The sequence below is a fragment of the Cryptomeria japonica genome, chromosome 8 (assembly GCF_030272615.1).
Source record: "Cryptomeria japonica chromosome 8, Sugi_1.0, whole genome shotgun sequence".
In the NCBI taxonomy this organism is placed as follows: Eukaryota; Viridiplantae; Streptophyta; class Pinopsida; order Cupressales; family Cupressaceae; genus Cryptomeria; species Cryptomeria japonica.
In genome coordinates, this window is record NC_081412.1 from 160,698,610 (window position 1) to 160,770,698 (window position 72,089).

Sequence of the window (72,089 nt, forward strand, 5' to 3'; positions counted from 1 at the left end):
ACTGCTTATAGCTATTGATTTGGCTTCTAGGTAGTAACGATATTTGGCTTCTGGGTAGTAACGATGCATGCTGTGGAATTAGTTATGCGCACAAAGGTCAAAAAGTACACATTTCAAAGTGTTGCCTGATACCTAATTAAAGATGTTCCAGTAACCGTCAACTCAAAATCACTAGTACTTGTTGACAAATGTCCCAATAGTGGTGCACAAATGGGACAAATGTTACAATAGTGGTGCACAAATGAGCCAATTAATTACAAAATATGACTGGCTATTGGTACAAAACAAAATTATTAATGGTGTTTTCACTATGACAGACGCATCTATTCTGGCTCCAAAACGACATTACGGATTGACTAACAAGTGTGTTAGTCGCGCGTTTTACATCGTCGATTTTGCAATAAACGATTGCGATTGACTAACACGTCATTATCACAATGTACGAAAGGTCTGTTTTGGAACTAGAATAGCTTCGGCCCATTATGACAGCTATTGGGGGGTCAACATGACAATAAGGTGAAGGTTATTGGAACTATGTTATCTATTGGTGCTCTTCCCCTATTTATTTTTTGAAACATGTTAAATATAATTGTCATTATGTGGGCAACGTCTATCCAACACCCAAAATTTACCGTTGACTGTACTTAATAATTAATTGGAAAAGAAAAACTCATTGTATTTTAATTTTTAACTATTTAAAAAACATGATCGGATGATAAATCTAGGTGCTAGATAGACAATGGCCATTTTGTGCCTGGTGAGGGCAGGACAAAAAGACACCATAATTGCAATATTCGCCTTTGAAGGTAAAATTGTCTTTAGTTGCCTTAATCAACCGAGTAGATGATTATCATTTTGTCTTTTTTCACAAAATTGCACCGCTTAATTCTCGTGCTTGTCGGCCGCTTTGAATATCAAAATTGCTCACGAAATAACTGCGTTTAAAACAATGGAACTTCAATTGATTCTTTTTTATGGCCCAGACCAATGTTTTCCCGTCTGTTAATGTATGTATAATTACATGTTTTACCACGGTGATTTTACCGTATTTCTTTTTAAGCTTAGTTAAATTTGGAAAACATTTTATTTTTTAGTGTAAATCTTTTAATAAAATTTAGAGTCAATTACAACCATATTGGGAAACATAAAAATATTCGAGTAAATTACTAAGTATTTTAATAGTATTTTCTTCTTAGAATTTGTTTAATGTAATATTTTTGGTTTAAAGATAAGAAGATTAAGAGAGAATATTTGCCTCGTCGAGGGAGTTGACATCAGATGTACAACTTAACCTTGTACTTATATGAGAAGAATCCAAAGCCTTGGCACAACCTTACCAACTGTTTGAGCTATAATTTGTAAAAAAAATCTATTTTATTTTATACAAGATCTTCGACGAAGAGTTTCACCCTAAGGACTTGTGCTCCCATATGAGATAGCTAAAAGGTCTTTGTGGATGATATAAAATCTTTCATTAAAAAAGAATAAAATTTATTGATTTGATATCTCATAAATTATGTTTGACCTTGTGTATATGTTAAAAATCTTCTATTCCATTTTATACAATATCTTCTATTTGAAAGAATGGATATTCCTCAATTCTTAACTTTTAGCCAAAGAGACTCGCATCAAATAATTAAAAGTTCTTTATGAATGATGTAAAATCTTCTTAAAAAAAATTCTTGATCTTATATTTCATAACTATTTTTTACTTCCCTAAATGTTAAGAATCTTCTATTCCATTATATATATGTATATATAAATATAAAAATGGAATATAAAATGCTTATGAGTATCACATTTTGCTTAACTACAATTTTATAATTTACTTGCAGGTGGGAGTAGGTATTAGGAGGACGGTCAACTCTAGCGACATGTTTACCGTTGACCAAGACAACAAAACAGGACTAAAGGAGAAATTTTGGGCGAAGAAAAAATAACTGCTATACGGGACGGTGTATATGCACTCCAAGATCTCTGGAATAGATCTACACCTTACATTTTTGAGTTGTACTCATCAGTTGTCCGTATAAATAGGAGAGTGCTGCTAGCCATTTGTAATACAATTTTTTGTGATTTTCTGTTCCGTTAATTTGAGGTTCTGTCAAATTAATGGCTTTCCAGAAGGACGAGACTGACAGCAAGTATGCAGACTAATTCTCTTTCTTTCATTAGTAATTTGAATTGATTGAAGTTTCTCCATTCGAAAATCTTTGCTTTATGTAAGGAAGTTCATATGGATTTTCATTGATTTCTGAGAAGACTTGATTAAAGTTTCTCCGTTCAAAAATCTGTGGTTTAAGTAAGGAAGTTTATGTAGAATTTCATTGATTTCTGAGAAGAATTGATTAAAGTTTCTCCGTTCAAAAATATGTGGTTTAAGTAAGGAAGTTCATGTAGATTTTCATTGATTTCTGAGAACTGATTAAAGTTTCTCCATTCAAAAATCTGTTCTTTAAGTAAGAAAGTTCATGTGGATTTTCATTGATTTCTGAGAAGAATTGGTTTAAGTTTCTCCATTCAAAAATCTGTGCTTCAAGTAAGACAGTTCATGTGGATTTTCATTGATTTTTGAGAAGAATTTATTTTTGTTTCTCCGTTCAAAAATCTGTGCTTCAAGTAAGAAAGTTCATGTGGATTTTCATGGATTTCTGAAAAGAATTGATTGAAGTTTCTCCGTTCAAAAATCTGTGCTTTAAGTAAGAAAGTTCATGTGGATTTTCATTGATTTCTGAGAAGAATGGATGGATTCAGGTGGTGGACTGGAGAGACTTTGGCAGTCGTCACAGGGGCGAACAAGGGGATCGGATTTGAAATTGTCCGTCAACTAGCAGAAAATGGTCTTACAGTTGTTCTCACAGCCAGAGATGAGAAAAGAGGCTTGACGGCCAGAAAAACCCTTGTTGACCAGGGTTTTAACAACGTGGTTTTCCGTCAATTGGATATTGAAAGCCCGCAGAGCGTATCAGATTTTGTAAGGTGGTTGAAGGATAGCTATGGAGGCCTCGACATCCTGGTAAGATCAAACATAGGTCATTTACAGAAGAGAATGAAAGTTTTTATGAGCTTCATTTACAGTAGAGAATGAATGTTTGTTTTTTTTTCTTCATTTACAGTAGATTTTGAGGGATATATACAAATTTTCTGTTAAGTTGTTTTGAATAAAATATATTGCAGGTAAAAGTTGAATGCCTAAAAATATAGGAACGGTTTTGTTTGGTTTAAAATGTTACTTTAAATGGAATATATCACAATATATCTAACTATTTTTTTTATTTTTTATTTTTGTGGGGGAGAATAGGTCAACATTTTTTTTTAAATCTTTTCACAAGGCTGTCTTCCTCTGATTTAATTTTAATAGTCTTAAGATTATTTCACTGAATCAAATTTTGATTGTAGTTTTAAGTAATTTAAGTCATGGGTCAATTTTTAATTTATTTGTGATGTGGATGAGGGTCTATTGTACATCACTTCAAAGATTATGAGGGGCTCCCCTAAGCTCACCCTACATGAGCTAAGCTTGGATTGCTAGGCTGATTTTTTATAATATAATTTATTTATTTTTTGATAAACTTTTATTTATCTTCATCAATTAATTAAAAACATATATATTTTTAGTTAGCATCTCCAAAATTTTCAAATGTTTTTTGAAAAAGAGAAGAAAAATAAAAGAAATATTTTTATCAACTATATTGTTGGATTAATTGACTAAATTTGTCCTCATCAAAGGTTTAAATTTGTTAGTTTAGTTTATTTCTCAAGTCAATTTTCTTATGATTATTCTTTAAAAATTGTCTTTGAGAATTGTCTTTGAGATGTAGAAATATATTTTATATTAAAGAATGTAACAAGATCAAATATATATTTTATTGTGATCTTCTAGAATTTTAGACAATTTATCCTTAATTTTCCATTGTATAATAAGAACTTTCCAAAATTTTAATTGTATTTTAAAAATAAATCACTATCCACTATATAAAAACCACTAATTTTCCATATTAAAATATCTCTTTGTTACTTAGTAGTCAACTCAATATGCTTAAGTCAAAATGCCACCCACTTAGCTAGATAAACATTTAAAACTTTCTTGACTTATTTTGTCTTTTGCTAGATTCTATTAGGTTATATGTGATACGATATGACCGCGCTCTATTTTACATAATCAGTTTAGGCGGGCGTTTACACGTTTCTCTCAAATTTACACGCTCAATACAATCCGAAATATCACATCAAAAATATGAGCACTATTTATTAAGAATCTGTCATCCGTATATATTTCAAATCTTTTTTAAAAAGTAAAGTTGAAGGGAATGCCGCTATTGGGTGGTTGTGTGGCTCAAACCTGGGCAGCACTGGGGAAGTCCCAAAACTTATAAAAACTATTATTTCTCGCATGCCTTCCAGGTCCTTAGTTTTCTTCTTTTTGTCACTTTCTTCTGTGAATATTCCTTTTTATGAAGATTTTCTCTTTATGGTTAAAAGCGGCCTCTCTTTATGTGTTAAAAAGTTAGTTTTTGCCCGTGGGGGTTTATATAAATCGTATTTGAGGTAATGTTTTTTCAATTAAATAAAGGTTTGGATTATTTGATTTAGTTTTTTGTTTTCACTAATTAGAAGAAGAATAATAATTTTACAAATCCAGTTATTTAATTGAGTTGGTGAGATTGACTTGAAATAAGTAGAAAGTATAAGGAATCTTATTTTAAATTTGGAATAGAATATCTGAATTTCTATTTTCTAGCATGTTTTGTTTCAATATGGTATGTTTCAAAGGTATGTAGGTTAAGTAACAAAGTGAGCTATTTGGATTATATTTGTTAAATCATAGGGTATAAACTATGAAGGAAAAAGGTCAAGAATATAACATAGTTGAAAGTGAATTATCTTAGGGAACAAGACAAAGATATATGTATTTTTCACATATGCTAGTAGATTTGTATAATACTAAGATCTTAGATGCCCAATCAACAAAATCTCTCTTAGTAAATCTGGAAAAAAATATCTTGATTTCTATTCTTCATTATAAGGAATCGTTATTTACAATTTGAAATAGAAAATTTTAATTTCTATTTTTAGTATAAGGAATTTTTATTTACAATTTGAAATAGAATATTTGAATTTCTATTTTCTAGCATGTTTTGTTTCAATATGGTATATTTCAAGGGTATGTAGGTTAGGTAACAAAATGAGCTATATGGATCATACTTGTTAGATCATAGGGTATCAACCATGAAGGAAAATGGTCAAGAATATAACATAGTTGAAAGTGAAAAACCTTACAGAACAAGACAAAGATATATTTATTTTTCTCAAATGCTAGTAGACTTGTCTTACACTAAGATCTTAGATGCCCAATCAACAAAATCTCTCCTAATAAATCTGAACCCATTACTCATGCTTCGCCATGCCTTTCCAACAACAAATACTCATTTGATTGGTCATCTTTCTAGTCTTGTGATGGAGAATGATAGGAAACATCCCAAAGATGACTAGAACTTTAGATCTATTGACATCTTGAAAAAATAGATAGAAGGTAAGGTGGTTTTGTTTGAGCTCTAAAATGATCTTATTATGGTTACTTCCTATTGCAAAATGAAAGATCTTATCATCCTTTTCTTTCTCAAATGAATCTCATATAAACGTGTTCTTCTAAAATGGGTTTGTACCAATTGGGAACAAAAGAGCCAGACTATAGAATCATTTTGGAGGCTAAATAGGGGAATGCATCTTGCACATTTGTTGACCTTGATCATGCTCATGCTACTTTACAATATGATTTGTGGATCACATGTGGACAAGCATGTTATATTCAAGTTTGGGACCTTTTCTTTCACCCAAAATGAATTCTCCAAATCAAAAGATCCCATGTAGGTTGAACTTGCATTCCTAAATCTAGTACAATATTCTTTTTTGCATGACATAGTTTTGTTGTTAGGTAGGTTTCTTTGGTGCAAACATAATTTGGACAAGTTGTCCAACTTGCATGTGAGATGAATCTTATCCAAACCTCTTGCAAACACTATTTTAAACTTGTCAACCCTAATTTTGAAATTGACCAATAGATTAACCATCATATTAAGCCAAATTCCTCTTCGATTATCAATAAGAGGTCACCTCATTTAGAATTAACCCATAGGAAAACAATGTTTATTGCCCTTATCTACAAATGGTTCACATCTTGCCAAATTTACATATATTAAGGCCCTTTGAAATCCACTAATATCTGTCAAATATCTCCTCCAACTACTAACAAATCCCATCTAACCATAATTACATCCTTCCCCATGCCATCCCATCCTTCTCACACTAATCCCCTTTAACAAATGGCCCACTTTCATATATAGATGTAGTTTTAGAGAATATGAGGAGGGATGTGAAAATAAATCTTTCCCTTAATACTAGCCAACTTGACTCAGATCCTCCTCCTTAATAAGCTCATCCCATTTTTTCCCTAGAAGAATTCCAAATAGGGTGGTATCTTAGAAAACTAAGCATGCCCAAAAAACTAATTAATTTAATGTATTTATAAAAAATGAGGAAGTTCTTCCAAACTCTTGTCAATAAAGTGTCATGTTTAATCCTAGTATATATGGGATTTGACAATCCCCTTCTAAAAGTATCATTTCAAACAACCTGTAATGAAGGGAAAATAGGATTCACTAGTTTATGCATGCAAACTAGGAATTAAACCTATTTCACAACAATCACACTTAGAAGGAGGATAAACTCAATAGGATCAACCTCAAACTTATTAGGAAAGGGTTGAGCACGAGGTGAATTTAGTACTCCATGATTGAGTTGAAAATGAGAAATTGAAAGGATATGAATTGAATGCAAGAATTAAAGCTAGAAGGTGCAAAATTGACAATAAATAACATAAACAAATAATTGCAAAACTAATAATCACAGAACAACCTAGATTTGGAAAGGGGATGCAAGGAGGAACCTGTCATAGAAATCCAAGTTGAAATGCAATGGACAATGATGTTTAGGAATCCCTATCCAACTGAAGAATTTTTTAGCATCATACTGGATCTGAAACCCTAAGACCATGTGCTTGCTTTCTCCCAAATTTAGGTCTGAATTGGAGGGACAATGGCATTTGGGTGCTCTTGTTCTATAAAATGCCTTTGTCTAGAGGATTCGTGATGAAATTTGGAGAGGTCCTCTATCTCTAAGTCTTGAGCACTTTCCTATCTTTGGTCTTTATCAGAAGCCTATAGATAAACCTGAATTTGGACATAAGAGGAGAAAATGGTTTTGTGTTGATAGGCATTTTCTTAGGTAAAATCTTGGGTTTGGAATTAACCCTATGATAAATTAAAATTAAATGGAAAGTGTGCCTTGATAGGGCAGGGGCTAGATCTGAAATCGAAATACTTGAATGGAAACTCTTGGTTGAAATGATTATACCTTCAATTGATGATGCAATGCTCTTAGATATGTCCTCCATGTGTTGATGCAATAAAATGATAAATCATCATAAAATCCATCATGAAATCACCATGAAAACACGATTGAAGATGACTTGTTGTAGCTTACTGCTCCTTTAATCATAGTTGCTCTTGGAATTGCAATGATAACAAGAGATGGGAATGTGATTATGAAATGAATTAGGATGGATACCTTATATAGAGATTTGATAGTAAAATAACATTTTTTTGATTTAAAATAATCATATTTTTGCATTGGGGATAGTTTTGGAAATGGCAAGACCAACATATTATCCTCCTGAAATTTTATCTAAAAAGCATCGAACAATGGTGCTTGTCCTAGAACAAATTAGGCCCATTTTTTTTGGATTGCAAAATAATAGGGGCTTGATACCAAAAATATAATTTATATAAAAATTTATAATGTTTAAGTGGGGGAAAAGGTGCATTAAACTTTAAAATGGCATAGGACCCATATAAGTGTGAAATGAAACAAGATAAAAGGCACACTTAAACTAAGGGCCCAAATGATAAAGCGTTTATGTATTAAAATGGAATAAGACTTATAATATTGAAAAATATTAATTTAATACAATAAAGGTCCTATAATGCATAAAGGGATGGAAAATGCTAAAATGAGTGTTAAGATAGTGTTGACTCCATAATTAAAGGAGTACGACTTATGACACTACATTTAGCCCCCACTTTAGTGGAGTATGATCTTACAATCATATGCATGGTAAATTAGAAATGAAGATATACAACATCAGAGAGAAAGATAAGTTAGTGATGGGAAAACACTAAGTTTGAGGGATGTGTGAGCCCCCAAGCACAGTATCCTAGTAATCCATTCTAGTGACCTTCAAATATACATAAAGAAAACAACACTAGTACTAAAACAAAAGTTACCAAGTAAACTAGTTGAAGAGACATTGATGTCAAAATGTCTCAATCGCCAATATCATTCTCAACATGTTATTGAAACCGCACATGTTAACTTATAGAAAGAACAAGGACACATATCGATTGAGGATATGATAAACCATGATCCAACACTATATTATGCTATGGGCTCATGGAAGAGAGAGAGAGAGAGAGAGAGAGAGAGAGAGAGAGGAACATGGATTCCACAAACCAACAAGTTGTGTTATGCTAGGTGATCTATGGAGGTGTCCAGTTTTAGGAATGAAGCATCTCATCTAAGACAAGTGTCTAGTTTTGAGAATGCAACAACCTATATAAGACATAAATGGAAAAAAATGTCTAGTTTTAAGAATGAAACATGGGGATGTAACAACCCATATAAGACAAATGATAGATCAAAATAGAAAAATGTCTAGTTTCAAGAATGAAACATGAAGATGTAACAACTTGTCTAAGATAAATAATAATTGATAAAGATTGCTAATTGAAAAGGGATAACCAAAAATGCAACTAGGAGGCCGCATATATGCCCCCTTCCTAAGATGTCAACAAATGCCTATGTTGATATCTTAAGGTAGATAGAAATCAGGAATATACACCTTCAACACCAAGGAGAGACGCTTTTAAGAAAAAAAATACATTCAAAGCCAAGAAAAAAGATCCTTGTACATGATGTGTTTCTTTCAGTGAGGAGGAGATGAACCAAAATTTTCCAAGGTTCATCACCACTCACCACTCTTAGAGTCCATTTTGTTGATATACAAGAACCTTGAGTCTTAGGATCTAAAAGACATTGAAATTAGAGATCTCATCTTTGTTCTAAAAGGAGCTTGAACATGATTCCTCAACTATGACAAGTTGATAATCATACCACTATATAATAAAGAATGAAATAAATGTGAGACTACATCAAAACATGCAATAATTAATTTTCTTCATATAAATGTAGAAGCAAAAAATTTCTTTGCAATCAATGAATTTCAACATACGATTAAAAATTGACATTGACTAGTCTCTTAAAGTAACCATAACACTTTTTAATCAAGATCTCAAGCCATTCTCTTCTCTATTATTTTTAATACATTGTATAAGAATTTAATTTTGGATGACTCTAGAATAGCTTGTCACATTTATTGGTCTTTAAGACATTGATATCAATATTTTTAAAAAGTTTTAAAAACAATTTGTTTCATTTTTAAGCATTTCTTAATAATATATTTTTATACTTCATAGTATTTCTAATGAGTGATATTTATTCTATACTACACAAAGTTTGTTATAATAATTTAAATCCATAATTTCTTAAATATAAATCATAATACTAATATCTAGAGCATGTTTGTAATTTTTTGTTGCATATTTTATTTAATATTGTATTGGTGTGAAATGGGATTCACTAGTCTAAACATGTAAACAAGGAGCCAAACCCATTCACAACAACATCACACTAAGGTAAATAAATTTAATAGGCCCAACTTCATACCTATTGGAAAGAGCTAGGCATAAATTGAAATTACTAACTTTTTGTTGAATTGTTGTAATTGGATAAGATAAAATGATTATATGCAAAAAGTAGGGCTAATGATGCAAAATTAAGAGAAAACCTTATAAACAAAAAGTATCAAAACAGATAAACTCTAAGTATAGATATGGAAATGAGAGTCAAAGAGGAAACCATGTCTACAATTTGAGCTCAGAATTACTAGACTATGGGGCTATGTGACCTAATATTGAAGATGCTAGATGTGGCTATCATAAAAAAATTAGTAATTAGAATGTTGTTAAGAATAATTACCTAAAATTTTGTCATAAAAGTGCCAGGCTATGGGGCTAAGCTCCAATGTCCGTGGTTTTCTGCTTCTTCAAAATCTAGTTCTATTTGTCTTGGTCTATACTTTCTAGATATATGCTCCTTCTCTGCTAAACCTATAACCTACACACACAAGAGAGGAAAATGTTGTTGGGCTGATTGAGATTTGCTAGCTCAACCCCTAGGTTTGGAATTAACCTTATGATGAATGAAATAGAAAAGAGAGCTCACCCTTGCATGGTGGAGGATAGACCTTGAAACAAATGTTGAATTGAAATATTATACCTTCTTTATGAATCTCTTTTGCCTTTAAGTCTTCATTAAAAGGTTGATGTTGTCATATAGAAACCATGCATGTCTTCATATAGAATTTATCCTTGGGGGCTTCACTGGCTAGATAATATTATATCACGTGCATTCATATTGGGGGGTTTAATATCCCCAAAAATAAGCTCAATATATTGCCTATTTGGTGAAAATAGGGGGGTTTTTAATTTGGGCTATGAAAAAATGCAATATCTTGTGAAAATGGGGGGGACTTTAATTTTTGTTGTGTATTGGGAGGGGGTGACAAAAAGGATTTTAAGGCAATCTTTTTTGAAACTAGGGGGATTCTTTAGTATGCCATGAATGCATGTGATATAACCCAAGTTCACTAAGTGAAGCCCGTGTGAATTTATCATGGATGTTAGCTTGAATGCTTTAAAATATGAATACTTTACCTCTCTTTCATTTTCTTAATGATGCTTGATTGCTTGCTAACTTGAATTCAATTGGAAAATTATAGAGAGATGATTAAGAGATGTTTCAAATGTGGGGATAAGACTTGCTTTTATACCTACCCTCTTTGAAATGTGTTGAAAATTATGAAGAAGGTCGACATTAAAAATCATTTCCTTCTCAACATTTTCTAACTGTTAGAGGGCTCAAATTTGGGTCCTTTTGGATTGGAATATGGTGCCTAGCACCCAAGTCTAGGAGGACAAGGGTGCTAGGCATCCTATTCTAGTCCATCTTAGCTAAAACAAGGTCCAAGAGTCAAACTAGAGAATATAGATCATAGATTTGGCACTTGTGTCAGCAGAATTAGACAAAATTAGAGCATAGAAGGCAAAAACACTAAATTGAGGCCCAAGTGAGTATGAAATTGTATTGAGAATACAATTTATGACAATACAATTATTTAATTTTAATTTATATATAGTAATTTTACTTTATAGGGTATATTTTATATATATATCCATATTGATATTCATACTATCTTTTTTCTTCAAACAAGGACATTAATATAGATCATGCAAATGTTTTCAATTTTTTTTTACTTGCTTTTATTGTTTCATGTGTATTAGCAAGACTTATTCTTAGTAAAAAAAAATTGTTCATTAAAAACTATAAAAAAATATGTTGTGGCTATTCATATTGTTGGAAATTGGAGTTGTTGTGCTATGTTGTCATTGGGGTCACTATATGTTATAGATGGCCAGGAAGTGAGTGTTATGGTATTATTGAGTGGTCTAGTGAATATGTTGAGGTGTTTCTAGAAGGATGGTGTAGTGAAAATTTCAATATGGAGAGTATTATATATCCCTGTGGACGATGTTGTGCATTCCTCTGGTTTGTGAAGATTATGTATTGTGACTTTGGATATATAAGGTTTATGTTCTATATATATTGCACTATCAGGTTTGCAATTCCTTTAATGCTCCGATGGTAGAGTTAAGCATTATTGTTTTTGAAAGTGAGTCTGTTTATTAAAATTGGGTTGAAAATTGCTTGGTGGATTTCAAATATGTGGATTCAAGTATTGCAGTTTACAGGACACGTTTATATGGTTTGTGTAGTGTTCCAATTTAGTTTTCAAGTGATGATTTGATTAGTGGAGTTATGATGTTCTAAGTTCAATACTATCAGTTGGCTTAGTTTTCGGTTGATTGCAGTGGTGTATCCTACTTGTATCATATTTTTGGGTCTAAGTTTTCTTTGGAGAATGAGTTTTATTAGTGTTTTGGGTCTCACCATGGCATGTGTAAATTTGCATTGTGTAATTTGCATTGGAAGTTTATTTTAGGATCGATTGGTTAACGTGCTTTAATTTTTATCTACATGTTTCATTTGATGCCAAACTTGAAGGATGTATTATTAATATGTATATTCATTAGAATCATTTGGAAGGGATGTGTTGTGATGTTTTTGGGTCCTCTATATCTCTCGGAGTGGACCAAAATGAATGTTTATTGTTTATTTTGTCTATGGTTGACCTAGTTAAGGGTTTTAATGATTAATAGTAAAGAAGTGTGGATGTGTGAGTGATGGTATTGTGATGTGTGTGAATTGAAAAATAATGAATGAGAATGATTTGCAAGTAGATTTGATGTTAGAGATGTGCAAAATTCAGTTGTGACTTGAGCTTTGATGATGATATCTTTAGTGTTATAGTGTTCAAAGATAGTATTTGAAGTCAAATGTGTTTGTCATGATATTGGTTGCTTGACACAGTGGTTCAAGGACAATTTCATGATCATAAGATCTCGTTCTTTTCAATTCAACTATTCCTTTATCTTCTAGAAGACAGTAAGTCTCTTGACAACTTTTTGTATCTTGCCCTGAGATAGTGTGTTTTAGTTCTACAAGTCATTTGTATCTTGACCTAAGGTTATGCACCTTAGTTTTGCAATTCTTCTTAAGAGTAGTAGGTTTTAGAGGCAACATTGCAATAAATTATATTCATATTGTGAGTGTGATTGTCATCGTGGTTTTTTCTTGCTTGGGTTTTCTACATAAATTTGGTGTTCATGCATTTGTTGTTCTTTGTGCTTTCATTATTTATTACTATTGGGATTAGATGATTGATATTTAAAGTTTCAAGATCATAAATTAAGTATTTTTGAGGTTTGGACTAATTCACCCCCCTCTTAGTCTTGTGGTCTGTTCAACAATTGGTATTAGAACAAGTTTCCTCTTGAGAAGGTTAACCACTTGAGGAAGATCTCAACTGGCACAAGATTACACCTTCAAGGCTCCAATATTTGATGGCACAAATTATGCTTATTAGAGAGAAATGATGTAATATCGAATTTAGCAACTATGTCGACTAAAATATGGGAAAGTATTAAGAAGGGTTATATTGCTCCTCATAATGGTCCTATAACTTTGGATGAAATCAAAGCATTTGAGAATAATACAAAGGCTACAATTGCAATTGTCACCTATTTGAATGATTTACTATTTAGTTACACACACAAAGTTAGCTATATAAATTTGGGAAAAGTTGAAGGGTGTATTTGAAGGTAATGAAAAGACAAAGAAAGCGAAGATTACAAATCTAAAGCATGAGCTTGGGAATGCAAGAATGTCCGATGATGAAAATATTGAAGGCTATATGCATAGAGTGAATGAAATTGTAAATTCTCTTAGAAGTGTTAGTGAAACACTAGAAGAAAGTGAAGTTGTAAGGAAGATAATGGCAACATTTCCCAAAATCTATAAACCTAAGAAGTATGTTATTGAGGAAAGCCATGACATTAATACGTACAATGTTGATCAGCTCCTTGGTTCAACCTCTACCTTTGAGATTTCTGAATTGGATGACATCAAAAAGGAAAGGAAGGAAGCAACATTTGAAATTACAAATAATCATGAAGAAGAACTAGCACAAAATGAAGATATGGATGAGATTGAAGAAAAATTTATGAGAAGACTGAAGAGAGGAACTGGGAAGTATAAAGGTAAGCTACCCCTAAAATGTTTTATTTTTTAGATAAATTAGTCATCATGCTTCTAGATGTATGTATAAATAATATTATGGTGGAAGACCTAATGATGATGACAAAATAAAGGAGAACTATTGAGGGAATAACAAAGATTTGAAAAGAGATAATAAAGATAAGCAAAAGAAGAGTTTTAAAAAAAAAAGACCTACTCATCCAAAGAAGAATATAACAATGACTCAAATGAATAATATTTGTTCTTGGATATAGAAGAAAAGAATGATGAGTAGTCCAAAAGCTTAGAAGATGTAAAGAATAGTGAAAAACCAGTAAGTGTAAATATTGTACTACACGCAAAAGTGGAAGGTGTTCCAAAGGTGTGGATCATTGACTCTAGATGTTAAAGTCATATGACTGATAATAGAGATAAGTTTATTAACCTTGAGAAATATGATGGTGGATTAGTTATGTTTTTAGGAGAAGAAGTTGCACCTATTTGTGGAAAAGGAAGCATCTTTATTGATAGTAAGCATAAAACTTATGATGTTTATTATATTAAAGGTATGAAACATAATCTATTGAGTGTGAGTCAGATGTGTGGTAAAGGTTATAAGGTCATATTTCATGGGTGTGGATGTGAAATTAGAAAAGGAATTTCCTAAGATCTATTGAAAAAGGTACAAGGACTAATGGAAATGTTTACTATGTAAGGGATAATAGTCGAGGCAACAGTTTGTTGGCACAAAGTAGTGAATGCTGGTTGTGGCACAAAAGAATGAGACATATACAATTTGATATTATGGTGAATATTAGCTCTAATCATGTCGTGAGAGATTTGCCAAGGATTATTGAACTTTTTGATACTAGGAGTATGCTACTTGACAACCTTTGGAGTTGATTCATACAGATCTGTGTGAACCTACAAGGAAAAGAGGACTAAGAGGAGAAAGGTATTTTATCTTAGTTATTGATTACTACTCTAGAATGACATGTGTTACTTTCTTAAGAGAAAATTATGAAGCATTAGATATATTTAAAGTATTCAAGTCAATGGTTGAGAATCAAATGTCTAAGTTCTGATAGAGGAGGAGAGTTTACATCAAATGAATTCAATATTTTTTGTGAAAAACATGGTATTAGGATTCATTTTTCTATCCCCAGGACTCCTCAGTGGAATGGTGTAGTTGAAAGGAAAAATATGACTTTTTTGAGATGGCTAGAACTATGTTGAAAAATACTAACCTTCCTAATGTATATTGGAAAGAAGCTATGCATACTATTGTTTATCTTCTTAATAGGATAAAAAAAGAGTGAATCACACAAAGACACCTTATGCACTTTGGAATGGATGATCTCCTATATAGTTAAGTATTTTAGAATATTTGGAAGCAAGTACTACATATAGAAAGATGAAGATGATCTAGGAAAGTTTGATGTAAGAGAAGATGAAGGAATAGTTTTGAGATATAAATAGAAAGGCTTATTGTTGTTACAATAAAAAGCTACAGAAGATTGTGGAAACTGTAAATGTGAAAGTTTATGAAGAATGGAATAAGATTGAGACTGCATTTGAACTTGAGACTGATATATAAATTATGCTAGTTGTTGTAGAAAAAAAGTTTGTGCGGAAAATGAGACTAATACAAAAGAAGAAGAACATGAACTAGTTCCAAAAACACTAGCAAATTATGTACAAAATAATCACTCCAAATATCAAATCATTAGAGACAAAATTAAAGGTGTTTAGACAAGAAGAAGACTTGCAAAATCTAATGAACAAATTAATTACTATTTCCTATCTAAAGTTGAACCAACGACCTATGTGGAAGCCAATAAAGATGAGAGTTGGATGAAGGCAATGGAAGAAGAGGTGAGCCAGATAAAAAAGAATCAGACATGGGAACTTGTACCTATACCGGTGGACAATAATGTGTTAGGAACCAAGTGGGTGTTTTAGAACAAGCTGAATGAAGGTGGAAAAGTCACTAGGAACAAGGCAAGATTGGTCTATAAAGGTTATTCACAAGTTGAAGGCATAGATTTTGAGGAGACATTTGCTCCAGTAGCAAGGATGGAAGCAATAAGGGTATTTCTTGCATTTATAGCTCACAAGAACTTTAAGGTATAACAGATAGATGCCAATTCAACTTTATTGAACAAAGAATGTGAGGAAGAAGTATACATTGAAGAACTAGATGGGTTCAAACTATTAGATGATTTGGATATGGTTTACAAATTGAGGAAGACATTATATGGACTCAAGAAAGCCCATAGAAATTAGTATGCAAGGTTGGATAGGTATTTGTTGCAATAAAACATCCAAAAAAGTATTACAAATAGTAACCTTTACTTTAAAATTGAAGGTGACAAACTATTGATTGTTGTTATATATGTTGATAATATTATATTTTGAGGAGATGATAATATATGTAAGAAGTTTGCAAAAGAGATGCAAAAGGAATTTGAGATGTCTATGAAAGGTGAGGTGTCAGTTTTTCTTTGTCTACAAGTTACTCAATAAGAAAAAGGCATTTATATTTCTTAGACCAATTATATCAAGGAGGTGTTAAAGAAGTTTGGGATGGAAAATTCTAAACCAAATGCCACCCCCATGGCTATTGGTTCTAAGTTAAGCAAAGATGATGGATCTTTGGATGTTGATCAGAAAAAGTATAGATCTATGATTGGAGGATTGTTGTATTTGATTGCTTCAATTCCAAATATTATGTAGGTAGTTTGTTTGGTGGCTAGATATCAGGCTAGTCTTAAAAAATAGCATGATTATGTAGTGAAGTGGATATTTAGGTATTTGAAAGGGACTATAGACTATGGGTTATTGTATAAGAAGGATGCTGATTTCACAATGAAATCATATACAAATGCTGATTGGGCCAAATGTGTAGATGATAGAGGAAGTACAAGTGGTGGCACATTTTTATTGGGAGACAGATTGGTCTTTTGGCTAAGTAAGAAACAAGATTTAGTATCATTATCTATATCAAAGGCATAATACATTGTAGTAGCATCTTTGTTGTAATTAGACACAATGAAACAAACTTTGAAAGATATCAAGGTAGTGTATGATGAAGTAATTCTTATTTTGTGTGATAATACAAGTGCCATTAATATTTCAAAGAATACAGTAATGCATTCAAGGACTAAATATATTGCAATTTGGTATCATTTCTTAAGAGAGAAGGTTGTAAAGAAAGAAGTCAGATTGGAGTATGTGCCTAGTAAATAACACATTGCAGACATATTTACTAAGATCATGGAAAATGATACCTTTGAGTATTTTTGGCATAAGTTGGGGGTATTTGCCCCTCCTTTTTTAAACTAGATGCATTCAGGAGGTGCCTTTGTCTAGGAGGAGTTCTAGAGTTAAGCTTTTGCTCCTAGATTGATGTAGTGGTTACTCTCAAGGGGAGCAATGAGTATTGTAGTTATTAGAGCTTATCAAGGAAGAGATAGTGTTTTGCAGGGTTCCCTTTTCCTTTTATGTCAAAATGGGAGAGAGCTACATATTGGTAGAGAGATCAATTGTATGTACTCTTTGTTGTTGGTGGTGTTGCCATCAATGACAAAAGGGGAGAATGTTGGAAACTTGAGTTATTGTGCTATGTTGTCATTAATGTCAACATATCTTGTATTGGTATTAAGGTCACTATTTATTATAGATGGTCAAGAAGTGAGTGTTTCGATATTGTTGAGTGGTTTGGTGAAGATGTTGAGGTGTTTCTAGAAGGATGGTGTAGTGGAAGTTTCAATATGCAAGAAAGAATATTTAATGTTCCTGTGGAATAATGTTTTGAATCCCTCTAATTTGTGAATATTATGTGTTGTGACTTTGGATATAAGGTTTATGTTCTATATATATATTGCACTATTAGGTTTTTAGTTCCTCTGTTGCTCAAATGGTAGAGTTGATTGTTATGTTTCTAATAGTGAGATTGTCTATCAGAAGTGGTCTGGAAATTGCTTGGTGGTTTATGAATATGTGGATTAAAGTGTTGCATTTTAGAGGACATGTTTACATGGTTTGTCTAGTGTTCTAGTTTAGTTTTTAGGTGATGATTTGATTAGTTGAGTTATGATATTCTGAGTTTAATATTGTCAGCTAGCTTGGTTTTTGGTTTATTGTAGTGGTGTATCCTACTTGGATCATATTTTTTCATCTAGATTTACTTTGGAGAATGAGTTTGATTTGTATTTTGGGTCTCACCATGGAATGTGCAGATTCACATTATGCACTAGAGGTTTGTTTTGAGGCTATCTAGTTAACATGCTTTAATGTTTATCTACACATTTCATTTGATGTCGACCTTGGAGGATGTATTAACATATCTGGTTCATTGGAATCATTTGGAAAGGATGTGTTGTGATGCTTGAATTCCTCTCTATCTCTTAGAGTGGACTAAGATGAATGTTTTGGGTCCGAGTTGCCTAATTTATGCAATGTTGCTTATTTTATTTATGGTTGACCTAGTTAAGGGTTTTAATAATTAATCTTGCATATAAAGAAGTCTAGATGTGTGAGTGATGGTATGGAATGTATGTGAATTGAAAAGAAGTAGATGTGAAGTATTTGAAAGAAGATTTAATGTTGGAGATGTGCAAAAGTCAATTGTGAAGTGCCTTGATAATGATATCTTTAGCATGACAGTTGTTAGGGTTCCCACAGATACTGAGAGGGGGGCTGAATCAGTATTTAACTGGTAAATTTTTTTTCTTAACTTAAAACATATAAAGCATATAAATATTGTGTACCGGTAAACAAGAAATAATGCAATAAACAAAGATAACAACAACCACATGAAAAACACACCATAATACAGTAGTTTAACGAGGAAACTTGGTGTGGGAAAAACCTCGGTGGGATTTGTGACCCACAATATTCACTTACTAGCCAATAAGAGAATATTGTTGCTACAATAGGGGCCTGCACATGCAGGAAGGCCAAGTGCCTAGAGCTCACTGCTCAATTACAAAAATGGAAGTCTCACTAACTTACAAAATGGATTATATAAATCCAATGTCTTGTACTGCTTCAAAATAGCATCTACTATGCCAAATCTAGTACCAGTTTATAGCTCTGCTTTATACATAAACCCTTAACCTATAATTCGCATAATAGGTCTGCCTTATTTCGCCTAATTACATCCTTCCGTGTTCACTCCTTTCTTCAACTATGTACTACAATGAACTCTTATATATATATGAGTCATTTTACAATTTGCCAAGTTGGCTTACAATGATTTTACAATAATTGACAAAATAAATTACAAACAAAATTCCTGTCGGCTTCTGTGCCGGTATGCTTCCTTTCACTGCCAGTGCCAGTGGTCTATGTGCTGGTGTAGAGTCTAACCTTGCTAGTGCTGGTGGATTGCCTTCCTGGTATCATAGGATTGTAAGGTTGCCATCAATGACAAAACCTTCAATCACCTACAATGTCTCATTGGAGTGTGCATTTGCCAACAACAGTGTTTAGAGATAATATTTGAAGTCAAATGTGTTTGCCATGATATTGGCCACTTGGAACAATGGTTCAAGGAAAATTTCATGATCAAAAGATCTTGTTCTTTTCAATTCATCTATTCCTTTCTTTGTCGGAAGATAGTGAGTCTCTTGGCAACTTTCTATATCTTGCCATGAGACAACGTGTTAACAGTTCTACAAGTCATTTGTATATTGCCCTAAGGTTGTGAACCTTAGTTCTACAAGTCCTCTTAGGACCTATGGGTTCTAAAGGCAACGTTGTAATAAATTATATTCATATTATGAGTGTGATTCTCACCGTGGTTTTCCCTACTTGGTTTTTCCATGTAAATCTGGTCTTCATGTGTTTGTTGTACTTTGTGATTTCATGATTTATTATTGTTGTGATTATACGATTAAGATTTAAATTTTGAAGATCATAAATTAATTATTTTTGAGGTCTATAAAGTAAGCTGATTCTTTTCTCTAACTCTTGTTGGTTGACATAATTAATTGATTAATTGATTACTAACTTTTATAATTCATGCATAACTTTATGATTTAGTTGAAGAAGAGTAGATGTTTCTAAATTAACCTAGTATTAATTATATTCTTTCTTTTTATCTTTTGGGTTTCATTCATTGGAAGAAAACCTTAGCTTCCTTGTCAACTTCTTTAATTTAATTAAGATAAGAGAAAATATGAGCATATCAAATTGTATGCATCTCAAATTATCATATATGGTTCTTAGCATTGTCATGGATTTTTGAATATTACTGACCAAATGGTGTACAAAAATAAGTTTACAACCTTCCTCAAGATGGGTCATTGAAAAATTTCTCTCTTCCCTTTGCATCCCAAATTTTACACCATAAGAAAAAATAAGTGCCCATCGCAAGACTAATCTCCTATCATTGGATGTAACAATAAACTTTTTTTAATTTTGGTTTAGCTATCCAAGTAGCCTTGATGTTATGTGCACAATTAGCATTATGAAGGTGTTTAACATAAAGATTGAAACTGGAAGATTAGGGGTTCTTCATCCACGGAGAGGGAGATATGGATAACTATGGGAATGCAATTAGAAAGGGTAAATACGAGATTAAGAAAAATAGAATTCATTTTATCTAATCAGATTATGGAAAGGTTATGAGAGAGAATCTGTGAAGCTCGAGGATTTTTCTTTAAAATTCTTGGATTTACAATTTAAAGTGAAACAAAGAGAAACTTTATTGATATGCTTACTACATATTAGGTAATGTATGCCAAGGATGTTTTTATAAAATAGTCAAACCCCAAATTCATTGAGAGTACTTATGAAAAATTGTCTAACCTATATGTTTTACTTTCTACTATGTTGAAATCAGATTTTACAAGCCAACCCACAAAGGTACAATATCATCCATTTTCATTGCAACAAATAGATTTGTCCTTGATGACCATTGGGGTCCAAATACAAAACTAAAAATGGTACAAGTTGGTTGTGAATGATGATGATTATCCAAAGGTAATGTTGAGAATGATATTCTCCTTCTTGAACTATTAGTTTGTTAAATCTTAAAGCAATATCAAGAACAACACTCCTGCTACCATCAATGTGAGAAGAATAAGAGAATTGTGTTTCCTTGCTCATAGTTTTGAGAATTTTATTTTAGCTTCTTTAAATTTGATATCTTAGAGAAATATACATGAAGTTTCCAATTATAAAGTTACTACTCAACCTAATAGTTGTGGATATGAATGAGGATTCCCTATACATTCCAAGAGGTTATTTTGTACTTCAATGATAGGATGAAACAAAGTCCTATACTTCAATAAATCAATTATAGAAGCAATATTTTTTAAGGAGATTATTCAACTACTTGGGGTATTGATAGAGATATACACATATCCAACAAGATAATGGAATTGTTGGTGAGTGAAACAAGGGTTTCCATCTTCAAGTCACATGGAACAATTTTAAAAATTATATCTTAGAGAAAGACACATCAAGTTTCCAATTAGAAACTCACTAGATAGTTGAACTAATAGTTGTGGATTTGAACGGATATTCCCTATGCATTTCAAGAAAGCAATTTTCACTTCATTGGAGGATGGAACAACACCATTTTCTTCAATTCTCAAAACTAGAAGCAATTTTCCTAAGGAGATCATTTAGATATTGGGGGCATTTTTAAAGATGTAGGCATATCCAAAAAGAGAATAGAACTGTTGGTGACAATAAGGGGTTTCACCTATAGGTCACATGTTTCCTCATATTTATCTATATTTTTAAGGGAACAATTTCACAACAAGGACACATATTGTGAATTGCTTGAAGAGGAAACTAGTGTAGACACTAAAAATTGGTTTATGCTTGCATCGCTAAACCTTAATTTTTGACATGTCTTCTATGCCACATTTGATTTTCATCATGTGTGGACATTGGGTCATTCTTCCTATTCTATTTGATTTCTTTCCAACCCTAACAAACCTATTCAATCATATTTGGCCCTAAATCATCATGATTGGTAGTTTTATTGTTTGATCATTTGGTCCTAAATCAACCTTTATTGATAATTAATCACTCATTAATTATCAATCTCTTCAATCTTTTCATCAAATATTTTTCAATTATCTTTAATCAATTTCCATTAGTCTTTTGTCGATCAACATTATCAATTTCCTGGACTATTGTTTGTCGTAGGTGAAGGGGGAAATTTTCCCCACCCCCCCAAACCCCTCATGGTGTGGGTGTCCCTACCCCTCCTTGTGTTAGGTTTGGGTTGCTGTTGAATTGTAGGTTTTATTGTTGTATTTGTATTATTGATAGTCTCTGACTATGTAAAGGGTCGATGCCCTAGTTATCGCTAACTTTTTAATCAAAAACATTATCAATTTAAATCAATTGCAATGTCAGAATTAATCATTTTGACATCTCATTTGCCTCATCTTGTCATTATCATCATTATCAATTTTCTTGTTTTATCAAAACACCTTTGGATTATGGTCTTTTTGAAGATTTTTCCTTGTCAATTATCATCAATTTTGTCAATAAATGCCAATCAATCATTTTATTTCAGTCATAATTTGGTCCTAATTCGATATTGGAGTTGGATTCTTGTAATTATTTCATCAATTTCTTCATTTCAATCATGTCATCTTTATTAACATTTCATCCTATGTAAATGAATTTATTCATTTACTCCTCTTATCCTAAGTTCACAATTAAATAATTTATTTATTTAATTGGCTAATTTAGAAATGAGGAAAAATTAATAATTAATAATTATTATTTTCCACCTCATTTCCTTTCTTCACTTAACTCTTCCACCTTCCAAAAACGCACCTCACTTCTCTTTTCATTTATGAAAGCTTCTCTTTTTTGCTTTTTGTTCGAAAATAAAAGCTTCTCTTTTTGCTTTTTGTTAAAAAATTAAGGTTTCCCATTTACCTCAACTTAACTCTTCTTCCTGACAAACATGAGCCATTGATAATTTTTTGACCACAACTGTCCATTCTGATCTTCTTCCTCTATAAATTTGAGTCATTTCCCTCTTATTAAACAACTTCAAACACTTTACATATGCGATTATTCTCTTACTTTTGCCTTTCATTTTCATATCTTCAAGTATTCTCGCCTATCACACTTTTTCCCTTGCTTCATTTGAATGCATAATGGATTGAGCCAACATACCAACATAATTAGAGAAGAAAGGAGGAGTAGCGAGGCCTTCATCAAATGGAGTAAAATTGGTTTGATTTTCTCTAGTTTACTTTATTTCATTTTATGACCTTGTTGTGAATGTGCCTGACTTTACATGGTTTTGTGTATTTTCTTGCTCACATTTCTTGGTGAAAAACCCTAAAACAAGGTCACACAAACATTTTAGAGTATGGAACCACAAGCATTGACCATTTTTAAATGCCTACAACTAGTATTCTTGATTCCTAGATAATTATCCAATCATCATTCATGATGGAACCTTTGTAGGGGTTTCATTTGGAGAATGCGTTTGGTATATTGAGTCAATGAGAAAATTAGAGAGATTGTTGGCATGCTAAATTCATTGAAGTTATTTAAAATGAGGATTTGGTTGAATGGAACCATTTTGGGACCTTGAGAGCCCAAGTTAAAGTATGAGTCGACTATTATTATTCTAGTTTTAAAGTTAGCTATATGTTTTTAAGTGTTGACTATTTAGGTAAATTTTTTTTATCTTGGTGAGTTAATATTTGACTTGGCAATCATGGAGGTGTTGTTTGTTTGATAGTGGTTCATTTGAATCTAGTGCTCTCTTGTCCAAATGAGACATCTTAATGTTTTCACATAATGTGGGCTTAGACGAGTTATCTCTCTCTTCTACAATAGGGACAACCATTTTGTTTGTTTTTTTAAAATATGGGTTTAATGACTTCAAATTTAGGGCTAAAGAGTAATGGACTTAGGTATAGGTTGGATGATATTGATTTTGATGCATTCTCATTGTTTAACACATGAAAATAAAGCTAATAAAAAATTCACTTTATTTTTTGCATTAAATGATTATACAATTATCCAAAAGCAAGAGCAAGGAACAAGGACTCCATGCAGACATGAGATATTAGGAAATTAAGATGTTCCCTAGAGTTGAAATTCAATGTTCCTTAAGGTAACATTGCTTGGGCATGTAGGGGAATTAGACATGTGAGAAATATACCCACTCTCCAACCCCCTAATGGACTCTAGATCCCAACCCTTATTTTCCCTATTGAGTGTGACTAATTTGTAAAATTGTTTAAATTTCATTGGGTACCCTTTTGAAAAGAAAATAGTGATTATTCTTTGTATGCATTTAGCTATAACATCTAATATCTCGCTAGAGAGATGGAATTTAAAAAGAACATTTCTCTCTTTTTTTTTCTCCAAGATATTTTACACCCTAATAAAAAAAGAAGTAAGTTCACATCATAGGACTAATCTCCTACCATTGGATCTAACTATCAACTTCATTGAATTGTGGTTTAGCTATCCAATAAGCCTTGATGTCATATAAAAAACTAACATTATGAATGTTCTTAACATTAAGATAAATACTTAATATTGTAGGGGGTCTTCATCCATGGAGAGGGAGATATGCATAATGACTATAAGGTGATTAGAAAAAATAGTTGTGAGGTTAATAAAAATAGAATTTTCTTTACCTAATGGGATTATGGAAAGGTTATACGAGAGAAAATCTACAAAGATAGGGGAATTTTCTTTGAGTTTTGGATTTTTAGTTTAACTAAGTGAAACATGATTGATATGTTTACTACACATTAGGTAGTGTATGACATGGGTACTTTTACAAATAGCCAAACCCCAAACCCATCAAGATAGATTTGATATCTTAACTCCTATAGATTTGATATCTTAGAGAAAGATGCATCAAGTTGCTAATTAGAAAGTTATTTCTTAACCTAATAGAATTGTGGATAAAAATGGGGATGACTTGTACATTCCAAGAAAGTATTTTGCACTTCATTGAGAGGATGAATCAAAGTCCTATACTTCAATGATTATTGCAACTCTTTTTGGCCAAACAATAAATGGGTTAAACATTTTGTCCAAACTTGACACTGGAATCAACATTTTACTCCAAATTTCACTTTATAACACTTATAGTAGCTAAACCATTAAGAATTTGAAGATAAAGCAAACTACTGATTTGTGATATTTTTTGTGTAGAATCCAAATATATATTTAAAAAAAAATAGAAAAAAATAGTTTATATTTTTACGTAACTTTCAATAACATATTTTTTTTATAGCAATTAACATTTTTAAGAGGTGACGTTATGATGCCATGTATAGCTTTTTTATAGAAAAAAAATTCTAATTTTAAAAATATTGATTTTTCACACCAATATCTAGTGCATGGATATCTTTTCATAATTTTTTGTTGCATGCATATTTTTTAGTTAATTTTTGAAGTTGTAGCTGTAATTTGGACAGAGGTGTATGTCGTCATGCATAACTTTTTATGTATGCATTTGAACTAACTTGTTCTTTTTGCATTGAAATGACGATTATAATACCTAGGGAAAAAGATATTTTTAATAATTTTTTCTCCATTTTCCTATTTTTCCACGTCCAAAATAAAGACCTTAATGTTCAATTAAAAATCAATATTCACAAGAAATAAAAAATAAAAATATTAATGAGATATAATATATTCAAAATTTAACTCTTTGGCAAGCTTATAATAAGGACTACATACTTACAAAACATAACTTCTGAATGAATTCATTTGAACCCCTCAAAAGGCAAAGTAAAAGTGTTTTTTGTTAGTATTTTGATAGGTACAAAGGAGATTCCATTGTAGGTATGACTTAAGACTAGAGGGATTCTATCCAAGGGGATTTTATCTAAGAGGGTTAATCTTACCCTCTTCAATTAATTCCTTCAAATGGTACCTCTTAATGCTTAAATCGTTATAATTAAACAAAGAAATGTGATTTTAGGCAAAAATTAGGATGTCTCCATGTTTGTAACCCTTTATTTTAGGTACTAGAAGAAATTTTTTAAGGATATAATTCAACTACCTGGGGAATTGATAGAAATCTAGGCATCTCCAACAAGAGAGTGAAATTGTTGGTAAGTGAAACAAGGTATACCATCTTTAAGTCATTTGGATCAACTTTAAATTTGATGTCTACATTAAGTTGTTAGTTTAAAAGTTGTTGTTTGAACTAGTATTTGTGGAATTAAATAGAGATTCCCTATACATTTTGAAAAAAAAAAATTTTACATTTCATTTGAGAATGGAAAAATGCCCTTTGCTAAGTTAATAGTCAAAACTAGAAGCAATTTAAATTGTAAGGAGATAATTTAGCTATTAGGGGCATTGGTATAGATGTGGGTGTCTCCACCAAGAGAATAAAATTGTTGGTGAGTGACAATAGGGGGTTTCACCTATAGGTCACTTGGAACACATGATTCCTCATAACTATCTATATTTATAAGGGAACAATCTCACAAGTAGGTGAATTATGAATTTCTTGAAGAGGAAACTAGTAATCTTGATTCTTAGACAATTCTCCAACCATAATTAGTGGCGCCATATTTATAGGGGTTTCATTTATAGAAAGAGTGTTGTACATTGAGTCAATGATAATAATAGAGAGATGGTTGACATGATTGAGTAATTGAAGCTATCTAAAAAGATGAGTTGGTTGAGTGGGATCATTTTGGGACCTTGAGGGCCAAAGTTGAAGTGTGAGTTAACCATTATTATTATAGTTTTAGTCAATTAGATGTTTTGAAATGATGACTATGTTGGCATTTGATGAACCGGTATGATGATAATGTATTTTGTCATTGATGTCAATAAGTGCAAGTGAACTAATATGAATAAATGTAGTAAACCGATGTCTGGGTTTCACTAAGTGTGACTATCGGTTGGTAGTCTCAACTCTAGGGTTTACAGTTTGGCAATCCAGCTTGTGCAACGCAGTCAATGATATTATGTGATGATTTAGCTAAGAGATGAAGATGAGATCAAGATGCCACACAAGTTTTGTGCACGTGAAGGATTTCCTTGAGGATCTTGCATATGAAGGTCGATTGTATTAAATGTCTACCTCGGGAATGAACATTCTTATTAGCAATATGAGAAGAAAACGTGATGGGGTACTGACTTCTATGTGCGGTGAAGAATGGACAATGCAGAATGACTTGTGTTATGTTTGAGATTGCTTCACTCTATGGAAAGTGTTTGGATGGTCATGATTTGACCGACTGTAATTATAAACCTAAATGCTTAGGGTTTAGGGTTTATGCTACTGACCTAATTGTTGTCTATAAGGTCAATGATGTTTGTTATTGTAAGTTGTTGACAAAAGTTGTGTGTGTATCCGAGTGATGAGATACTTGCCAGACCAGTGATAGAAAACTGTAGGGTGTGATTGCAGAGTAGAGGAACTGAAAAGGATATGCCTTAGCATATAGTGCTGTTATCATATCAAAGTTTTACCTATTGTCTTCTAACCATTTCAACAGAAGGAAAATCCCTTTGCCAGGTAGCTTTAACAGGCTTACTGTAAATCTTCTAACCAGGTGACTCAAGATCATTGAGTTCTTTAAATCCTCTAGCAAGGTAACCTTTGAGAGGGTTTCAACCTTTAACAGGGTATATAGCCATCCCTTAATCAAGTGATCTTTAACAGGATCAGTTCCTAGTAGAACCTTATTGTAAAATCTTTAACCGGACTATGCTCCTAATAGAGCAAGCTTCAAAAGAGTTCAAAACAAGCTTGTGGGTATTCATCCCCACCGTGGTTTTTCCCATTTGGGTTTCCATGTGAAAAATCACTGTGTCATGAGTTGTGCATTTTTCATGTGATGATTAAGTATTCTTTGTTTGAGTGATTATGCATGCAAAGCTAATGGTTATGGTATTGTTGATATACCACATGCCTATGTTTATGGGTGAAGTAGTTATCAAGTATTGAATGTATTTGAAGGGTTCAATTTTACTAGTTTATGTTGTCAGAAGTCTTACTGTGTTCAACCGGTATTGCCATGGTTAAGTTTAGTAATGAAGACATTCGGTTAGTATTGTTTTAAGTTGATAAGAAGTTTTTGTATGCACTGATTCACCCCCCCCTCTCAGTAGCAGTTAGGGTATCTGTTGTTCATCATTATTCATCAATTGGTATCAGAGCAAATCCAGGTCCTCGGTGATATAAGATTAACCACTTGAGGAAAAAGATTTTGCCTTAATGATGAAGAGGGAAGGTCCTAAGTTCAATAGAAACAACTTTAAAATATGGAAGGACATAATGAAGATATATATCAAGAGTTTGGGTGCTCAACACTGGAGCTATGTTGAGAATGTCTATGCAATCCCAACTGGAACTCTAACCGATGATCAAAAAGAGAGATTCAAGAAAATGGGCAAGTCATGGAAGCCCTTATTAGCAGTTTGTTCGATATCGATTTCACTGATGTACAAGATAAGGGCACTCCTAAAGATGTATGGGACACATTGGAAACTATTTATGGCAGTGATGAGCATGCAAAGCAAGCTAAGGAAGAGAGCCTTATAGGAAAATTTGAAGACATGAGGATGGTTGAAGGTGAGACCATTCAATAATATGGCATAAGAGCAAGACTGTTGTTGGAGATATCAAGAGCACTGGTGGAACAATTGATGATGCCACCATTGTCAGTAAAGTCTTGAGATCATTGTTACCGGTCTATGCAATCAGAGTTGCTACTATTCAGGAACTAAGGTCTATTGACAAAACCAAGGTATCCTTAGACTCTATCATTGCAAAGTTAACTGCATATGAGTTGAATAGCTATAATGGACATGTTTAGAAGAATGAGTCAACTTTTAGAGCATCTGTTGCACCATCCAGAAAAGGAAAAGAAGTAAGTACCAGTTATGAATCCATGCAAAAAAGAGGTATGGATGATGAAGAGATTCTGATGGAGTTTGAAGCTCTTCTTGCTAAGAGACTTCCAAAAGGCACTGAAAAATATAGAGGTAAGCTTCCTTTAAAATGTTTTTCTTGCAATAAGATAGGACATATAGCTATTAATTGTGCTAACAATGACAATAAGGATAAACCAGAGAGGTTTAGAAAGTATAAAGGAGGAAATAGAAGAAATTATCTTGTTGCAATGGATGAAGGTGTTACTGATGAAGAATCCGAAGATGAAGAGAATGAGGACATAGTGTTTGTAGTTGTAAAGGAAGAAGTGTTTGACAAGAAAGCACTGTAAAGCGGAAAATCGCGGTCGAACCCTAGTTGGTCTCCCCTCTTCTAACTCCGAGGAGAGAGAAGGGAGGTTCGCTAGGATTCGATGGGTTTTCACTTAGGGGGAAGACTTTACATTCAAAAGAGGGGTTGAAACCCACAAGATCCAATCCCACGCAATGCAAGATTGGATGCTAAATGAGTTTCAAGGGTTCAGAAAGCAAGGCTACCCTCTTTTGTAAAGAATGTTGATTAAGGAAATTAAGCTAAGAATGCATAGAAAGTCATAAAGATTCGCTTATAAACTGAGTTCGGGTTATAGGATGAAGCTGCGGACCTGGAATTAGCAGTAAAATGTCGATACGGCGCTGTCCTGCAAATTTGGGCAAAAGTTGTCAGGACGATGGCGCCTGGTGCCACGGTCCTCCGAAAAATCCGCGAAACGAAGGGGGATCTGTTCGTCTCTGCACAAGGATTCCAGATCTTCAATTTCAGCCGCGTACCTGCAACCTACACACAGAAAAGCGAAGACGATTGGGGGTTAGGGATTAGGGGTTTGCCTTTAGGTCAAACCCCGGTTTTGGAATTAACCAAGAAATGAGCAAGAGCTGTAAATGTAAATGACTGTAAAACAAGTACTAATACCTTGTTCTAAGGATGTTTGTATCCTTATGTGCGAAGGTTTAGATGTTGTATGTTGTATGTTGTAGCATGTAATAAGTGATCTCCTCTTCAATGGTTGAATCCTTGACTTGAATGCAACACTTAGCCTTGAATGGAGACTTGAAATGATCAATTGCTTGAAGGAATGCTTGAATGCTTGAGTATAGTTTCCACGCCTTTTCCATCATATCGAATGAAAGAGGAAAATGTCATTTATATACTTGTCAATTAGGGCTGATAGACTGATTTTCCCGACCTTAGGCCGACCAGGGAAGTATATTTCCAAATTGCAATCAAAAAGACCCAATATCACTTAGGAAACCGGGCCCAAAATAGGACCCAGGGACCAGGGCATTGGGCGCCTTGGTCCTGAGGGACCAGAGCGCTGGGTGCCCTGGTCCTGAGGGACCAGGGCGCTGGGCGCTCTGGTCCCACCTCCGGGACAGCGGGGTGCAAAGGAGGTTCAGGCCAGGGTGCATGAAAAATGCAGTTTTCAGTGTCGTGAGCAAGTTTTGGGGTCTCCATTCAGGTTGCGTGTTGCGTCGCCATCGTGAAGACCGAAATGCAGTCGAAATTGCAAGTGTCACAATTTTAGGACGCTACATTTAGCCCCCACTTTAGCGGGAGTATGTATGCTCATACTTCCGGTAAAGTACAAGGAAACAACGTTGAAAGACTTTCACCACGTCAAGGAGGCAAGATACACCAAGCCCCCAGTGGACTAAGGATCTTACAACTTCGATTGACAAAGTAAAAGGGAAGATCACGAGGGAGAACCATGACTGTCAGTAGTAAGGTTCCCTCACTATGAGTCATGCAAAAGAAATACCAAAATCTTCAAGACAAAGCTAAGTTTGCCAAGAAATTTTCAAGTATCTTTGAAAGGATAGACAGGGTGTATGCCCCCCTACGTTAAAGCGATCGCACACGCCTCAACGGGGGTGATTGTTTTAACGTAGTGATACACATAAGAAATGAGAAAGGAAAGGAGCACGTTATCGCAAGGATTTAGCCCCCAAGTGTGAGATAAACCCAAGGATAATGAACACAAACACAAAGCACGAGGTGACTTCGCTTTCCTCGGGGTCAGTATGCTGTATGATAAGTCATGTATATATCATATGTATGTATGCATAATTGTTCTTCATTCCCCAATCAAGGAAGGTCACCTAGAAGAAGGGAACACATGTGTCTTTTGAGTCAACATGAGAGAGATCGAGAGATCTCAATGCTTTGCATCGTCCTCAAGTAGACAACACTAAGGACGACAAATAGAAGAATGAGAATAACATATAGAAGAAGTAACAAAAGAGAGGGGGAGAGAATCTGCCATGCTAATGTAACTAGTCTAGCACGTCATCTACCCCCCGATCTTGCTGATCAATGTTTCGGGAAGGCAAGGAACACGCTAGAGGAGGAACATCCAACACAGCAGATGGAGCTATCACAAGATCCAAACAAGGGCTATGTTCATGTTCCAAGCCACGTTGTTCTTGTCTAGGAGCTAGGATAAGTGCTTTAGAAAATTCATTAGATAAATGGTTATCAACATCAACAAGTTCATATTCACTATCAGAAGCAAAGGGAGTAACATTTTCATCATGCATAACATTTTCATCTATATCATCATCAAGATTTATAAAAATAGGATCTTTAACTCGCACAGGATCAAGACCATCATGCATCTTATGTTTAGGAGATTTAGGCTCAATATCCGGCTGAGGAGAAAATGGAATAATGCTTGTTGAAGGTGTTTTTGGAGATTGTAAAGTTTGAGAAGCAGCTGCTTGAGCCCTAAGACGACGCTTTCGTCGATGTTCCCGTGCAGAACGATTACGTCTAGTCTTAGTAAGAAGTGGAGAAGATAGAGGAGGAGGAATGTTCTCATCCTTATCACTTGGATGTTTAGGTTGTGGTCTCTTAGGCTGGATAATAGGAGAAGAAGAGGGTCTCTTCTCTCTATAAAAGGAAGGAGGAGGAACTGCTCCATATAAAGGAGGAATTTTTGGTTTAGGAAGAAGACCAAGTCCATCATGACGAGGAGGTATAGGTCTATTGTTAGAAGATTTATTAGGTATAGACATAGTCACATTCATAGGGATGGGTTGGGCATCTTCTTGAGGAAGGACATTAGTTTTGTCTTTCAAAGGAAGAATTTCCTTCTCAAGAATGATAGGAATGTCAAGTTTAGGTGCTCTAGGTTCACTTAGAGATAGGATCATATCTGTTTTCCACTTTTGATAAGATTTGAAAAGATGATCACTTCGCGGAGGAAGAGATTGGAATTGTTTAGGCCAAAAGTAATCAAGAGGAACGCTAGAAGTTCTTTCAGCTGGTTTAAAGAGACTATGATTGACAGTAACAACTTCACCATTATGGGGAAATTTCAAACACTTATGAATAGGAGAAGCAATAGCTTTCATGGAAGATAGCCAAGGATAGCCAAGCTTCACACGAAATTGTTCGGAAGAAGGAATAATAGCAAAGTTCACATCAAGGGATTTGTTATGGACCTCAATAGGCAATGTAATAGAACCAATTGCAGGAGAAGAAAATTCATCAAATAATTTCACAATCACATCTGTTTTGTCATAGATCACTTGATTCAATTGCAAAGTAAAAAGAAATTCTTCAGTAATAACATTAACCATGCACGAAGGATCAATAAGCACTCCACGGCAAGGCATATTCTTGACTTTTGCAACTATGTATAAAGGACCATCAGGTGCCCTAATGGTTTCACTAGAATCAAATGTGATGGAAGGTTCTTTAGGGTTTTCTTGCTGCTCTACAAAGTTAATCACATTCGGAGTCATAGACACAAGACCATCAGATGAGAAAGAGGAATCATTAGCCTCAATCACATTAGAAGTATGAGAAGTATGAGAAGGTAATGGATCAGTAAAAATCTGAAGATTTTGGTTAGGAGGAGCTACAGATGTGTTGCCTTTATCATTCACTCCAGAAACAGAAATAGTATTATTATCAATCAAATCTTGAATTTTACCCTTTAGAGAAAAACATTTTTCAGTATCATGCCCAGGCTGACGATGAAAGTGACAAAAAGCTTTGTGATCAAAATAAGGTGAAGTAATCTTTGCAGGATCAATTTGTCTTATAGGAGGAAGGGTAAGCACATTTTGTCCCAATAACTTATTCATAATATCATGCAATGATTCATTCAAAGGAGTATACTTTCTTTCTTTCCTGAAAAATTTAGAAATAGGAGGCACACCTGATGCTGCATTCACATTGTTGTTGATGATGTTTTCATTGAATTTGATAGAATCTCTGTTTGGTTTAAACTTCCCAAATGGTTGTTGACTGCTATCACCCTTATCACCCGGAGCCATAGGATGTGATTGTTCCATTTGACTCACAGTCAGTTGATAATTGTGAAGAGTGGTGCACAACTGTTGGAAAGAAGTAAACTCAGAAAACAGGAGTTTGTCTCGAATGTCTTTTTGTAAATTAGAAATAAAGATTCTTTGAATATCATTATCAGGCACTGGAAAAGAAATTTGAGCATACAAATGCTTATATCTACCAATAAAATCAGTCACTTTTTCTTTAACACCTTGTTTACAATGCATCAAATCAATCAAAGTAACTTTAGGACTTATATTGTTTTGAAATTGTTGAATGAAAGCATTTGCAAGTTGTTCGAAAGAAGTAATAGAATAAGAAGGCAACGAGCAATACCATTGTAGGGCTTTGTCTCTTAATGTTCTAGTGAACAGTTTTGCAAGCAACCTTTGGTCATAAGCAAAATCAGTACAAATTGTTTGAAAAGTCTTAACATGTGTTAGAGGATCTCCTTTACCATTATAAAGCTCCAGATGCGGGATTTCAACATGTTTAGGAGGAATAGCTCGAACAATGTCAAGAGAAAGTGGGCTCGCAACATCAAATGTGGGCACACTAAACTTAGATTGGTTCATAGAGGCAATTTGTTGCTGTAAAGAAGAGACAGTTTGTGCAAGATTATTAATGGTCGCTTCAGTCGAAGAGTTCATATTAGGTGTGTTAGATTGAGATGGAGGTGTGATGTTATTGAAAGATGGTAAAGAGTAAGGTGGTGGGACCCTATGATAGTCAACCATAGGGGATGATTGGATAGGAGGAACACTACAAGGAGGAATGGAATGGTTAAATGAATTGCCCCCTTGCGTCATGTTCATTTGTGAAGATGTAATAGGAACACTTATTGAAGGAATGAATGAAGAAGTCGGATTAAATGAAGGAATAGGGTTAATTGAAGAAGGAGGATTGCCCCCATGACTGGTAATCACAGGAGGAATGTCTTGTATAGAGGTAGCCATGATGTTTTTTATAAAGGTAGGTAAACTAGCAATAGAAGTGGTCAAAGGAATAGAATGATTGACTTGTGTAGGAGGTTGTGTATAACCTAAAGATTCAGCACAACTCTTCATAGGCATCACATTCGAATCCACAATGTGTGCGATACCACGTAAAACATCAATTCCATTCTTATCACTTTGAAGCATGCGTTTTAGACCCTCAATTAAAGGAAGAGCTTGACTATCGGGATACTCATGAGACATCCATTGGTGAAAATCGTCAAATTGGTTATCCAATTTGGAAAGTTGTTCAACGGAAACTTCATGGAGAGCTTCTTCATCATTAGGAGGATTAGAGGAATTACCCATGTCCTCGTTAAAAAGACTACTCAAATTAGGTTCCATCTCCTCAGTAGTTAAACCTCGGAAAGACTTAATTCTACGGCTTCGTCTAACGGGAATAGTGTAAGTAGGGCTTATTGTTGTAAAACTCATGCACTAGAGAGAGAGAGAAGATTTTGATTTTAGAGGTAGCAATTTTCAGTAAAACCAGCCAATCTTCCAGATTTAAGCTGTTAAATGCAATCACAACAGTCTCCCGAAATTTCAGAAAAAATGTTCGGGACCGTGGCGCTCGGAGTGCAACACGGTCCTTGCAACTTTTTTCGAAATTTGCAGGGATGAAAGGTATGATGATTTTAGAGCTAATCTGAAAAAATTGAGGGATTTCACGATCTGTAGATAGGCCAAATTAAAGTTGCAAATTCAAAATTGAACCCTATCAAGATTGTCGAAAAATGCAAAATTTGAATTTTGAAAAAGAGAGGGAAACTGAAATTTTGAATTTTATGATTTTAGAGGGAATGTCAAGAGCTATGCAAATTTTGAAATTTAAAAATTGATTCAATTTCACGCAAAATTCAATTTTGAAAGCGGAAATCAAAGTTGTTGTAATTAGGCACTTAATTTCAAAAGTCACAAAATGCAAATATTTGAATAAAGCACTGAAATTTCGAATGAATGCAAATACAATTTTCAGATCTAAGACAGTAAGAACACAATTTTGACACAAAATTTCAGTTTCGATAATTTTTGAATGATTAGGAGCCTTAGACCAAGCAATCACAAGACCAACTTTGACTGTAATTTTGAAAGTGTTATAATTGACAAAATCAGCCAAAATTCTGGATTTTAGCAGGAAAATACAGCAAGTCTCGCTCCCGAAATTTTGGAAAAAATGTCGGGGACGATGGCGCTCGGAGTGCAACACGGTCCTCGCAACTTTTTTCCAAATTTTCAGGGATGAAAGATATTGTGATTTTATTGCGGAATCCAAAGTTACAGCTGATTTGGAGATGTTTTGATTGGTCAAATTGTCGGACAAAGGTTGAATCAAGAGGGTTTCAAAAATTAGGGTTTTGACTTTTAACCACTTAATTTTTAGAATTAAAGCACAAATATGAATTGATAATTTGTAATAGAAGGACAGATCTGAAACAAGCATTAACATTTAGACATTTCGCAAGTTTAATTATTAAAAAGAAATTTTAGGGTTTTAATGCAATCACCTCTAAAACTTTGCAAAAGATCAAACATGGAAATGTAATCAATTTTTTCAGATCTAAGCATGAAAAATCAGAAAGGATGTTCACGTCGGGTTCACCAAAATGTAAAGCGGAAAATCGCGGTCGAACCCTAGTTGGTCTCCCCTCTTCTAACTCCGAGGAGAGAGAAGGGAGGTTCACTAGGATTCGATGGGTTTTCACTTAGGGGGAAGACTTTACATTCAAAAGAGGGGTTGAAACCCACAAGATCCAATCCCACGCAATGCAAGATTGGATGCTAAATGAGTTTCAAGGGTTCGGAAAGCAAGGCTACCCTCTTTTGTAAAGAATGTTGATTAAGGAAATTAAGCTAAGAATGCATAGAAAGTCATAAAGATTCGCTTATAAACTGAGTTCGGGTTATAGGATGAAGCTGCGGACCTGGAATTAGCAGTAAAATGCCGATACGGCGCTGTCCTGCAAATTTGGGCAAAAGTTGTCGGGACGATGGCGCCCGGCGCCACGGTCCTCCGAAAAATCCGCGAAACGAAGGGGGATCTGTTCGTCTCTGCACAAGGATTCCAGATCTTCAATTTCAGCCGCGTACTTGCAACCTACACACAGAAAAGAGAAGACGATTGGGGGGTTAGGGATTAGGGGTTTGCCTTTAGGTCAAACCCCGGTTTTGGAATTAACCAAGAAATGAGCAAGAGCTGTAAATGTAAATGACTGTAAAACAAGTACTACTACCTTGTTCTAAGGATGTTTGTATCCTTATGTGCGAAGGTTTAGATGTTGTATGTTGTATGTTGTAGCATGTAATAAGTGATCTCCTCTTCAATGGTTGAATCCTTGACTTGAATGCAACACTTAGCCTTGAATGGAGACTTGAAATGATCAATTGCTTGAAGGAATGCTTGAATGCTTGAATGCTTGAATGCTTGAGTATAGTTTCCACGCCTTTTCCATCATATCGAATGAAAGAGAAAAATGTCATTTATATACTTGTCAATTAGGGCTGATAGACTGATTTTCCCGACCTTAGGCCGACCAGGGAAGTATATTTCCAAATTGCAATCAAAAAGACCGATATCACTTAGGAAACCGGGCCCAAAATAGGACCCAGGGACCAGGGCGCTGGGCGCCATGGTCCTGGAGGACCAGGGCGCTGGGCGCCTTGGTCCTGACGCTGGTCGCCCTGGTCCTGAGGGACCAGGGCGCTGGGCGCTCTGGTCCCACCTCCGGGACAGCGGGGTGCAAAGGAGGTTCAGGCTAGGGTGCATGAAAAATGCAGTTTTCAGTGTCGTGAGCAAGTTTTGGGGTCTCCATTCAGGTTGCGTGTTGCGTCGCCATCGTGAAGACCGAAATGCAGTCGAAATTGCAAGTGTCGCAATTTTAGGACGCTACAAGCACTTATCTCTCGCATTGACAACTCTAATGAGTGGATTATTGATAGTGGTTGTTCTCACCACATGACTGGTGATTAGAGAAATTTTTTGTCTCTAGAAGAATATGATGGAGGTGTTGTCAGATTTGGCAATGATGTACCATGCTTGGTAAAAGGAAAAGGATCCATCTCACTAAATTTAAGGAGCAGTGTGGATGATGTCTACTGGGTAGAAGGTCTTAAGCATAACTTGTTGAGTGTTGCTCAACTAAATGATAAAGGACTCGTTATGGAGTTCAAAGGTGGACTTTGCAGTATAATTGGAAAGAGTGGTGAACTTATTGCCACTGGTAAGTAGACCACATGTAACTTGTTTCAGTTGAATGCCAAGATAAGTCGGTGTCTGATGGCAAAGTTTGATGACAGTTGGATATGACATAGGAGACTTTATCATATGAACTTTGATAATATTGTAAAGGCTAGTAAGATCAAGGCAGTAAGAGGATTGCCTTTGTTGAACAAACCGGAGAATTCTTTGTGTAGAGAATGTCAACTTGGGAAGATGTCTTCCTCAACTTTCAAAGGTAAGTCTTTTTCAGTAGAAAACTTACTTGATCTCGTGCATACAGATTTGTGTGGTCCTATGAAAAGTAGAAGTATTTAGGGAGATAGGTATTTCATGATTCTTACTGATGACTACTCAAGAATGATGTGGGTCACATTCTTAAAAGACAAGTTTGAGGCATTTGGAAAATTCAAAGCCTTTAGAGCATTAGTAGAGAAGGAAAGTGGTCAAAAGATAAAATGCCTAAGAACTAATCAAGAAGGTGAATTCACTTATGATGAATTCAACAATTACTATGAAGATAGCGGTATCAAGAGGTAGTTGTCTGCTCCAAGGACACCACAACAGGATGGCATAACCGAAAGAAATAACAGGACTATAGTTGAAGCATCCAGAACAATGCTGAGCCAAGGAAAGGTTACTCACACTTTTTGGAGAGAAGTGGTGAGCACTGTAGTCTATACTATGAACTGGGTACTCATCAAGAAAGGTAATGTTAAAACCCCTTATGAGTATTGGACCGAGAAAACTCCCACTATGAGTTATTTTAAAGTATTTGGTAGTAAGTGTTACATCAAGATAGGTGAGCATCTGAGCAAGTTTGATGCTAAATGTGATGAAGGAATATTTTGGGATATTCCACTAAGAGAAAATCTCTCAAGTGCTACAACAATAGAACATAGAAAATTGTTGAGAGTATTAATGTCAGGGTTGATGAATCCCCTGAGGAACTTGAGGAAACCTGCAACGAGGAAGTGGAAGATGAACCGGGTATAGCCTTCTGGGAACTGGTTAAGAAAGAAACAAGTAAAGATCTCGATGTTCCTGTACTGGTAGAAGTTGCAGTAGGTGAAGAAGAAGAAGTAAGTGAAGAAGAAGAGGAAAAGCTAGCAGAACCAGCTAGAGTAATTCCTAGGTATGTGAAACTACATCATGATCCGAAGAAAATCATAGGAGATAAAGATGCAGGGATACTCACAAGAAGAAAGGTGAAAGAAAACTCTTGCATGATTTCTGAATTGAAACCCAAGACTTCCAAAGAAGCACTTATAGATGAAGACTAGATTAAGGCAATGGAAGAGGAGCTAGACTAGATAGAAAACAATACAACATGGTCCCTAGTACCCAGACCAAAACATAAGAATGTTATAGGTACCGAATGGGTTTTCAGGAATAAGCCAAATTAAGAAGGCATAGTTGTGAGGAACAAGGCAAGACTTGTATGCAAAGGATATGCTCAGGAAGAGGGAGAAGACTATGGAGAAACCTTTTCTCCTGTGGCTAGACTGGAAGGTGTTCGAATGCTAGTTGCATTTGCAGCATTCAAAGGATTTAAGGTTTATCAGATGGATGTTAAGCCTATGTTCTTAAATGGAATCCTAGAAGAGGAAGTGTATATTGAGCAACCAGATGGGTTTGCCTTATCAGAAGATAGTAACATGGTGTGTAGATTACACAAAGCCCTGTATGGATTGAAACAAGCACCTAGGGCATGGTATGAACGGTTACACTGTCATCTTGTGAAGATAGGATTTCAGAGAACAAGTGAGGATAGCAACATCTACCTAAAATCTGAAGATGATCAGATTATGATTTGTGAAGTATTTGTAGATGACATAATCTTTGGAGGAGATGATGAAATGAGTCATGCTTTTGTAGATGAAATGAAGAAAGATTTTGAGATGTCTCTGATTAAAGAGATAAAGTTCTTCATTGGTTTACAGATTCAACAAATGAAAGAGGGTATCTTTATTACCCAGTCCAAGTATGTCAAAGAGGTATTGAAGACCTTTGGCATGGAGGAGAGAAAACTAGTTGGTACACCGATGGTGATTGGCTATAAACTAACTAAGGAAGATGATTCAGCGTTGATGAATGAGAAGGAGTACCGATCAATGATCGGTAAACTGCACTATGTGGTGCACAACAAACCAGATATTGCTTATGCAGTGGGCATAGTAGCTCATTTTCAAAAAAGTCCAAGAGAATCCCACTTGGTAGCAGTCAAGAGGATTCTTAGATACTTGAAAGGGACTGTTGACTATGGATTGTGGTATCCATACAATGGTGATTTTAATCTCAAGGTATTTACCAATGCAAATTGGGCAGGTAATATGGATGACCAAAAGAGCACAACCGGTGGATCATTCTTTCTTGGTGGAAGATTAGTATCCTAGACAAGCAAGACGTAGAGATGTACTTCTCAATCTACAACTAAAGTGGAGTATTTGGCAGCATTTATGAACTGCACTCAAGCAATCTAGATGAAACATGTATTGGATATTTCAAAGTACCTATATCTGAACCGGTGAGTATATTTTGTGATAATTTTAGTGCAATCAATATTTCCAAGAATCTGATATTGTATGCTAGAACTAATCACATTGAGCTCAAGTATCATTTCTTGAGAGAGAAGGTTCAAAATAGAGAGGTTGTATTACAACATGTTTCCAGTAAGGAGCAGCTAGCAGACATATTCACTAAGCCCTTACCGAAGACTACATTTACCTATTTGAGAGGTGAATTAGGGATTTTGCCCCTTCATGAAGTAAACTAAAGATGTGTGCTCCACATCAGTCAGGTATTACAATGTCAAATCTTTCAGGATTGATGTGTTGAAGGATGCTACTCCATAGGGGGAGCAACATAGTGGAGTATGGAAGATTGTGCCTCCACTTTGGCATTTTTGTCAAAGGGGGAGAAGATCTATGAGATAGGGGAGATGATATTTTAGATGCACTAGTCTATGATGTTTTTAGTTGTAATGCTACACTGAGTATTGCCATCAATGCCAAAGGGGGAGATTATTGGCATTTGATGAAACGGTATGATGATATGATGATAATTTATGTTGTCATTGATGTCAATAAGTGCAAGTAAACCGGTATGAAGAATTGTAGTGAACTGGTGTCTGGGTTTCACTAAGTGTGACTACCAATTGGTAGTCTTAGCTCCAGGATTTCCGATTTGGCAATCCAGATTGTACAATGCAACCAGTGACATTCTATTATGAGTTAGCTAAGAGATGAAGATTAGATCGAGATGCCACGTTAGTTTTGTGCACGTGAAGGATTTCCTTGAGGATCTTGCATGTGAAGATCGACTGCATTAAATGTCTACCTCAAGAATGAACATTCTTATTAGCAGTATGAGAAGAAAGCATGATAGGGTACTGATTTCTATGTGAGGTGAATAATGGACGATGCAGAATGACTTGTGATATGTTTGAGATTGCTTCACTCCATTGAAAGTGTTTGGACAGTCAGGATTTGATCGACTGTAATTGTCAACCTAAATGCTTAGGGTTTATTGTTTATGCTACCGACCTAATTGTTGTCTATAAGATCGATGATGTTTGTTGTTGTAAGTTGTTGGCAAAATTTGTGTGTGTGTTCGAGTGATGAGATACTTGCCAGACCAATGAGAGAAAACTACAGAGTGTGATTACAGAGTAGAGGAACTGAAAAGGATCTACCTTAGCATATAGTGTTGTTATCAGATCAAAGTTTTACTTGTTGTATTCTAACCATTTCAATAGAAGGAAAATCCCTTTGTCAGGTAGCTTTAACAGGCTTATTGTAAATCCTCTAACCAGGTGACTCAAGATCATTGAGTTCTTTAAATCCTCTAGCAAGGTAACCTTTGACAGGGTTTCAACCTTTAACTGGGTATATAGCCATCCCTTAACTAGGTGATCTTTAATAGGATCGGTTCTTAGAAGAACCTTATTGTAAAGTCTTTAACCAGACTAGGCTCCTAACAGAGCGAGCTCCAAAAGAGTTCAAAACAAGCTTGTGGATATTCATCCCCATCGTGGTTTTTCCCATTTGGGTTTCCACGTGAAAAATCTGTGTGTCATGAGTTGTGCATTTTTCATGTGATGATTAAGTATTCTTTGTTTGAGTGATTATACATGCAGAGCTAATGATTATGGTATTGCTGACATACCACATGCATATGTTTATGGGTGAAGTAGTTATCAAGTATTGAATGTATTTGAAGGGTTCAGTTTTACTGGTTTATGTTGTTAGAAGTCTTACTGTGTTCAACTGGTATTGCCATGGTTAAGTTCATTAATGAAGACAACCACTTAGTATTGTTTTAACTTGATAAGTTGATAAGATGTTAGGGTATGTACTGATTCACTCCCCCCCTCTTAGTACTAGTTAGGGTATTTGTTGTTCATCATTATTCATCAGACTATTTAGATAAAAAAATTATCTTGGTGAGTTATCACTTGACTTGGCAATAATGGAGGTATATTTGATTGGGTCTAGTGCATTTGGATCTAACATTCTCTTGTTGTTGGGATGATGCATCTTTGCATTCACATAATATGGTCTCAAACAAGTCATGTCCCTCTCTTCTACAATAGAAACAACTATTTTTTTTGTTTAAGAAAAATATGGGTTTAGTGACTTCAAAATTGGGCCTAAAGAGTAATGCATTTAGGTATAGGTTGAGTGAGATCAATATTGATGCATGCTCATGGATGAACACATAAAAAATGTAAGCTAATAATATTTTCTACTTTATCTTTACACCAATGTCCAAATATCTATTTTAGAAATAGTCTAGAAGTAAGAACAATGAACAAGAACTCCAACCGAACATGAGATAGCATTAAATTAAGATGTTCCCTTCAGGTGAAATTCAAAGTTTCTTAAGGTTTAACATTTCTTGGGAATGTACCTATGGGCATTAGACATGTGAGAAACATACCCCCTTTCCAACCCCCTAAAAGACTCAAGATCCCAACCCCTATTTTCCAGGTGGATTAAGTTTGGTTAATTTGTAAAGGTGTTTAAAGTTCATTGGATAGCTTTTTGAAAAGAAAAGAATTATTGTTCTTTGTATGCATTTAGCTATAAAATATAGTATCTTGCTGGGGATATGGAATTACAAAAAATATCTCCTTCACTAACATGATTATTTGAGCTTGTTCCCATGTGCATCAGTAGTTTGAATCTTATTATAGATTGGTGCATTCTTGTAATGGAGGGAATTTGCCACCTCAAGGATGATGCATCCTTGAGGACAAATTGTCCTTCAGATTACCTTTGTGAACTAGTGCTGAGATGAGCTAGGGGATAAAATAACAAACCAGGGCAATTGCCCACTATCCGAGACTCACAGACGACTCTGTCAAGCCTCTATCCCAAGGATGAGCACGCATAGATGGGACACCAGCGTGACACATTATCGTCTTGTACGTACAAAGTACAAAGCATGTATGGAAAGTTCCAAATACGTGGATAATATAATGAAACATATAGAATGAATGAACTAAGCTAAAAGTTGCGAGATGAGAAATGACTGAAATAAAATAGAAGGAAGGGAGAAGGATGAAAACACTCACAATTGGTCCATGATTGAAGCCTCCCACTGAATGATGTTTTCCTCACTTCCTTGAGCCTACACACAAGAAAGAAGGGAGAATGTTGGGGTTGTGTTTTGGAGCCTTCCTAAGTCAGACCCCCATTTTAGTGTTTCCACCTCCATAGACAACCCAAGAAGGCACAAGAATAATATGATAAAGATAATTGAAATGACGTAATAAAAGATTGATAAAAAGGTATTGGAAATGAAAGAAAAAGATTAAGGAAAATCCCCTTTCATGAATAGTTGTTGGAAATGTTGGTGTAGTGTGCTTGAGATGTTGCAACAATGGTGGTGTTGATGGAATGTTGTCCAAAATGGTCTCCAAGAGCTTAACCTACAAGAAGATTGCCAAACTTGCCAAAGAATCCTCCCAAATGCCTTTGAAATTGATAGATAAAGGCTCTAGAATGAAACCAGACATCAGTGGGCATATATAGAGGCATTATGATTCCTTCCAAGCATAGGCATAACACTCAAATGGCCACCCACAAACTATCAGATTCACGGGATGCTAGCGGGCCGTGCAGACATCTTCGCGCCACACATGTGTCCCCGAAGGTGATAGGTTGGTGTTGTTGGTAATTCTTTGGCCAGAAATGACATGGATGGTCTGAGTGGACAAAAGGACATGATAGCAGATCTTGACCTCAGATGACATGGAGGAAAAGCATTGTTTGTCACATTAATTACAAGAGATAATATTTTTGATATTATATTTTGCCCCCACTTTAGCGAGCATGCCTTTGTTGAGGTATGCGAAGCTAAAGTATAGGAAGATATAGAGAAAGAAAAGTCATGATAGGGAGGTAGATTTTCGTTGATCAGATGAGGTTTCCCCTAGTGAGATGATGTTGAGATTTGGTACATCCCAAACACACTAGCTACAAACTAGTGTGATGGACGATAAGATAAAGAAATGGATAAGATAGCATAACAAAAACAAACCTCGCTTTGGAGAAAAGACCCTAACTGTTATGCTAGATGGCCATATGATAGTGTGTGATATGCTAGTTTGGATAACCATACGATAGGGTAGATAAGGATAAAATTTTATGGCATGGGTAGAAACACGCTAGATAGCAATGTGATAGGGTAGATAAAGATAGATTTTCCAGCATGGGTAGTGACGCGCTAGATAGCCATGTGATAGGGCATATAAAGATAGATTTGCTAGCATGGCTAGCGACATGATAGATAGCCATGCGATAGGGTAGATAAATTTGGTAAGTAGTAGATTGGCCCCTACAAAGACACTCAAGAATGGTTTGGCCCCCATGAAGGCAATCATGGGAAAAGAAAAGATCAAGTGGTTTGGCATCCACCTAGGCAAACAAGGAAAAAATTGATAAAAGACACTAATGCAAAAGATGAAAGGATAAATGCCAAAGCTAAAAAGATAACTGCAGATATGATGGCCCCCCTTAGAATGATAGGCATGAAAGGCATGTCATTCTAAGGAGAAGAGAAGTTGTGGCACGTCAACATAACGAGATGTTTCCGTGGAATTCCACCAAGAGCAAGTGGTACATAGATATCCACAAAATCAAAAGATGAAATGCGAGAGGACAGGGGGATCTGATAGTTTGGCATCAGAACCCATAACAGTGCCAAAAGAATATATAGTAGTATTGCGAGATGGGTGTATCATCATAGTGCCAAATTTCTCGGATATGAAGAAGAGCACATCAAGAAAAAGAGAAAAATAAAAATTTGGGTCAACATGGAAGAAGGCAAAGAATGCCCCCAACACTTTGCATCATTCACAAATGTCAAAAAGAAAGATATGAGAAATAGAAGGAGGTAGGCAAATAGAGGAATGTGTATGACAAAAAATCACCTGTATCCAAGCACCTACGAAGTAACTCAGGTCCTTCAGGAGAGCACAACAGATAAAAACAGTCAACCTCCCATATCCAAGTACCTACAGAATGACTTGGGTCCTCTAGGAGGGGAAAAAAAGATAAAGCAAGCATGGGGAAACACAGTCACACACACATGCAAGCAAATGTAGATGAAAAATAAAAATCCTAATGATCAACCCTTAGGAGGGGATTGTACTGCAGGAGATCATCATCCTCAAGAAGAGCCTCATCCTCCCAATCTAGGTCATAGGGAGAAGGGAGCAAGCTCAGAGAGGGACTATCACAAGGGCCACACTGGGTGCTTCACCAGTAGCAAGAGAAAGAGATGAAGCAGAAGTGATTTTTTCATCTATAGGCTCAGAGGAGGTGAGGGTTGACGATTGTGTGAAGATCGTAGATAAGGTTGGGATATCCTCCAAGGAGGAAGCAGGTGATTCACTTAGAGAAGATGAAACAAGAACATGACTGCTGACCTCTAGAAGAGGGGTGGTGACAAACTCAGGAGAAAGCGAGGCCTTCTTGATCATGCAAACATAAATAGGCAAACCAGCACGTACTGAGACATGCAAAGGAAGGGATGAAGAACATACTTGTGATTTTGGGACTCTGAAATAGGGCCCTCCTCATATTTGCATTTAGATGAGATAGGAGTGTCAGGCCTCCTATCAACCATGACAGGCTGAAGGACCCTAGGAAAACTCAGATGCTGGAGTGGTGGCGAAGCAGGCAAGGAAGGCAAAGTTGCACTAGGCACCACTTGCGTATGTGACATGTTAAGGGCCAAGGACAAGGGAGGCAATTCTGGCAAAGAAGTGATAAGAGGCGACTCCAAAGAAGGAGAAATGGAAAACTACACCCGTTTAGAGGGAGGTTGATTGAAAGCCCCTAAAGCAGCATGGAGTGAGATTGAAAAAAGTATAGAAATGGGAGCGACCAAGGGAATAGTCTCCACAACAGCAGTGTTGGGTGTAAGAGCCACACTAGTGGACTATAAGGTAGCATGACACTCTGGAGCTCGGACCCATTGAAAGTGTTTACCCTCATGCGCATGCTAATTCTGACAGAGGTGAGGACCACCAACTAGGCCTAGAGAAGATTTAGGAGCATCATGCTCCATGGAAGAGGCCTTCGGAATTATGTCAAGGACAAGAGAAGGCCCAACTGATGAATAAGAGGTGCATCCTGGAGAGGCACCACACCGACAAAAAATAGACGCCCGACCTCATTTTGCTTGAGTAGCGGTTGGAGGGATAGAGGGTCCCAGCATAGGTTATGACGAAGGGACATGAGAAGAGCGTTTCTTGTTCTCATAATAAGAGGGTCAAGGAATATCGACCATGATCGAGAGCTCGAAGGGAGGGCAAGCCGTGAACTTTGACAGCATGGGTGCCTTTCCCTTGGCTTCACTAGGCAGAGTCAAAGGAACAACAGACACCGCTCGAGGCTATGTAGTTCTAGGTAGATGCAAAGGTCTATTTGAGGGAGTAGGCTTAGCCTTAGCCCTCAATGATGAGGAAGCATGGGGCAATACCCGCTCCAAGACCAGAATCAATGGAGGAGGGGTCGATGCATGAGGTGGCAATGAAACACTAAGCTACACAGATTTAGGAGCCGACTCCCTCATTTTATATTGATAATAAGCATGATACATTAAATCACCATGGGGAAGCATGGGTCCCATAGGAGAAGGCCAAAAGTGATCCAACAAAAAATCCGCATGGATAATCAAGGGTCGGTATCTAGTGTCATGGATGACATGCACCGTGCCCTCATGAGGAAACTTGAGACATTTGTGCACAACTGAGGGGAGTGGTTCCATAGAAATCATCCAAGGAATGTCGAGCTTAACTTAGAAGAGGTTCGATTTAGGAAGATGGCGAACACAGAGGACATCGCCTTAGGCCCTACGAGTACCATCAAGGTAACACTACCCAAGGGGTGGATAGAGAACCCATCATGCATCCTCAAGGTTGCATGACACTCATCATACGTTGGTCTATGCCAGTTGTTTACAAAGAGAGTCTCCTCTGTGATAACATTGACTCTACTAAATGGGTCAACCATCACATCTGTGACAATTTGACCATTAATCTTGGTAGGGACATAAAGAGGAGCAAGCTCTCCACAATATGGGGCATCCAAAGGGGTAAATGAAAATAATAAATTAGATACCTTCCGCTTCTGGGCCGAAGGTGAGCTAATGGGGATGATGGTGACCATGTTCACATATGGACCATCATTCGAAGAAGGATCCGATGCAGAGAAAAGTTTGCCGAATGTGGAGGGAAAGGATTTGTATAAATTTGCAAGTCGCTATTGGTTTTATCAAAAAACTTGTTTGATTTGAGCTTCCGTGAATCCACCTTGATTGCATCACTATCGATGTGATCTTGGACAACATGTCGAAGATGATAACATAGCTCAGTGTCGTGACTAGGCACACAATGATAATGACAAAAAAATGAACCATCATACCAACGCAGATAAGACCAACTATCAGACAATTATTTGATTTTTGGAAGGGTAATAAGGTTGTCTTTCAGCAACCACTACATTATGCTCAAGTAGGAGTCATTCAACTTAGTGAAGCCTATATTTTGTTGTGGGACTTGCACAGTAGCCATTAGAGGAATAGCCGCAACATTAGCGATAACCTTATTCTTCCAAGACCCATTTGTGGACATGCTTGCAAAGGACCCACTGTAAGGGTTGAAAGAAGTATCTCTGAATTGGGATATAGTGTGCTGGTAATCAGTGAGAGCAAAGCACATGTTAGCGAAGTTTTGATATCGATTAAGAGATAGTTTCTCCCTCAACGCTAGCTTCAGATTACTGATAAACATCCTCTACAAATCACTATCTGGTAGGGCAAAGGGGATCTTGGTGGAGATAGCTTGATATATCAAAATGAAATTAGTGATCTTCTCATTGGGCTTTTGTTTACAATGAATAGGGTAAGCAATAATGACCTTGCTACCAATGTTCACCTAAAACCACTTGAGGAAAAGATCCATAAGCTTATCAAAGGTATGAATATAATGGTCAGGTAAGGAGCTATACCATTCCAACATTGTCTTCTTGAGGGAATGTGAGAATAGTTTTAGCAAGACGAAATCTAGAATATGGTAGTCACTACACAGTCATAAAGGAATCTATATGCACGTTCGGGTCCCCATCACCGTTGAACCTATCAAACTTCAAGGATTCAGCTATAGTTGGAAGGATAGTATTCGGGATGGTAATGTCTAGAGGAATCTTCTTGTAATACGCAAACACATATGATTGACTAGAGGCAGAGGCTAAGTTCGTCAGCTGCAACTGCAACTGCCCCATGTTTTGTAAGATTGTATTCAAGACAGGATTAGAAGGCAGAGGATGTGTAGGTGGGCCAAATCTGCTACCACCTCCACTGGAACCTCCAGAAGGATTAATGCCACCAGCAAATACAGTGCTAGCGCTGATTACTGAAACTTGAGCAGAGACGAAGGTTGAAATAGTAGCCATGCCTGTGTAGCCCAAGGGAGTGAGTGAAGCACTAACACAAGGTATGGTGGAGTCCACCATGTGTGCGCTTAGCCCTGGAATGCTAACACTAACCTGGGAACTAAAAGGATCATATTGATTGTCCACTGGGGGTACATCTATCAAGGGCACATGGCTTTTAACAATCATGGACAAAGCCCTCAACATCTCCAAGCCTCCCTTATCAGAGATTAACATGTCTCTCAAGGTACCAATGACATTCCTAGCCTGGGGGAGGACATCCTCTCTATTCAAGAAACCCTCAAAGTCTCTTAGATTATGCTCCAACATATTGATCTTCTCAAAGTCTAGAGTGACCGCAGAATCGTGATCAACCACAGGAGGGGAAGATGGGGTAGATCTCCTAAGAGAGTTAGGTTGAAAATTAGAAGGAGAATGCCCCCTAGTCAGAATAGATTTCAGACTGTGAGAGGTCAAGAACTCATTGGGATTAGATGACTGCTCACCATGCATGGTGTCAGGTAGAGGAGGACTTTAGCAATCAGGGGGAAAACTTCGCCTTGACGACCTCCTGACTACGACTCCTATTGTAGTATGAGTTGTAAAGCTTATAGACAAGCTACACGACATTCAAGACCACACTACATGGACACTGAATAATAAAATTGGTTTTAATTGATAAATGGAAATTTACAAAAATTTAAACTAAATGCGAATGAAAGTTTTTGTTTTTGGTTTTCTTCTTTTTTTTTTTTCTTCTTCAGATTTTTAAACTTTTGAAAATTTAAAAGACTAAAAGCACCTAAATGAAGCAGAAAGTAGGTAATGCAAAGATAATCCTATTCACATCGGGTTCACCAAAATGAAATGGAGGGAATCTGCCACCTCAAGGATGATGCATCCTTGAGGACAAATTGTCCTTCCTATTACCTTTGTGAATTGGCGCTGAGATGAGCTAGAGGATAAAATAAAAAACCAGGCAATTGCCCATGATCTGGGACTCATGGATGGCTCTGTCAATCCTTTATCCCAAGGATGAGCGCGTGGAACTGGTACACCAGCACGATGCACTATCGTCCTGTACGGATGACGTACAGAGCGTGTATGGAAAGTTCTGAATACGTGGATAATATAATGAAACACAAAAAACAAATGAACTAAGCTAAAAGTTGTGAGATGCAAAATGACTGAAATAAAACAAAATGAAGGGAGAAGGATGAAACCACTCACAATCGGTCCATGATTGAAGCCTCTCGCTGAATGATGATTTTCTCACTTCCATGAACCTACACACAAGCAAGAAGGGAAAATGTTGGGGTTGTGTTTTGGAGCCTGCCTAAGTCAGACCCTCGTTTTGGTGTTTCCACCTCCACAGACAACCCAAGAAGCCACAAGAATAATAATATGATAAAGATAATTGAAAGGATGCAATAAAAGATTGATAAAAAGGTATTGGAAATGAAAGAAAGAGATTTTAAGGAAACTCCCCTTTCACAAACAATTGTTGGAAATGTTGGTGTAGTGTGATTGAGATGCCGCAACAATGGTGGTGTTGATAGAATGCTATCCAAGAGCTTAACCTGCAAGAAGATTGCCAAACTTGCCAAAGAATCCTCCCAAATGCTTTTGAAATTGATAGATAAAGGCTCTAAAAGGAAATCAAACATCGGTGGGTGCATACAGAGGCATTATGATTCCTTCAGGGTGTAGGTGTAACACTCAAATGACCACTTACAGATTGTCAGATTCGCGGGATGCTAGCGCAATGCGTGGACGTCTCTGCACTGTGCATGTGTCCCCGAAGGTGATAGGTTGGCAGAGTTGGTAATGCTTCGGCTAGAGCTGACATGAATGGTCTGAGTGGACAAAATGACATGATAGTGGATCCTGACCTCCAATGACATGGAGGAAAAGTGTCGTTTGTCACATTAATTACAAGGGATAATATTTTTGATATTACAATTCTACTTCAACATCACCTAGTTCAATGGTCAAATAATCAATAGGAATTTTAGACGTCATCCACAATGAAAATTTGATCCAAATTATTTTATCAATTCAAGAGACGATACCAAAAGAAGAATTGGTGGTATTGTAAACACATAATAAACCATGTGAAATCTTCATTTCATTCAATATATGAAAAATCCATACAATGTGGAAAAAATCATAAGAGAGATGTATTCTTGAGTCAATACAAGTTGGGCAAACTTGTTTGAGATATTTATGCTAGTGGGCTCCATTTATGAGAGCTCGCACAAATCCTGGCAAACTCGGGAGACGAGATGTATGTCACAACTTGACAAACACATCCTAAGAGATGTATGCCTATCACTCTCCCTATTGGCATTGAATTGATCTCATTTATACATTTTCAAAGAAACTGAAAAGTCACCAATCCATGTCCTCTTTAGAAGTCGAATGGGTAGCCTAAACTAAAAGGTTATTATGTTTGAATGAGGACAAAAATGGACTATAAGATTAATATATTTCATTTAATTGAATAGCCTAAATCATTTATGATCAATAGTGGTAAATGTTTGTCCTATTTTCATTAAGGAAAACTTATTTTTAATCGTTGAATTGAATGATGGTTAAAAATAACCAAATGATATGGTCTCAAATAGAAATGCTAGTTTCTTTAACTTCAATTATTAATAAAGAAGGTGTTAGATTTCCTCACAAAAGGTGAAGGTGTGAGAATTGATTTGAAGAGCTGTACCAAACCCCAATGGATGAGCCATAAAAGGATAAAAAATGAATGATGCTAGGGTTAGAGGACAAGAAAATAGTGAGCATTTTGGGAACTTTTGGGAATCTAGGTTTATGTAGAGTGAAAGAAACAAGGATAAAACAATGTGAATCTAGGTTTATGTAGAGTGAAAGAAACAAGGATAAAACAATGTATGTTTGGAGCAAAGCGACACAAGTTTGAGCAATTGGTACCCTTCGTCTAAAGTTCAATTTTTGGGGTTGGTTCTATACCTTTAAATTATGTGTATATATCCCACCTCACATTGGAGTTCAGCCATAATCTTCTTGAAGTCATGAGAAAATCTCTTGTTATTTGGTAGACAAAAAGATTGCTTTTCTCTAAATAGTATCATAACATTATCTAACTTCTTGAGTAGAATAGAAGGATTAATCATAAAGAATAAATTAAGCATTTCTTTCTTTGATGAATACGTGCATTAGTTTCTATTAATTTAAAATAATATACACGTCCAAAAAAAATAGAGAGACATAAGATCACCCTTCAAAGTCACATAATAAAAAATGAAGGAGTATCCTGAATATTTTGAATATATTGACTTTTATAAAACGAAAAAGAATTGTAACTTTCTATAACAAAGTTTCTACTTTGAATGTCATATACTACATCCACCTTTGACTAATTAAGATTATTCTTCGTTTGATTTGTGCAGGTTAATAATGCCGCTGTAATGGGTTCCACCATTAACATGGAGGTTGTAATGAACGTCGTCAAAGACATAGACCCTACGAACGTATCATTTGTAAGAAGTTAACATCACAATTCAATTGGTTTTTAGTATAATTTAATCATTAAATTAATATTATCCTTTTCTGGCGTTTTCCAGAACCATCCCAGTTTTGCCAAAATTTTTATAACCAACTATGAAATGTCAAAAAATTGCTTGGAAATAAATTACTATGGAACAAAAAGAATCACTGAAGCATTACTACCATTGTTCCGAAAAACTCCGGCTGGAGCTCGCATTGTGAATGTGTCCTCAGAGGGCGGATTAGTACAGGTATAATCATCTTATTTCCATTTTCAAACTTTTTTATATAGATTAATGTTTCCTTATTGTCAATGTTTTTGATTGGAGTTATCAATTGTTTAGAAAATATTTTTTATTGGAGTTTTTAAATAGAGTCATCAATGGTTTAGATAATTTGACATATTTTTTTGATTGGAGTTTTGAAATGGAGTTGTCAATCATTTAGATAATCTGAAGTTTTTTCTGATGATAAATGTTTTTTTATTGGAGTTTTGAAATGGAATAGTCAATTCTATATAAAGAAAGTCTGACAACAATCTATGTCAATCAAGAATGACAAAAACATCAAGAGACATAACACAATGACAAACTATAAAATGTCATTATAGAGCAAAATCACACTTTAAAATGATTTAAATCCATAATATATTATAAAGCTTTATTTTGACTTGGGTTTTGTTCTGTTAATTACAGTGGGTAAGGAATGATTCTCTTAGGATGGAGCTTTCAGATATTTCAAAGATAACAGAGGAGTACATTGATAAGATGATTGAAGGTTTTTTAGATGACATGAAAAATGGTCAGTTGGAAGGAAAGGGTTGGCCAATATTGAATCCTCAATACTGTGTGTCAAAACTTGCTTTGAACTTATATACTCGGCTGCTAGTACAGAAACTATCAGTCAATGAAGAGAAGACGATTTATGTGAATAATGTACATCCGGGTGTAGTTCAAACTGACATGACGAATCACCTGACAGGAATTGCTCCTTCTCAAGGAGCAGAGAATTGTGTAAGGTTAGCTCTATTTTTGCCTCATGGAGTTTCTGGCCAGTTTTATTTGATGAAGGAACCTCATTCATTTTAAGGGCAATTTTGCTTCAGGAAGTCTAAATTCATGTGTGGCTCTTGGATAACCTCATGTCATTTTATGGTGGCATGAAAACCAAAATTTGAACAGTTTGATGTAAAACTCATGGCTTATGTAGTCTTTTTCACTTTTCATCAGTATCTCATTAGACTTTATTTTAAGTTTTTATTTATATATTCTGACTATTTTAATTTGTATCTTAAAATTTTATAGTTTATCTTCAAGAAAAGTAGAGTCTATTTTGACAAAAATTAATTAAAAAGTAGGAAAATTCTAAGCTGTGGTATGTTTACAGTGCTAGAGCTTATTCTTCTCTTCAATTCTTTTCGAGGAATTTTTTTTTTTAACTCGAATGTTTGAATGCTTTCAAGACCTTTATACTGATATTTGAGGAGGTCACCCTACTGTATAAAGATTCTAATTTTGAATTTGTGAACAGTTAGCTTTATGCTTGCTGAATATCATAGAAGATGGCCACATTACTAGGCTAACGCTATGATATTTTTTATTGTATGTTTGAAATTTATCAATTTTTAGTTATAATATTTCTTAGTTTATAATAATATTTTATGAAATTTGAAATTATATATTGATATGTGTTGTAGTTGTTTTATGGTTTGATTTTTTTTTAATATTTTTATTTGTTATATTTATTATAATTTATATATTTTTCTATATTTTTAAACATTTGTTTAATTATTTTTAAATTTTATGTGCACTTGTTTTTAATCTTACGATTTATATTTTCCTATCATGAATCAATCTCATAATTTACTTGAGTGTAGTCTTAAGGAGCTCATGATTGATCCAAAATAAAAAAAATAAAAAGTTTAAAAGTCTAATTTTCAAACTATGTTGTCTTTCCACTTGTTATTATGAATTGAATTGCTACACATTTGTGCAACTTATTGTTCTTGTGGTATTTAAAGAATTCAATTGGTGCAATGGAGCACATCCAAGAATAACAAGGAACTTTTTATTGTCAAGGAGAATTAAAAGGAATCTATTGCATCAAATTTTTTATGTAGGCCATGTGCATACTTGCGACTACTATTTTTGAATATTCGTTCAATGTTATTAAGCTACTCCATCAAGAGGGTTGACCCAAGAGAACTTGATCCTAGTGATTGGACCATTTTCCCAAAGGTATTTCTAAATACCATCATCCTTATGTGCAACTGCACATCTAAATATTAGAGATTTGAGTGAATTGAGTTGTAGAACTCGATTTTCTACCAAATTTGATTTTCTCATCAAAGAATACAAATCCACATCACTTGGGATTGACACACATAAAATTATTAGTCTATTATGATTTTCAGCATTTAGAGCACCAATTTTGGAAATCGGTGAATTGATTCTACACATCTTTAGCTTTCATATTCTATAATCAAATTTAGGGCTAACTGTATATGTCATTCTCATTTAATTTCAAAATATATATTCCAATTTATCTTCCCTAGCTATTTATAATGTAGGTTGATTTGTGTTTTGATTGTATGCATTTCTCTAATTAGCCTAAATTTATGTAAAAGGAATTTTATTCCCTTATAATAGTGTGAGTATTTAAAAAGCAATGAAATATATGTTTAAATATCTAGGACAGTTGAAATAAATGGAGCATCTAAATGCAATAATTATCCTACAATTAATAGTTAAGGGAACAAATCAAAATTAGAAAAGCATGCTTTTCAAAATGAAAAAGAACGGTTAAGGTTATTTAGCTATATGTGTGGCTTGATGGTGTTAGGTTTAAACTATCAGTTTGTGATCTAAAATAGTTCTTTGATATTAGGTCTATCCTTGAATTGTTTTGATATTTAATATATTGAACTTTATTTTGTTATGTGATGAAATCACAATGTATAATCAATTTGTTTGAATTTTGGGATGTAAAATTGAATTATTTGTGTGAAATCAACCATTTCCATACAAAACCGATCTCTAATATTATTTCATCCAACAATTGGTTCATCTCACCTTTTGATATCTAGATCTAAAATGAAAAGCGAGTGATGTTTAGAAACACCCTCAAGGATCCTAATAAATGTGACTCATGTTCTCCTTAGTAAAACTAATTAATGACCTATGAGGAAATATTTAGTTAATAAGAAACCGTGTAATATTACTATTTGTGACTAAGTATGCAAATGTTGATGTGATAGTGAATTCATATATTTGTAGTTCTTTCAATGATGATCCAAGTACTAATTGAATATCTAGGTGGATCCTTTAAAGATGTGTTAAAATGAATTAGGGTTTTCCCTTTTATACGAAACTCTCTAGATAACAATTTAAAGTATTTTATGCTCAATTTGGTGGATAATGATTAGTAGGAAGAGGAGGAAATGGGCCTAGTTTCAAAACTATTAATTTTGAATTTTAAAAGTGCAATTGAATTAAGTGTGTGCCATGATTTTGGTTTAAGATAAGGAATGGAAAATGTAAAGGTTCTTGGGAAGTTGAGATTAGTCATGGCTTGTCTAATTTGCTAAAATATTTTGTGAAACCAGGATACTTGTACACTAGTTACTACATAAAGGTTAACCTAGTCAAAGTAAGTTAAAAAACTAATTGTAAAAAATGTCAAGTATGCATTTTTTACTATTATAGTATTAAAAAAGAGTAGAATTAGTTTTTCTGGTTTAAATACTAGTGTAGATATTTTAAATACATATATCTAAAATATGTTGATATACAAAAATAACATATTACTCATATGGTTAAATATATATATTTTTTCTATATCATTTAGTGGGGGTTCTACTAGGGCTCCCACCCTTGAAACTAAAATTCCACTATATTGATAACTTGAAATACTCATAGCTGTAAAAGCATTACCAAAGTTATCAAAATATAGGTGATAACAAAAACTATATATTTACTTCATTCAACACCATATCCTATTAAACCACTAATCTAGCTAAAAATTGAACAAAAAAATATTGAAAAACACATATTATAGTAAAAATCTACACTATTTCACACCTTTATTTATTTATTGGCACATTATTTATTGGTTCAAGCACCTCTTCCATGAAATCCACCACATCTCTCAACCTATCTAGCTTCTACCACTTGTTTGGATCTCCTATTAAGGGTGTAAATCAAATACCATGACATAGTTCTCTTCATATCTTTTCCTATAAAGCCAATATGAAACATTAAAAAGGAGAAGTCAATTCTAACTTCAATCTAGCATTCACATACAATACATGAAGACCTTGCAGTACCTAAGTGCCCATATCATTGTATAATGTTTTCACCACTCTAATTTCTCTTATGATAGCTTAGATAATTCCTTCTTAGCATCCTATTATATTGGAAAGTAAACGAAATCCTCACTTTTCATGAATTATTATCGAAGGACTTTGACATCCTTATGGATTCATCTCCTTAGGTGCACATCCATTCAACCAAATTGGTTAGGAAAGAAAATATTGCGAAACCATAGACACAAATTTGCATGTGCAACCAGTTAACTTAAATTTGAAACATAGTCTTTGTATAATGTTGACTTAGGTCTATTATTATATCTATGAATCTTTTATCAATACCCCTTAAACAAACCCTGTAGACATCAAGGATTTATAGGCAAAAAAATTCTTCAATATTTTTTTGACAAAGATCCTGGACTCTAATTCTTCTTCTTTTTTCCATTGTGAATAAAAATCTCCACATGCATCTACTCTAAAAATACTATCCATATGGTATGATGAAAGAATAAGTATTTGGTAGAATACTGAGAGGGGGGGTGGGGGGGGTGAATTAGTATATTGAAAAACTGATACAAAGTTCCTAAACTCAAACTCAATCAAAGAAAGTAAACATATCTCAATCAAGATCAATATTCATAAGAATACTTGACATCAACCGGTTTAACTATTATGACAAATTTAATAGTAAACAACTTCAATCTTGTAAACATTAACAATGCTTAATCATAACTCAACATATTCATCTCTCAATGCTTCTACATAACATGCCTTATCAGAAATTAACCACATCAACAAATAAGATCATAACCACAAAAGCATTCACCATTTAACACAAATGTTTATACGTGGAAAACCCAAATAGGAAAAAACCATAGTGAGATGAGACTCACAAGGATAGCTATCTGAACTCTTCTGAAGTTCGCCCTGTTAGGAGCCAAGCTTGTTAAAGCTTTACAATAAGTCTTGTTAAGAACTAATTCCGGTTAGGAATCACCCGGTTAAGGGATTTACAAATATGCCTTGATTAAAAGTATAATACCCTGTTAGGAGTAACCTCGCTGGAGGATTTAAGAATCCAAGCTAATGGACCACCTTGTTAGAAGATTTAATGAGTAACCAAGCTTGTTAGAGATTACCTGGTTAAGGGATTTAACTTTTGCTATAATTGTTAGAAAACAATAGGTTTTCTTGATCAGTCTGAGTAGCACTACATTTGCTTGATCAAATCCTTCTAAGCTTCAATCTTCCTTCACTCAAAGTGTAGATCCATTCATTGGTTAGGCAACTACACACTCAACAGGTTTTCATGAATCTTGCCAAGAACCTTTACAAACAATTTCATCAACCTTAAATAGTAAATCAATTAGGTCGGTAACACAACAAAAACCTAATTCTCATCATCGAGATTACAAACAAGTCGGTACAATCTTGACTATTAGAAATCATGACAATCTCTTCACATTCTTCAAGAAAATTCCAACCGCTCCATGATCACCGCTTCTTCGGACTTTGTAACTCATCACGCACTGTGTATTAGATGCAATCCACTTTTCTCCTTCTCTAGACAAAAACAAACACGCCAAAACAATTTGAACATATCGTCATTCAATGATCACACACGTCTCCATCATTACCGCTTATCAGATAATAAACCATCAAACTTTAACAGTTAGGGTTTAACAGCTAATAGGGTTTACCGGTTACATTATATAGAAAGGTTTAACCCTTTACATTGGTTCACCGGTTCATCTCACAAACTTAACATACCGGTTTACAACATCTTCCACAAAGCTCTCCTTACCGGTTACTAGCCAATATCAAAAACAACAATATCAAAAATAACATGAATATCATTACCGGTTCAATTCACATCAATGACAACATATCATTAATGCAATCTTTATGCAAAATACCAACAAACTCAAAATGCCATCAATATCCCCCTTTGGCATTGATGGCAATATAAATATCAATGCCTCTGATTGTTATTGAGATTGGTGAATAGGAATCCTGGTTTACATTACCAAGTATTCACCTTGCTCTGTTTTGTCTTCAGCCTGCTGCTGGTTCACCTAATCAGACACAATTCTTCTCCTCAATCACACAATTCTTCTCCCCCTTTGACAACAATGCCAAAGTGAAAGTAAAACATGTAATTCTGCTCTCACTGGGCATCAACATCATTTTGCAGCTTGATGCTCCCCTTGTGGAATACATCCACTTCTTCATCAATCCATGTAAAATCTGCAAGTTGTTCAGGGACTGATGCAATCAACATCATGCTCAACTAACTTCATGAAGAGGGACAACCCCCAATTGACTTCTAAGATACTTGAAAGTGCTCTTAGGCAGAGGTTTGGTAAAGATATCTGCAAGCTGCTCCTTGGTAGAAACATGCTCCAAGATAACATCTTTACTAAATTTTTCCCTCAAGAACTGATATTTCAATTCAATGTACTTAGTCCTTGCGTGCAAAACATGATTTTTTGAAATTTTTATTGCACTTGTATTATCACACAAAATCTTTATTGGTTATGAGATTTCCATCTTCAAACCTTCCAAAATGTGCATCATCCACATTGCTTGTCTGCAATTCATATAAGCTACTACATATTCAGCTTTAGCAGTAGATTGTGAAGTGCAACTCTGTTTTTTACTACTCCATGATACTAGTCTTCCTCCTAGAAAGAATTATCCACCATATGGATACCATAACCCATAGTCAACAGTACCTTTCTAGATATGTAAAAATTCTCTTAGTTGCCATCAGATGTGCCTCCTTTGGATTCTTATGAAATCTAGCAACAATACCAATTGCATGGGCATATCCGGTTGACTGTGAACAACATAGTGTAATTTGCCAATCATTGACATGTATTCCTTTTCATCTACAGACTTATATGCATCTTCCTTGGACAATTTACAACCTGTAACCATTGGGGTTCCAACTGGTTTATAGTCACTCATACCAAAAGTCTTCAAGACCTCTTTCACATACTTGGATTGAGTAATGAAAATACCATTCCTCATCTGCTGTATTTGTAAGCCTATGGAATTTTTTATTTCCCCTACTAATGATATCTCAAATTCATTCTTCATTTCATCTGCAAAACAATTACTCATGTCATCATTACCTCCAAATATAATGTCATCTACAAATACTTCACTGACGAGTATTTCATCTCCTTCAGACTTTAGATAAATGTTGTTGTCATCACTAGTTCTAGAAAAGCCTATCTTCATCAAATGAGTATGAAGCCATTCATACCATGCTCTAGGTGCCTACTTTAATGCATACAAGGCTTTATGCAATTTGCATACCATATTTTCCTTATCTGTCAGTGCATAACCATCAGGCTACTCTATATAAACCTCTTCTTCCAGTATCCCATTCAAGAATGCAGACTTAACATCCATCTGGTATACCTTGAACTTCTTATGAGCTACAAATGCAAGCAATGTTCTGACACCTTCCAATATTTCTACTGGTACAAATTTTTCTCCATAATCCCCTCCTTCTTGTGCATATCATTTGCATACTAATCTTGTCTTATTGCAAACTACAACACCATCTTCATTTAATTTGTTTCTGAACACCCATTTAGTACCTATAACATTCTTGTTTACCGGTTGAGGTACCGGGGTCCAAGTGTTGTTACTCTCAATTTGATCCAACTCCTCCTCCATAGCTTTCACCTAATGATCATCACCAAATGCCTCCTTAACACTTCTAGGTTCAAAGGTGGAGATCATGCAAGAGTTCTCTCTTATTCTCCTTCTAGTTAGTACACATGCATCCTTATCCCCAATTATCTATTTAGGACTATGATTCAGTCTCACATACCCAGGAATACATGATCATTCTCTTCAGGTTCAGCTTCTTCATTATCATCTTCTTCTGAATTTATTTGTTTCGGTTGAACAAGTACATCAAGATTTTCTTTACCTGTTTCTAATTTAACAGTTTCAAGTTACAAAAGCAAACTGCAAGGATCTTCATCCTTCTTCTCAAAATTGGTTCCTTCTGAAATTTCAAGACATTCATCTACATGAACATCAACACTTTCAACAATTTTTTATGTCTGGTTATTGAAGCATTTATAGGCCTTACTCTTGGTGGAGTAGCCAAGAAATATGCCTTCATCACTCTTAGCTTCAAACTTTCTTATGTAATCACCTCTTTTAATAAAAAATTTGCTTCCAAATATCTTAAAATAGCTAACATCAGGTGATCTCCCATACCAGTACTCATATGGGGTCTTGTCCTTACCTCTCTATACCAGAACTCGGTTCATTGTGTACACACCTGTACTTACAACTTCTTTCCAAAATGTTTTTTATACACCTCCTTGTATCAACATAGTCCTAGTAGCTTCAACCACTAACCGGTTGTTTCTCTCTACTATACCTTTCTATTGTGGTGTCCTTGGTGCAGAAAGCTGCTGCTTGATACCATTATCATCACAATATTTAGTGAACTCTGCAGAAGTGAGTTCACCGCCTTGGTCTATTCTTAGACATTTTATCTTTTTGCCACTCTCTTTCTGAGCTAAGGCTTTGAATGCCTTGAATTTGCCAAAAGCTTCATTCTTATCCTTCAAGAATGTGACCCACATCATCGTTGAACAATCATCAATAAAGATCATGAAGTATCTATCACCTTGAATGCTTCTTGTTCTTATTGGTCCACATAGGTCTGTATGAACCAAATCTAACAAGTTCTCTGCTGAGAAGGACTTGCTCTTAAAAGTTGAAGAAGTCATCTTTCCTAGTTGACATTCTTTACAAAGAGCATTAACCGGTTTGTCTAGCTGAGGCAAACCTCTTACTATCTTAGAATTTCTTACTTTAACAATATTGTCAAAATTTATATGACAAAATCTCCTATGCCAAAGCCAACTATCATTTATTTTTGCAATCAAACAATTGCTAACTTTTGGATTGAGATGAAATAGATTACCTCTGGTCTGTTTCTCGGTTGTAATCAATTCACCTCTATCATTAAGTTGTGCCATACTTAAAAGATTATGCTTTAGGCCTTCAACCCAATAGACATCATCAACACTACTCTTCCCATTAAGAGAAATTACTCCCTTACCTTTAACCATACATGGTGAGTCATTGCCAAATTTTACAACACCACCATCAAATTCCTTTAGGGAAATAAATTTGCTCTGATCACCGATCATGTGATGTGAACAACCACTGTCAATGATCCAATCATCAGAGTTATCCATTCTGGATACTAGTGCCTTTTGATATGATATTTCTTCCTTAATAGCTACAAACACAATATCTCCACTAGCATCGTCATCAGATTCATATCAGTAATACCACTATCAATAGCTACAAAACAATCTCTCTTGCCTTTACCCTTGTATTTCTTAAATTTGTCTCTCTTGTATTCATTTTCACCATTAGGGCAATTTGCTGCTATATGATCAATCCTGTTGCATGCAAAAAATTTTAAAGGTAGCTTACCTCTATATTTACTAGTGCCTCTAGGCAGTCGTTTTGCCAACAATGCTTCAAGTTCCACTAAGTTGTCTTCATCTTTAGCATCTCTGTTGGATCTAGATTCATAGTTATGGCCGATATCTCTACTTCTTCTCATAGATGGGTTAGAGACAAAAGCTCTAAATGCAGATTCTGATTTCTGTACACTACCATCATAGCCATTTAGTTCAAAAGAAATAAGTTTGCCAATAATAGAGTCAAGAGTTAGCTTTGTCTTGTCAATGGATTTCAACTCCTGAATAGCTGCAACTCAGATAGCATAAACTGGTAGCAAGGTTCTCAGTACCTTACTGATTACTATGGTATCTTCAACTTTCCTTCCTGCACTCTTTATCTCACCAACTATCTCTTTAATCTTTTTACCATACTGCTAGATATTCTCACCTTCAGACATTCTCATGTCATCAAACTTTCCTCTTAAACTCTCCTCTTTGGCAATCTTAACATGTTCATCACCACTATAAATCTCTTCTAATTTTTTCCATACTTCATATGCAGTTTCAAGACCATGAACATCTACATATTCGACATCAGACATGGAATTGATAATAGCTTCTAATGCCTTGTGATTTTCTTGTTGTTCTTTCTTCTGATCATCAGTTAGGGGTCCAGTAGGTGTAGTATACTTATTTTCTATACAATCCCAATACTGACTACCAAGACTCTTAATGTAAATCTTCATTCTGTCAGTCCATATTCTATAATTATCTTTGTTGAACTTTAGACCTTCTTTCTTCATCATGATCTACAATATCTTTTCCTCAAGCTTTTAGGCTTTTAGATTAAGAGGACCTGAGATGCTCTGATACCAATTGATGGTATGATGAAAGAATAAGTATCCAGTAGAATACTAAGAGGGGGGGTGAATCAGTATATTGAAAAAGTGATACAAAGTTCCCAAACTCAAACTCAGTCAAACAAAGTAAACATATCTCAGTCAAGATTAATATTCATAAGAATACTTGACATCAACCGGTTTAACTGTTATGACAAATTTAACAGTAAATAACTTCAATATTGTAAACATTAACAATGCTTAGTCATAACTCAACATATTCATCTCTCAATGCTTCTACATAACATGCCTTATCAGAAATTAACCACATCAACAAATAAGATCATAACCACAAAAGCATTCACCATTTAACACAAATGTTTATACATGGAAAACCCAAATATGTAAAAACCATGGTGAGATGAGACTCACAAGGATAGCTATCTGAACTCTTTTGAAGTTCACCCTATTAGGAGCCAAGCCGTTTAAAGCTTTACAATAAGTCATGTTAAGAACTAACTCCGGTTAGGAATCACCCGGTTAAGGGATTTACAAATATGTCTTGATTAAAAGCACAATACCCTGTTAGAAGTAACCTCATTGGAGGATTTAAGAATCCAAGCTAATGGACCACCTTGTTAGAAGATTTAATGAGTAACCAAGCTTGTTAGATCTTACGTGGTTAAGGGATTTGACTTCTGCTGTAATTGTTAGAAAACAATAGGTTTTCTTGATCTATCTGAGTAGCACTACATTTTATTGATCAGATTCTTCTAAGCTTCAATTTGCCTTCACTCAAAGTGCAGATCCATTCACTGGTTAGGAAAATACACACTCAACAAGTTTTCATCAATCTTGCCAATAACCTTTACAAACAACTTCTTCGACCTTAAATAGAAAATCAATTAGGTTGGTAACACAACAAAAACCTAATTCTCATCATCAAGATTACAAACAAGTTGGTACAATCTTGACTATTAGAAATCATGACAATCTCTTACCATTCTTCAAGAAAATTCCAACTGCTCCATGATCACCGCTTCTTCGGACTTTGTAACTCATCACGCGGTGTGCATTATATTCAATCCACTTTGCTCCTTCCCTAGAAAAAAACAAATGCACCAAAAAAATTTGAACATATCGTCATTCAATGATCACATGTGTCTCCATCATTACCATTTATCAAATAATAAACCATCAAACTTGATTGGTTAGGGTTTAACAACTAATAGGGTTTACCAGTTACATTACATAGAAAGGTTTAACCCTTTACACCTGTTCACCGGTTCATCTCACAAACTTAACATACCAGTTTACAACATCTTCCACAAAGCTCTCCTTACCGGTTACTAGCCAATATCCAAAAAAAACAATATCAACAATAACATGAATACCATTACTAGTTCAATTGACATCAATGACAACATATCATTAATGCAATCTTTATGCAAAATACCAACAAACTCAAAATGCCAACATCCATGACTTATAAAAAAAATACTGAACACTATGTAGTCTCCGCAAAATTTATTTCCTCTCTCACAATTCCCTGAATACTAAAGATTCTATCTACATGCATGACAAAATAATTCCCATTAGTAGCTTAAATGAGCTACCACTACACTTCTCCAAAAGAACGAGCACCATTCTTAATAAAGACACCTAAAATCATTGATGCCTATGAATGCTTGATTTTATCCTATTCCATAGTTAATTATTTAATGAACCTTCCTAATTTTCTTCTAGTTAGTTAAATAGATATAAATAATTTAATTAAATCACATTTTTTATCCTCTTTCTTCTATAATTTACTCTTAATTAAATAAATTCAATATTTATTAAATTATGTCAAACCTTCATATCCTTATCCTCCAAAAATTAAACAAATACAAACCATTTACTCCATTCCTCTATTTTACAATTCAAATCATTAGTTAATTAAAATATATCAATAAATAATTAATCCTGAAATCAAAATATGATTAATCTAATTAATTAGTTGTCACACCCTCTCATAAAATCTTATCTGTCAATTTACTCTAGAAAATTCTACTCCTCCACTTTAGACATATGATTCTCATGCATGTATCAAAGCCCTCACTTTTAAAATCCCACATCCCTTTATGATCCTCACATATTTGTGAAGGTACTCACATGTTATATTACACTTTTCTTTGGTCATTCTAACACATGTGTGTGGAATTTTAATCTTTATCCTCTGATTATGTTGAAAAGTAATATCAACTATTCAAATTCTCTTGATCTCTTTCCTCCCTTGTTGGCATTGCATGAAGATTGCATTGATGAAGCTAAGTGTTTTCATTGATGTCAATAGTAACTAGTAATGGAGTTGTATTTCAAACCGGTAGTGATGTTGTTATGCAACCGATAGTTGAGCAGTGATGGAAACCGACATTGTTATGTGAAAGCAGAGTGATCAAACGGTAACCCCAAGCAGTTGATGTGCCAAAACCTAACCGATGGAGCTTGGTGAATCGATTATGTTGATCTATGATCAATTGATGATCAGAGATGGAGATTCCATGTATGCATGTTGCACATGATGAATTTCAAAGTGATTTTGGCACGTGAAGATAACTATTTATCTTGGGAATGAGCAGATGCATAACATGAAGTGGAAACTGCGTGATGAGTTACAGGATTCAATGTGCGGTGATCCAAGAGTGGTTGAAGTTGTCTAGAACAATGTGTATTTTATTTCTATGTAATCCAACAATTATGATTGAACTGATATGTTTGTAATCTCTATGAGATTTGTTGGTTCTGTGATGTGTTACCGACCTATTGTATTTGCTTATAAGGTCGATGAGTTGTTTTGTAATGTTGTTGGAAATTTTGTGAAGTGTGGTAGTGAGATTGTTGCTGAACTAGAAGGAGTGTCTGCAAAATGTTTTGAAGGTAGATAGGAGCATAAAAGGATCTGACTAAGCAAGATAGTGCTATTTGGCAAAAACCCTGTTGTTCTCTAACCATTACAACAGTTAAATCCCCTAACTGGGTATGATTTAACATGCTTGGTGCTATTTAAATCCTCTAACCAGGCGATCCATTATCTTAGATTTGAAATCCTCTATCGAGGTTACTCCTAATAGAGTATTTCCTTTAACAGGGTATTGTAGTCAATCCCTTAACTGGGTGGTCCCTAACCAAATTCGTTCTTAACAGGACATAACTGTATTAGCTTCTAACAAGGCTTGGCTCTCAACAGGGCGAACTTCAGAAGAGTTCAAAATAATTGTGGGTATTCATCCCCACCGTGGTTTTCCCCATTTGGGTTTCCACGTCAAAAATCATTGTGTCAAGTGGTGAATGATTTTGTGGTTATGTTTTGATATGGTTGATATGCAAACTGGTAAATCCACTTAGATATGATTAGATGACCGAAAGTGATTTGAAATGAGCTATTACTGATGCTACTAAAGTGGTTTAATGTTTTGGTTAAATGTTTTATGAGTTTGAGATCCGTTACACTATATTATTGTTGTTTTTCTCAACTGATAAAGTTTGATAGTGCAGTATCAATTTTTGTTACAGTGTCTAAACTGGTTAGTTCAGTGATTGATTTATGATTTGGAATTAAGTTTGGTGAAAGTTTAGTTTGTTTTCTATCAACTGATTCACCCCCCTCTCTCAGTAGTTGACCGGATGCTTATTGCTTCATCATATTATCATCCCCAAGTGAACTAATCACAAGGTGCCATTTGAAGGCCAAATATCTCAAGCATCTTCAACCACTGATCATTGAGATCAATCTCAACCATTGATCAATCATCATCTCAATCTATAAATAAAACCATTTTCAAGAGGCTCTTGGAATGCGAATTTGTGCTATTGATTCTTGATCACAACATTTTTATTTGTGTGCAACAATAGATTTTGTGAGGTCCTTTCGAATATTTGTCAAGTTAGATGGTCAACCTCTTATGGGTTAATTGAAGGTATGTTTAGGTGTAGAATAATAGGTGATTTATTTATTTATTTATTTCATTAATTTTCTTTTTACATCTTTATTGAATACACTTTGGCATGATTGATGGGATTCCACATCCCAAATCTAATTATTATTATTTTTAATGATTTTGTAAGTTATTGGTTTTAGTTCTTGACACATTCTCTCTATTCGTGTCATCTCTACTTAAATGCTTCAACATATTTCCTCTATCATTGTGTCTCTACCTTGCAACCTAACCATGCTTTTGCAAAATTCCCTTTATTTTGTTTTTCATATTTATCACCATTTTAAAAAAAAATTCACTGTTACCATAGGTTTTTCTCATTTTCTAACTCATTTCTACCATTTCTAACTTTTTATTTAAGATTACTTATTTATTTTATAGATTTACTGGATCCAACTTGCTATAGAATATTTCATCAAACCTACTACCTAAATTGTCACCTCTAATTTTACTAGTTGCATTTTTCTAATTGATCAATGTATCCACCTATCAATATCTCTATGTCATCGACACATCCACATGCACTTCTTTATGAAACTTATGTTTTTTGCTGGCATCTTTGATCATTAAAGAAAAAAGCTTATTTTTTATCACTTTAAATATTTCATTTCTCAAATTTTGTTCTTTTATTAGTTTATTATCTCACTAACCTACTTTTCCACCTTTCAACATTCTCATTCTCAGTTTCATATATTTTTCTCATTTTTGGGGAGATTTTATAAATATCTTTTGTGTTGACACATATGTTTCTAGTTCAATATCTATGCCCATTCTTTGTTTCTTTTTCCTTGAGTCAACATCTACATTCTACAATTTTACATCTCCAAAAGTTTTTATCTTGATACTCACACTTCACCCTACATTGCATTTACAACACCTAATCATTTTTACTTCAACTTTGACAAATTTGAAGGTAAATTCTAATTAATATCCAAAACCCTTTTGTCATCAATATTTTCTTGTATCACATCACTCTATGTTGTGTTGTCTATGTCTTTCTATCAATATTTCTACTCAATATTAATCATATAACTAATTATTTTTTGTAGTGTGATCCCTTGTTTGTGTAGCTAAAATTATTATGTAAGATCTTCTTGTAAATTTACTAACATTTTTTGTTATAGTTTGTCTTGTCAAAGGTCCTATCAACTTGACCAAATTTAGTTGCACATTCTAATTTTTCTAAGGTAAATGAATAATTATTTTCTATGTCTATGAGACATGTGATGTGTATGTTTTCTCCTCACATCAAAAGGTGATCTAGGATATGAAAAACACTACTTTTTTCTCTTTCTTTTATAATTTTCATTTGAAGGAAACCATGTGCATATTATTTCTCTCCTGATGCAAGGTAGTCTTGGAGATCAAAGGAACTTGGCCTTCCTTTCCTCTAGGGTCTTGTTTAAGGATTTCATCACCTTAGGGTATGACCTAAATCATACCTTCTAGTGAGGTGTACAAAGGGGGAGAATGAAATTTTTTCCCCAAAGGAGGAAAGTTATGTTTGAATCAACCTTGGTACCTATTTTTATATTAAATTCATGAGCACATGCTTGCAGATGGAATTCCATTTATAAAATTCAAACTCAGATACCTGTAGGTATATAAAGGGCACCCCTAGTAACCTTGTGCAATCCTATATATGAACCTGTGAGATTTTGCCAAGATTAAGGGCACAATGAAAAGCACAAAAGAGAGACAAAAGTATGACAAGAACAAACTGCATTCTCATCAATATACAAATGATCAACTAGATTAATCAATACAATGAATATAGGCCTGAATATATAGGGAAGGCCAAATGGATATATGAGCACACAATCATGACATGTGGCTCAATGAGAAACAAGGGTAGGTAAGAAAAAGTAGGGGTAGGTAGGAGAAATAATATAATATTCCAAAGAGGTGGATGACCCACCGAATGTGGAGTGTAACAACAAGATGAGACCACAAAAGGTGAAATTTCTCCTACAAGCTATATCCCTATGTGCACACTTCCCTAAGTGTCTCATATCCAAACTATGATGAGATGCATTATCCTAAGTTAACTTAAGTAAAGTGTAATTATATCCTATAAGAATAAATAATTACACCAACACCCCCCCTTAAGTGAAACTTAGGGGAATAAAGACTCAAGTCAACGATGCTAGATGGGTCTCAACTACTAGGCTATGATGGGTACCCATGTACAATATGCAAATGCAAGCAAACTTATGCAATGAAATCTCTCACAAACGGAGAAAGGGAGAAAACCCAGTGGGAAAAAACTCACCCCCAAAAGAGAGAAAAAAGTACAAAAGACTCTCAAAGAAGAAGGACAAAACGTCAAAGAGGAAAAAGTCCCCCCCATAAAGGAGGAAGGAGAAGTCAGCTGACCCCCCCTAATGAGACATCCCACACCCTCAAGAGAGATTGCAACTGGTGGAACTTACTCTCAGTGAAGGGTTTGGTGAATATGTCTGCAACCTGCTCCATTGTAGCACAATACTACAAATCAATGACTTGCTCCTGAATCAACTCTCAGATGTAGTGCATATGAATCTCGATGTGTTTGGTCCACTGATGCCAAACCAAGTTCTTTGAGATTGCAATAGCACTATGATTGTCACAATGTAGGATTGTCGGCCATGGAGTGGAGAACCTAAACTCTGTGAGAATATATTGAAGCCAAATAGTCTCAGTTGTTGTGTTAATAGCCCCTCGATACTCAGCCTCAGTCAAAGAGAGAGCAATAGAATGTTGCTTCTTTCTTTGCCAAGAAGTGGAGCCCGAACCTAGGTGAAAGCTGTAACCAGAAGTAGACTTACGATCATCAAGATCGCTAGCCCAATCGGAGTTTGTGTAACCAACCAAGAAAAGTCCTGTGCCTGCTACATAGTGAATCCCATAATGATGTGTACCCTGGATGTAGTGTAGGATACGTTTGGCAGATTTCCAATGAAGCTCATGTGGTTCCTGCATGAAGCGGGAAACCATGCCAATCACAAATGAAATGTTAGGGTATGTGTGAGTCAAGTAGATGAGACTACCCACAAGTTGATGATACAATGTGGCATCAACTGGTAGAGAAGAGCACCTCTAGCCTCAAGCTTGACTCCTAAAAGAAAGGGAGTCGATGTAGGCTTACAATCAGCCATATGAAAGCGTGCAAGTAGATCAAGAGCATACTTGGGCTGTGAAAGTGTAATCCTGAAAGATGACTGTTAAATCTCTATCCCGAGAAAGTAGTGCAAAAGACCCAAGTCAGTCATAGAAAATCTATCATGCAAAGTAGATTCGACACTGCGAATGATGGATGTAGTGCTCCCTGTAATGATCAAATCATCAACATAGAGAACAAGTATCAAGGGTGAGTCATCCTATCACAAAATGTAGACATTCGGATCAGAATGACATGTGGTGAACCCTACTGAGAGAAGAAAGGAATCCATCTTCGCATACCAAACCCTGGGGACTTGCTTAAGGCCATAGAGAGATTTCCTCAGTCTGCAAACCAAGGAAGAATCCTGGATGAAACCTTGTGGCTGCTCCATATATATCTCCTCATCAAGATCCCCATGAAGAAAATCACTCTTCACATCCATCTGATGTACAACCCAATCATGAGTTGCAGCAATAGCAAGTGTCAAGTGAATGGAGTTCATCTTGGCTATGGGCGCAAAGGTATTAGTATATTCAACACCTAGAATGTGAGAGAAACCTTTCACAACAAGTCACACCTTATACTTATCCACACTACCATCCACTGCAAACTTGGTATGATAGATCCACTTACATCGAACTATATTTCTCCCCTTAGGGAGAGAGACTAACTCCCATGTGTTGTTCCTCATCAAGGAACTATACTCTTCCTTCATAGCTTAGTCCCACTTAGGAACCCCTGACGCTTCCTAAAATGTCTGTGGATCAGAAGTAATAACAATGTAAGCATGTGGAAGGTACTGATGTTGTGATTGAGTCCTCGATGTATTTGAAGGATCCTCAACAAGAGAACCTGCTAACTTAAGTGTCTTTCGAGCCTAATGAGGTCTAGGTGGAGGCAAAGAATGAGGCTCCTCAACTGCAAGTGGAACCTGCAGAGGTATAACCCTGCGAGTCAAAGTTGAAGGAGTCTCACCATCTAAATCACTCTCATCACTATCCACAATGGAGGAAGGTAGAGGAGGAAGAGAGACTAAGCTAGGAGAGATTTCCTCAAAATGAACACTCCTCTCAATAAACACCTCATGTGTCTTTGGATCCATCAATCGATATGCCTTAACACCCTTAGGATAGACAGCAAAAATACAAGGCCTACTCTGAGGTTCCAATGCCTTGCATTTCTGTGGAGGAATGCGAGCCTATGTTGGACACCCAAAGACTGTGAAATATCTCACAATCGGTTTCCTACCAGCCCAAGCCTCAAAAGGAGTAATACTTGTCAAAGCTTTGTGACCCGATTTTGGATATGTGTGGCACAACTGATAGCCTTTGCCAAAAAGGCAGGATCAAGAGAACATGCATGTATCATACAACTATCCATTTCTTTGAGAGTTCTATTCTTACATTCTGCAACTCCATTTTGTTGTGGAGTGTAGGCAACTAAATGTTGAAGATCAATCCCCTCAAATGTACAAAAATCCTCATGTATTTTTTTCACATATTCCCTTCCATTATCTGTGCGAAGAATCTTGACCACTTTCCCTGATTTCTTCTCCATATGAGCCTTGAAGTCTAGAAATCTATCAAACACTTCACTCTTATGAATAAGAAAATAGACCCAAGTGAAGCGGGAGTAGTCATCAATGAAGGCGAGGACATAGTGGGCCCTACCAAATGAAGGCGATGGAAATGGACCTGCTACATTGCTGTGAACAAGTTGAAGAACTTCCAAAGCTCTCCAAGCTTTCCCCTTATCAAACTTCTCCTCGGGATGCTTGCCCATGGAACATCCTAAACATACACCCTCTAAAAAACTAATTCAAGGTAGACCTGTGGCCATGTCTTTAGTGCTAAGATGCTGAAGATAGCGGTAGTTGAGGTGACCAAAATGCTCATGCCACAACTTACTTTCTGTATTTGAATGAGTAAGCAAGGCCCTAGAAGGAGAACTTGGCACAAAGTGGGAGAATGAATAAAGCCTTGAGCTGTCATTGACTTGTACCACTGCTACCAAGGCATCATTATCAAGTTCCTTTACCACAACTAAATTAGGTGTAAAATCAACATTTTTCACATTCCCATAGTGAGTGATTTGGTAGATAGAGAGAAGATTGGTAGACACGTTAGGAACATAAAGAACATTCTCAAATGTTCCATCATCCATGTCAACTAAACCTTTCCCTTCAACCTCAACTTGTGTATCATCACCTATGTAAATGTGAGGTACCTTAGATGGCTCCAATGAAGAAAACTGGTCCTTTGTAGAACCCATGTGATAAGAGGCACCCGAGTCAAGTATCTATTGTTGTGAAGAACTTGTTTTATCCACAAATGCTTGCCCTTTTTCCTTAGACTATGAGGAAGTGGAAGGAGATGAATCCTTCTTGTTGTAGGTGGATGACAAATTGATGTTCTTCTTCTTAAGAATATTTGTCAACTCATCAACTTTCTTGGTGTAGCATTGATGCTCATCATGACCATACTTCTTGCAATAAGCACAAGTTGGTTTATCCTTCTTAGGTGGAGTCCCCTTCTTGGAAGAGGATGAAAAATCACCTTGTGATGGAGAGGATGATTGTTCCTTTTCCTGTGGTAGCTTTGA

At 35.2% G+C, this 72,089-nt stretch overlaps 1 protein-coding gene across 1 annotated transcript; it reads left to right on the forward strand.

Moving 5' to 3' along the window:
• Positions 1-1,988: 1,988 nt before the first annotated feature.
• LOC131044824 (salutaridine reductase) lies at positions 1,989-53,025 on the forward strand. Its single transcript, XM_057978266.2, has 5 exons — positions 1,989-2,144; positions 2,755-3,016; positions 51,672-51,761; positions 51,846-52,019; positions 52,464-53,025. Exons 1-5 carry the CDS (start codon positions 2,113-2,115, stop codon positions 52,854-52,856), a joined length of 951 nt encoding a protein of 316 aa, XP_057834249.2. The 5' UTR covers positions 1,989-2,112; the 3' UTR covers positions 52,857-53,025.
• The last annotated feature ends 19,064 nt before the right edge of the window (positions 53,026-72,089 follow it).

Bases quoted from the DNA above. Each gene is read 5' to 3' on its own strand.
- LOC131044824 (XM_057978266.2), top strand. From the start codon at position 2,113: ATGGCTTTCCAGAAGGACGAGACTGACAGCAA. The intron at 3,017-51,671 runs GTAAGATCAAAC...TGATTTGTGCAG, and splicing joins ATGGAGGCCTCGACATCCTG to GTTAATAATGCCGCTGTAAT. The intron at 52,020-52,463 runs GTATAATCATCT...TGTTAATTACAG, and splicing joins CAGAGGGCGGATTAGTACAG to TGGGTAAGGAATGATTCTCT.